The sequence below is a fragment of the Hibiscus syriacus genome, unplaced genomic scaffold (assembly GCF_006381635.1).
Source record: "Hibiscus syriacus cultivar Baekdansim isolate YM2019G1 unplaced genomic scaffold, ASM638163v2 tig00110483_pilon, whole genome shotgun sequence".
In the NCBI taxonomy this organism is placed as follows: domain Eukaryota; kingdom Viridiplantae; phylum Streptophyta; class Magnoliopsida; order Malvales; family Malvaceae; genus Hibiscus; species Hibiscus syriacus.
The window spans coordinates 2,884,929-2,957,017 of NW_024062759.1; the positions used below are offsets into that span (position 1 = coordinate 2,884,929).

General features: G+C 36.9%; 2 protein-coding genes across 2 annotated transcripts; both read right to left on the reverse strand.

Moving 5' to 3' along the window:
• Positions 1–1,899: 1,899 nt before the first annotated feature.
• Positions 1,900–3,300, reverse strand: LOC120129164 (cytochrome b6-f complex iron-sulfur subunit, chloroplastic-like). Its single transcript, XM_039146739.1, has 5 exons — positions 3,210–3,300; positions 2,881–3,122; positions 2,691–2,808; positions 2,212–2,394; positions 1,900–2,112 (listed from the first exon to the last, which is right to left on the reverse strand). The coding sequence occupies exons 1-5, from the start codon at positions 3,237–3,239 to the stop codon at positions 2,008–2,010; spliced, it is 678 nt and encodes a 225-aa protein (XP_039002670.1). The 5' UTR covers positions 3,240–3,300; the 3' UTR covers positions 1,900–2,007.
• Positions 3,301–19,691: 16,391 nt separating this feature from the next.
• LOC120129171 (transcription factor MYB4-like) lies at positions 19,692–20,726 on the reverse strand. Its single transcript, XM_039146743.1, has 3 exons — positions 20,566–20,726; positions 20,342–20,471; positions 19,692–20,253 (listed from the first exon to the last, which is right to left on the reverse strand). Exons 1-3 carry the CDS (start codon positions 20,696–20,698, stop codon positions 19,737–19,739), a joined length of 780 nt encoding a protein of 259 aa, XP_039002674.1. The 5' UTR covers positions 20,699–20,726; the 3' UTR covers positions 19,692–19,736.
• Between the last annotated feature and the right edge of the window lie 51,363 nt (positions 20,727–72,089).

Here is a 72,089-nt window from a genome sequence, read left to right on the forward strand (position 1 = left end):
GCCGACCAAATTTTACTATTCACAAAATTCACTATTCACGTGAATAGTAACCTCACAGAAAAACCGACAAAATTCACCACCAAAAGCTCTGATGCCAGTTGTTGGGAAATAATCGAGTAATTTCCCTATAACCATATTAGTGAGAATGTGAAATAAAAGAGGAAAAATAATACCCGAAATTGATAACGGAGTTCAACCAATTTTGCCTACGTCTCCGGACTGCTGCAAATCTTTTACTAAAGAGAGAAAATTTACAGGTGTTGTTTACAAAACACTCACAACTCACAAGAAAGCTCTCTAGTATTGGAAGAAAGATATGATTTGGGATGATTTTGAAGCTAAATGGGTTAGGGTATTTATAGTTGAAGCTTAAGGACTAATCTTGTAAATATCCTAAATTACAATTACTAAAATACAATTATGCCATTTACCATTTTTCAACAAAAATTAACCAACCTTTGAACTATGCACCATTCGGTGCCTACCTTTGAATTTCCAATCCATTGTGCGGTGCCGGCCTTGAGTTTTAACATCCTTTTTATCAAACTACAACTTCCATCACCTTCAACACTATTTCCAAATCGGTATAACCATCACATCATCAATTCTTCGTCATCATTTAAATTCCTTTCTTTATCATTTTACAAGTTACAATGTCAGGTTCTACGCAAGCAAGTTCAAATACTTACTAGAATCACGATCGAGCAATATCATATGATTCGATAACATCAGAATCGGAGCCATATCAGGTAGCATGGGCTGTGGTGGAACTTAAGGGTAGGTCTTTCCTTCATACTTTGCTTAAGCTTGCTTGGAAAGCTTACATTTATAACTGCAAGGTTTTTGGTAGGAGTAGCAAGGGGAGTTGGTTAGGAGGATAATGGAGGATGTATGCTTTCGCCTGATGGGAACGACAATTAGTGGAGTAGAGCTTAATGCTGCAGTTTGTAGGGACTATAGTATTAGGTGACTGAGTTGTTGCTTGTAGCTATTTGTTGTTGATGTTGTGAATATGAATATGTTATATCGATCTGTTTATATTGTTTTGGTTTTCCGTTGCTACTTTTTGATTGGGAGATTGGTTGTACAAGGATATTTTTGTTTAGCTGTTTTGCGTAGGCTATTGTTTGTTTTTATTTCTCTGTAGCAGAACAATGCTTCTTCGGGTAATGAAATTTTAGTCATCCATCTAAAAAATATGAAAACGAGGATTGGACATGCTTCAAGCATATAATAAACACCCTTAAAGTGATTAGATTCATTCTCAATAGTTATGAAATGATCATCTTAAAGTGATTCTTTTGTCGATAAATGCTCCTGTTACACTATGTAAAATCTATATCTAGAATGTATATTAGAGTTTTGAAAAATCCAAATATCCAACAGATAGATAAAGAGGAAGGAATTTATCAAACGAACAATACTCTTTCTTATACATTAAGAGTCCTTTGATGAGAAAGCGTTGGGAAAGCTTGAATCCAATTACTTCAATGATGAATATAAGTGCAACTAAAATTTTGGAGAGTTATACATTTGTGTAGTGATAAGACTATCTACTATTTCTTAAAACTCGATTTGTTGAATCATATAACCAAGAGAAACTATGAACCAGAATAAAAGAGTTTGACCCATTCATCTCGTAGTCTCATTAGACTTTACATCTTTCTTGGTATGTTTAGCTTGGACACTAGTAAAAAAATTTTGGGAGGCGAAAACTCCACAAATGATTGTGCAAAACTCAGAAACTAGCTACTCTTGACAAGCACACATTTATGTTATAAAGGTAACCAGCCCATAAATATATAACAAAAGAAATTTTGCATATAACAAGAACATCAGTGTCATGCGCCCATGTTTAATCTTGCTTTTGATCAAGAGGCATCTTACAAGCTGCATTACACAAATGGATAGACTCTATGGTACAGCATGTTTAGCAACGTTGCTAAAACATATGAGCTGAATTTAAGTATTGAATACCGGAAACCACCAACGGATGGCGGAGGATGCTTACGCCCACCATGGAGCATCGCCGGTTCTGAAATCTGTTTCGGTCCAGGGAGTAAAGACTACCTTTCCCCCATCTTCCACATTGGCATGAGCCAATGCCAAGGACTGTTCCAACAACCATAACAAATTCGGCTTATTCTAAACTCATCAATGATCATGATAAAATCGAAATAACCGAAATATAAACATATATGTTCAGCTCACCAGTGGGGCTGGTCCTCGCACGACTCGTCCTTGATCGTTGTACTGAGATCCATGGCAGGGGCATATGAACTTGTTCTCAGCTTGATTGAATGGAACAACACATCCAAGGTGAGTGCATACAGCGTTTATACCATAGCTTGCAAGAGTTCTGTCCTTCTCCACCACTAGGTAGGTCGGGTCTCCCTGAAAAAATCACATAATTTTCTTTAAATGTTAGAAATATAACTGCAAAGCGAGACGTTAATATTGACAGAACAAATAAAATAATACTCGAAAGAAAAAAATAATTATAAACACATCTAAACGCATTTCTCTCCTCAATATGGAATTTCATACTTTACTCTTTAGCATTACCAACATTAAATTCAACAGTAATTAACATTCTATGTATTCAATGGCGGATCCTTTACCCGATTCGAAACTCGAATTTTTAAAATATATGCGTGATCAATCTAAAACAACATTTCACTTGTATTTACCTTCAATCCTTGACTCAAGGTTCGGTCCCCAGGGCCATGATTCTCGAGCCATTCAGCAGCGATGATATCATTTCCAATGGCATCCTTGGCAACGGTACCGCCACCGGCGCCTCCACCGCTGTTATCGAATAGAGAGAATGAGATTTGCTTAAACTGAACAAGGAAAGAGGATGAGAAGAAGTTAACTTACCCGGGAGGGACAAAGAAAGCTGCGTAAGGAACCAACATGAAACCAGTGGGAAGTGAAATAGCCCCCAACAGAAGCAGATTCATGAGCTGCCTCTTCCCCATGTCCGGCACTCGATCAGCAGGGATGCTTGTGGCCTGGCAAGCGATCTTCATCCCCTTGTCCCTTCTGACCATTTGGGTCCTTGTTGGTTTCACAAGGGCAGCTCGTGATAAGCAGAACAAGCCAGTCCTGCTTGAGCATAGCTGGTAAAAACAAAACACCAAGCTTTGAGTTTTAAAAATGAAGTTTACAAAGCACAAATTAAGTAGCCATTAAGTGTTGGGATGTGCCTGTGCAGGGGAGAGAGTTGAAGAAGCCATGGTTGAGGATAAATGGGTGATATTGTGAAACTGTTGGCGTGTGTTATTTCCATCAGATATTATGGAAATGACCAAAGCTCTATCGACCACACCAGCTTGAAGATAAGGCCGTTCGCAAGCTATGGTGCCACGTAAGCCACATGTTTATGATTATGTTTTCTCTAACTTCACCACAAGTGACTCGTCCTAGTTGTTGGGCCTAGTCCCAATTAGGGGTGTGCATTATCGGATATTATCCGATCCGAATTTTTGGATATCCGAAAATTTCGGATATTTAAAATAATAATCCGTATCCGATATGAAAAAATCGAATATCCAAAAATTTGGATATCCGAAAATTCGGATCGGATATCTGAATATCCGGAATCGAATCCGATTTTAGTCCTCCACGCCAATCCTTCCCAAGTTTACTCGACATGAATGACCTATGGATTTCTTATCACCAGTTGTATCTAGCCTCCATACCTCACAACAATAGAAATAGTTGTAAGTCGATCATACACAACATCGAAGAGATTGGGATCTTCTTTAATGCTCAAAATATTAGAAGAAATTTAAATGGCGAAAGATGGTTTTATTGGGACAAGAGAGAGAGCAATGGAGATAATATGATGTGTAACCCCCTAGACCCGGCCTATGCGTTTCGACTAAGTCTAGTGGATCACATTATGATTCTTAAAGACATTTTCTGAAACCATTATTCAATCAATGTAAAATCACATTATAAATGCCATGAAATAAATTATACCATCAAAACCCAACTTGTAAATATAATACCAATAAGTAATAAATTAATTTAAAACAGGTCTTCAAAATCAAAATCACAATAAACCGAACAGTAATAGCAAAAGTGTCATCATCCTAAAATACGATACTTTAAAATAAGGTCTATGTCACCAAAATAAAGTCAACTAGCAAGATAAAACATTACAATCAGATATACTTCAAGAGATATGTTGATCCTCGAAGTGCTCGAACCGATGTATCTAACCAACAGTATCTGAAAGGGGGAAAAACATTTTCGAAAGGTGAGCTAGGCTCAGTGTGTCCCAATATTACCTTAAAATCACAATAGGTACATTAAACAAATCATAGTCCAGTAAATCTCATAAATTCATAAAAAAGTTTAACTTTTGAAAATCATAGTTTAAACTCTTTTCTTGTACACCATCAATAATTTCCAAAACTATTTTCCATATAGCTTACTCTAAGCACACAACAAAAAGAAAGTCAACCTAAGGATAAGCTTTATAGCTTGTATCCTTAAGCCCGTAAGTCCAAGTCCATATAGTTTACCCTAAGCACACAATAAGGGAAGCCAACCTAATGTATCTTGGGGCCCCAAGAGTCACATTAGGCCCATTCTGTTTATTAGCTTGATCAGAGCTATACTATTGTAATTCAATCCAAAAGTTCAATTGGACCGTGACACAAATTCCATAAATCATCACATTAAATTGGTGCATCAATAAAACAGTAACCAAAGAACTCAGTGTACCTCATATTAAAACCAATAAAACAGTTTAGTAATAATTAGGGAACACACCTTGATAATAGGTTCAAATAGTAGATCTACTGATTGTGTTTCACCACGCTCTGCTACAGTTTTCGAACCTATTTTATAATAACACTATATTACTTATGGGTAACATAAATAAATCTCTAAAATCATAAAATTTACGGGTCTTACGGGTGAATACTGGCACACGTGGTTTAATTGATCTAGAAGAGAGGGGTCGAGCTGTCGAACGATCCGGAGAGTCTCTTGTACCTTGAAACAATAATAATTTATCAGCCTCAAATCTTACTTAATTGTTCAAAGCTAAATTCTTAAGTATATAAGCATTTTCAGGGTTTGACTATCAATTTGGAGGATTTCAGGTTTGAATTTGGCCAAACGGATTACGGAATCGGAATCAGGATGTCGAAAAACATAAAGTATGTCTTTTTGAAAATTTAAATTCTTGGTCAAAGTCAAAGTCAACCACTTTGACCGTCGATTTGGAGGCCTTCGGGTTCAAATTTGACAAAACAGACTTCGGAAACGGATTCGGGACGTCGAAAACTATCAGAATAGGTATACTCAGAAAAGATTAACGGTCGTTTAATGGTCGGTCAAAGCCATTTTAAGTTTTGGTCAAAGGAGGTCAACGGTCAACGGTCGGGTCGGGTCAACGGACGGGTCGGTCGGGTCAGGTCAGACTGATCAAACCGGTCAAAACCGGTTCAAAACCGGTCAAACCGGTTTTCAGCCACTCACTCTCCATGCGGCGGAGCGTGAGGCCTCCTCCGGGGGGTCTAAAAATTACGGAAAAATTTACAAAAATTATTTTGAGCGATTTTGAGATACTTACAAAGATCGGTTCAAATTTTTGAACGGCGGAGAGCTCGATTTCAACTCGGCCGAATCTTTGACTGCTCCACCTCCTCACGCGCCGCCGTCGACGGAGACCAAGGTTGACACCGGCGGACTCGAAACGGCACAAGGAACACGATGGTGCAGGAGGTGTCGTAAACGGAGCAACGATCGGCGGTGAATTTGAGATTTTCCCGACGATAGAGCTAAAAAAAACGTCGAAGCTTTGACTTGAAATTCCCGACGTTTGGCAGCGTTTCGCTTCAATTAATTTAAGGGGATTGTTCCTGACTCGATAACGAACACGATGGTGATTTCAAAACGACGATCAGAATTCGGACGGCGTCGGGATCTAAGTTGGAAACCGGTGTAGGGGGAAGGGAATTTGGGAGCAATTGAGGTGTGGTTTTCTGTTTTGAAACAGAAAACCACGTTTATAACATAACATACCTAACTTTCTTGGGTAAATTCAGGGCTTGGTCCCTGAATTTTCTTTAACTCTAAAACAAGCTCCAAGTTTTAAAATCTTTCAATTTAGTCCCCATAATTTACCGATTTTCACAATTAAAACCTCCAATTTCAATTAAATATTATTTTGAAAATATAAGGGTTGTTACAATTCTCCCCCTCTATAAGAAATTTCGTCCTCGAAATTTACCTTATGAGAATAGTTGAGGAAACTGAGCCTCCATTGACTCCAATGTCTCCCAAGTAGCTTCTGAGGGGCCTCGATTACTCCATTTGAACTTTGACCATTGGAATACGCCTATTCCGAAGAACTCGCTCATCTCTTTCTAAGATCTAGATGGGCTCTTCCTCATATGACAAATCAGGTCTCAGCTCTACCTCATCAACTTGAATGATGTGATCTGGATCTGGACGGTATCGCCTTAACATAGACACATGAAAAACATCATGAATATGACTAAGATGGGAAAACAACTCAAGCTGATAAGCAACAGGTCCAACTTTCTTCAGAATACGATATGGCCCAATAAATCGCGGACTCAGTTTACCCTTACGTCCAAATCTCAATACTTTCTTCCATGGAGATACCTTGAGAAAAACCTGATCTTCAACGTCAAACTGTATATCCTTCCTCCTTTGATCTGCATAAGATTTCTGCCTATCAAATGCCTCTTTCAGACGGTCATGGATCAATCTGACTGTTTCTTCCGTCTCCCGCACTAACTCGGGTCTCAAAGTCTTCCTATCACGTAACTCAGTCCAACAAATCGGGGTGCGACACCTACGCCCATAGAGTGCTTCATAGGGTGCCATACGAATGCTGGTCTGGTAACTGTTATTATAAACGAATTCAGCCAAAGGTAAAAAGTTCTCCCAGCTACCACGAAAATCAATTACACAACCCCGTAACATATCCTCCAGGATCTGAATTACTCTCTCAGATTGACCATCAGTTTGTGGGTGGAAGGAGGTACTATAATCCAATCTCGTACCTAAAGTCGTATGTAGCACCTTCCAAAATCTCGAAGTAAATCTCGGATCTCGATCTGAAATGATAGATAACGGAACACCATGCAATCTGACAATCTCTGAAATATACAACCTCGCCAACTTGTCCAACGTATAATTTATCCGTACAGGAATGAAGTGAGCTGACTTTGTAAGTCTGTCAATAATCACCCAAATTGAGTTCTTTTTCGAAGGAGTCATAGGTAAACCAGTAACAAAATCCATAGTAATACGCTCCCATTTGCATTCAAGAATCTTGATAGGTTGTAACAAACATGATGGATGTTGATGTTCTGCCTTAACTTGCTGACAAGTCAAACACCTCGCCACAAAATTTGAGATGTCCTTCTCCATGCCGACCCAATGATACCTCTCTCTCAAATTCCGATACATCTTATCTCCACCGGGGTGCATAGCATATGGACTACTATGAGCCTCAGTAAGGATAATCTGCCTCAACTCAGCATCATCAGGCACACAATACCGACCTTTAAAGCATAAAACTTCATCCTGATCAAGGGCATAATCTGAGCTTGTCCCCTGCTCTAATTGTTCAAAGATGGGAAACAAGGAGCTATCAAGGAGCTGCTTAGCCTTGATCTCATCAACTAAGGTCGGCTTAACTTGCAATTCTACTAACAGAGTGACATCGTCATAAAAATTCATCCTGGCCATTAAAGATCTCAACTCTGTTACCGCCTTTCGACTCAAAGCATCTGCTACAATGTTAGCTTTACCAGGGTGATAATCAATCACGTAATCATAATCCTTTAAAAGCTCTAACCAGCGTCGCTGTCTCAAATTAAGCTCCTTCTGGGTCAGAAGATACTTTAAGCTCTTATGATCTGTGAAAATGTAACACTTCTCTCCATAAAGATAGTGTCTCCAAATCTTCAAGGCAAAAATTATTGCTGCCAACTCCAAATCGTGAGTAGGGTAATTACACTCATGCGGTCGCAGCTGACGGGATACATAAGCCACCACCTTACTTTCCTGCATTAGAACACAGCCGAGTCCTGTGTGTGACGCATCACTATACACTGTAAAATCCTTCCCGGACTCTGGTTGAATCAATATTGGTGCTTGAGTCAATACCGCCTTTAATTTCTCAAAGCTCTCCTGTTGTGCCTCACCCCAGTCAAACGACACATTCTTCCTTAACAACTTTGTCAAAGGAGAAGCAATGATCGAAAAGCCCTCAACAAAACGTCGATAATAACCAGCCAAGCCCAAGAAACTGCGAATCTCAGAGATATTCTTGGGTCGTTTCCAATTCACAATAGCTTCAATCTTGCTTGGATCGACCTGAATACCTCGCCCTGAAATAATATGCCCCAGAAACGACACTTCTTGAAGTCAAAACTCACACTTGCTTAGTTTGGCATAAAGACGATACTCTCTCAAAGTTTGCAGAACGATCTTCAAATGCTCGTCATGCTCTGCCTTAGTACGAGAATAGATCAGAATATCATCAATGAAGACAACCACAAATTGATCCAAATATGGTCGGAACACCCGATTCATCAAATCCATGAAAGCTACAAGAGCGTTCATCAAACCAAAAGGCATCACTAAGAATTCATAATGACCATATCTAGTGCGAATGGCCGTCTTTGCAACATCAAATCCTTTAACTTCAATATACCCCGAACGAAGATCAATCTTAGAGAATACAGTAGCTCATCGCAATTGATCAAATAAGTCATCAATCCTGGGTAGTGGATATTTATTCTTGACCATCATCTTGTTCAATTTCCGATAGTCAATACATAATCTTAGCGACCCATCCTTCTTTTTCACGAACAGAACTGGAGCTCCCCAGGGTGAGGTACTATGTTGAATAAATCCTCGATCGAATAATTCTTGCAATTGGACCTCCCTTCCGGATCATACGATCAATTTCCATCGCTGAAACTATATTGGAGAGATAGCCGCGACGTTCACCAATTAACACAACAGTCTGACCATCAGAAGTTTTCAGAGTACCTCTCTTGTACTCGCAATCCAGATTTACCTTGTGTTTAGTCAACCAATCCATCCCAAGAATTAGATCAAACTCCTCTAAAGGAAGCTCCATAAGATCAGCGAGAAAAATTTCTCCCTTAACCTCTAGAGGACAACGCCGAAATACTTTATTCACTAATATCGCCTGTCCTACTGGACTCGTAACCGTAACATTATTTTCAGTGTTCTCGATCGAAATCTGAAGGTTTCAAGATACCGAGCTCGATACGTAGGAGTGAGTGGAGCCATTGTCCAGTAATGCAAAGTATGGAATGGAATATATAGTAAATGTACCTGCAATAACCTTAGGCTCATCTCTGTCATCCCGATGTCTAGTGGCATAAACCAAAGCTGGTTGTCTAGCCTCAGAAACTGTTGGCCCTCTATTTTGCTGAGGTCAGGCTCTACTGTCTGTCCTGGATGCTGATCCTCGAGTATTTCCTTGACTATGATCTCTAATTGGGGTCTGTACTGTAGTCTGAGAACGCACAGGAGTCTGGGTAGCGGTCTGCTCAAACGAAGCTAGCTGAGGACAATCCCTCCGAAAATGACCACTAGATCCACACTGATAGCAAAGACCCATCTTCTTACGACACTCTCCTGTGTGTTGTTTACCACAAAACTCACATAGGAACCCATGATAATACGACGAGGAACCGCCTCGACTGCCAACTAACGGTGAGGATGCTGCAGGCCTGAAACGTGTATTGCTTCTCTGAGGGACTGAAGTACGAGTCCTTTTTCCGGACTGTGCTGATGACTCAATAGGGCCTGAAAATTTCTTAGATTGTTCCTGTTCAACACGCTCTCTACTAGAAGCTAAAATCTCCACCTCTTCAGCATCTTTGGCTCTGCCCACCAGCACATCAAATATCTCATCCTGATGGGTTACAACTTGCCTACGCAGCTTGTATCTGAGTCCAATGGAAAATTTACGACATCGATCTCTCTCAGTAGGTACCATACTGAATCTATACTTCATCAACTTCAAGAACTCAATCTCATACTTAGAAACAGTCATGTTCCCTGAACCAAGTCTTGAAACTGCTGACGTCTCTGAGCTAAGTAGCGCTCTCCTAGAAAATGACTCCGAAAGTGTTCCTTAAAAAAATTCCAGGTCAAACAATCGGTAGGAACACTACTAGTCACTGAGTCCCACCAAGTGTAGGCATTGCCATCTAACATCGCCGCAGCACCCTGATATCTCTTAGTTGAGTCTAAACCCAACTGATCCATGCGTCTTTCTGTATCTTATAGCCAATCCTCAGCTTCAGTAGGAGCTCTACCAATCTGTCCCCCAAATGTTTTAACTCCATTGGCAATCAAAGTCTGTGAAATAGGAACCTCGGATACAACACCAGTAGCTCTGACTGCTCCCTGTATTAATTGAGAAACTGTCTACCAAAATTCTCATCCAATGCAACTCTGGTAGACTCAGACTCAATATTCGTCGCTCCTATGATCGGTGTAGTCATGCCAATACAAGCGGCAGGAGGCAGATTCGTTGGGGTCGTAGGAGCATGATCACCTATCGAAAGTGGGGGATCTACCCGTATCTCATCGATCGGATCTGCAAATCTAGCCACCCGACCTCGTCTACGGCTAGTTCGACGACCACGTCTAGCACTCATTTTGATGGATCTCAAGTTTACTATAGAAGATAAAACTTAGGGTTAGATAAGCACTTGGAGTCTCGAATACAGTTAAAATCTTAATAACTTTGTGACATGGCCTTTGTAACTTGTTTTGTAAAATATTTTAAAATCGTATTTTCAATGTAGACTCATACATAGTCCGAGGGTTAAAAACTAAAAGCTCTGATACCAATAAATGTAACCCCTAGACCCGGCCTAAGCGTTTCGACTAAGTCTAGTGGATCACATTATGATTCTTAAAGATATTTTCTAAAACCATTATTCAATCAATGTAAAATCACATTATAAATGTCATGAAATAAATTATACCATCAAAACCTAACCTGTAAATATAATACCAATAAGTAATATATTAATTTAAAACAAGTCTTCAAAATCAAAATCACAATAAACCGAACAATAATAGCAAAAGTGTCATCATCCTAAAATACGATACTTTAAAATAAAGTCAAACCTAACCTGTAAATATAATACCAATAAGTAATATATTAATTTAAAACAAGTCTTCAAAATCAAAATCACAATAAACCGAACAATAATAGCAAAAGTGTCATCATCCTAAAATACGATACTTTAAAATAAAGTCCATGTCACCAAAATAAAGTCAACTAGCAAGATAATCCCAATATTACCTAAAATCACAATAGGTACATTAAACAAATCATAGTCCAGTCCTCATAAATTCATAAAGAGTTTAACTTTTGAAAATCATAGTTTAACTCTTTTCTTGTACACCATCAGTAATTTCCAAACTATTTTCCATATAGCTTACTCAAAGCATACAGCAAAAAGAAAGCCAACCTAAGGATAAGCTTTATAGATTGTATCCTTAAGCCCGTAAGTCCAAGTCCGTATAGCTTACCCTAAGCACACAGCAAGAGAAGCCAACCTAATGTATATTGGGGCCCCAAGAGTCACATTAGGCCCATTCTGTTTATTAGCTTGCAGAGCTATACTATTGTAATTCAATCCAAAAGTTCAATTGCACCGTGACAAATTCCATAAATCATCACATTAAATTGGTGCATCAATAAAACAGTAACCAAAGAACTCAGTGTACCTCATAAAATCAATAAAATAGTTCAGTAATAATTAGGGAACATACCTCGATAATAGGTTCAAATAGATCTACTGATTGCTGGTTTCACCACGCTCTGCTACAGTTTTCGAACCTATTTTATAATAACACTATATTACTTATGGGTAACATAAATAAATCTCTAAAATCATAAAATTTACGGGTGAATACTGGCACACGTGGTTTAATTGATCTAGAAGAGATGGGTCGAGCTGTCGAACGATCCGAAGAGTCTCTTGTACCTTCAAACCATAATAATTTATCAGCCCCAAATCTTACTTAATTGTTCAAAGCTAAATTCTTAAGTATATAAGTATTTTTAGGGTTTGACTATCAATTTAGAGGATTTCGGGTTTGAATTTGGCCAAACGGATTGCGGAATCGGAATCAGGACGTCGAAAAACATAAAGTATGTCTTTTCGAAAATTTAAATTCTTGGTCAAAGTCAAAGTCAACCACTTTGACCGTCGATTTGGAGGCCTTTGGGTTCAAATTTGATGAAACAGACTTCAGAAACGGATTCGGGACGTCGAAAACTATCAGAATAGGTATACTCAGAAAAGATTAACGGTCGTTTAATGGTCGATCAAAGCAATTTTAAGTTTTGGTCAAAGGAGGTCACCGGTCGGGTCAACGGAGGGGTCGGGTCGAGTCGGTCGGGTCGGGTCAGACCGGTTCAGTCCGGTCAAAACCGGTCAAACCGGTTGAAAACCGGTCAAACCGATTTTCAGCCACTCACTCTCCCTGCGGTGGCGCGTGAGGCCACCTCCGGGGGTCTAAAAATTACGGAAAATTTTCCAAAAATTATTTTGAGCGATTTTGAGATACTTACAAAGATCGGTTCAAATTTTTGAACGGCGGAGAGCTCGATTTCAACTCGGCCGAATCTTTGACTGCTCCACCTCCTCACGCGCTGCCGTCGACGGAGACCAAGGTTGACACCGACGGACTCGAAACGGCACAAGGAACACGGTGATGTAGGAGGTGTCGTAAACGGAGCAACGATCGGCGGTGAATTTGAGATTTTCTCGACGATAGAGCTAAAAAAAAGTCGAAGCTTTGACTTGAAATTCCCGACGTTTGGTAGCGTTTCGCTTCAATTAATTTAAGGGGATTGTTCCTGACTCGATAACGAACACGATGGTGATTTCAAAACGACGATCGAAATTCGGACAGCGTCGGGATCTAAGTCGGAAACCGGTGTAGGGGGAAGGGAATTTGGGAGCAATTGAGGTGTAGTTTTCTGTTTTGAAACAGAAAACCACGTTTATAACATAACATACCTAACTTTCTTGGGTAAATTCAGGGCTTGGTCCCTGAATTTTTTTTTAACTCTAAAACAAGCTCTAAGTTTTAAAAGCTTTCAATTTAGTCCCCACAATTTACCGATTTTCACAATTAAAACCTCCAATTCCAATTAAATATTATTTTGAAAATATCCGGGTTGTTACATGATGGGACTTTCTTATTTGATTTAGAAATGAAAGCAGTATACCTACTTTTGCAGTTTCAGTAGTTGGATCAGTTATTATGCTTATTATCTCTGGTTTCGAACAAATCTCCATCAAGCACCATACTCGAGCTACTAATCTTGTTATTACTCTGTACCCCTGATATCAACAAAAACAATACCATGGTCAGTTAAAAAATATCTGCACCATAACGAAACTCTGACATTGGTGGGAAAAAATGAATACAGACACCTTAGGTCGAAAATCTAATATTTCATCTTATGCGGCGAGTACAAATAGGAAAATTCAGTTATTGAAAATGTTTGGTTTCAATTAGAAAACTTAGCTTGATTTGGCAAAAAGATAAATTATTTGTGGAGAAGAAACACTCACTGCTAGACCATGTTGAAGAATAGATACGAAAATACCCTGCAAATGGTTCCAAATGCTGCTAGGAGAGCTCCACAATTCCTTCCAAACCACAATATCTCTTTATCTAAAATTGCCACACAAAAAAAAACGTATTTTCGGATAATCCAAAAATTATTTTTTACCAATCCGTATCCAATCCGATAATCTGAAAAAAAATTCGGATACCCGATTCAAACTATCCGAAAATTGAAAAACGGATCACATATCCGATTTTTCGGATCGGATCAATGGATCAACGGATCATATCGGTCAGATCGGGTTTTTTTACACACCCCTAGTCCCAACACTTGAAAAAATTCAACATTTCACTCATTGCAACTAAATGGGCTAAAACCCCTGGCTCTAGTAGGCTGACGTTTTGGCCTAATAGGGCTTTTCGATTAAAAATTTATGGTTTTACTCATCTTGAACTTTTAATTGGTGATCTAAGGCTTTTAATTTTTGAAATATGTTTTTTAATGGACCCGGATGAGTGGGTCCCGTGTAGGTTATTAATTTATTTTTTAAGCGGACTCATCACGTCGACGTGACAAGTCTATTAATTTTATTATTATTATTATTTTTAAATTAGAAATTAAAAAAGAGGGTATTTCGTCACTTCAAGATGATGAGTTCCATCGGATTTTTGCATTATAGTCGTTGGAATTGAGACTATAAATAGGGGTTTGGGGTTTTGATTTTTCATCAAACCTTAAATCTAAAAAAATATGAAAATCTTAATTTCTGTGAAAATCCCAAAAATGACTTATTGAGTAGACATGTTACACATCGACAACGTTCATATTTTATCGATCGAACGTTGATCGGAAGAAGAACAGAGTATTCATCAACGTGGGATGACTTCGAGAGAACCGCATCTACGAATGTTGATATATCTTCAACAATCTGATCTTTTTCCAACCATATTTGTACGTGGCTTCAAGGTGTACCCAACATTGATTGAGGCTCTGATTAAACGTTGGCGACTTGAGATGCACACTTTTCATTTCTTGAGTGGTGAAACGACGGTTAATTTGGAAGACGTCGCTTACAAACTTGGTGTTCCTGTGAATGGAGCCCCGTGGTGAGGCGGAAAAATTACGATGCTTGAAATTGACACTTTTTGCTTACCAATTCTCTTGCTTTATGAATTTTTCACTGCTGATTTGGAAGCCTTTCATTTATTTTCTGTGTAGTGACTTGTTTACTGGAATTGGCAACGAAAGGGCACATTCTAATTTTTTTTTTAATTTTCTGGTCACGACTGGAGACATGGGCACGATGCTCGGCACAACAGATTGTAGAAGACACTAGAAGATTCTGGAAGCAAGACCGGTCAACACAAATATGGATAGAGAACTTAGGAATTTCAGTTTCTTAATTTGTAATTAAAACATTTGAATTATCACTTAGATTATTTTGGATTTTATTTATTTTATTATATTTTAGGATTTAGGAAGCTTATAAATACCCTTCATGGGTAAGGCTTAAATGATCAACCTTTTGTCTTAAGTTTTACTTGTTAGTTTTAATTAAAGTTTCCATTTTCTTTTTCACTTCCTTTGTTTTAAAGTTATTTTTGTTTTGCAAAACTATGTTAGGTATGATAAATCGTATCATGCTTAGGTAATTTCCTTTAAATCGAGAGCTAGTAATGATTCAATTCCATGCGTGAGAATTGAAAAGTTCTTAAATCCCTTAAGGGTACATTCTTGTTTTTCTGGTTTATTAGTTTGGCAATCGACCTTACTTACAATTTTTAAACACTTTCAAATAAAAAAGAGCTCGTTGGTCTGGATGTTGTTTAAATATATAGTTGGGAGGAAGGATCGACCTGTGGCAAATTCGACTTCCTGTGAACACACTTAACGTCGGTCCGCTAAGGAAAAACGAGATCGGATTAAATTCTCGACGAGACAACATAATCCAAGTTGGGCTTTTCCAGTTTTTAATTTGATTGTTTTAACGACAATAGTTGTGGTTAACACTCAATAATCATTTTTTGAAGATAGACTTGGGAAAACCAGTTACATGAGCGAAGAACAAGTTACACTGGGTTGGGCCTTGTAGATTGTAACCGTCATGAATCCCGGAGCAAAAATTCATTTCAATAATTGACGAAATTGAAACAAAGCTAGCTCAAGGCGATTTTTCTCTTTGCCATTTTTCAATTTAATTTTCATTTTCCTTTGATTTATTACTTCTCTTTCATTTTATTTAATTTACTTTAGTATTTGTTTTTACTTTCTTTCATTTCATCTTAATCTCACCTACCATAAATTTTTATTTTTTTTTATTTTTCTTGCAGCTTTCTGGACTGAAATCGATACGAAATTGCATCAGGAATTTCTAAGTCCCTGTTGATCGACCCTCTTTTCACTATACTATATTTATTTTTATTTCTTTTATTTGAAGAGATGTTTTGTTTTATTTTGACGAGTAAAACGACGCTTGTCAAAATTGGCGTCGTTTCCAGGGACTTTGGTAATTTACTGATATATTTTTTTGTTTTGATTTTATGACCAAGGGTAATCTGGGAGAATTAGTAGAACTTGACCCGGAGATCAAAGCAAAAGCTCGTAGAACTCATGGCCAAACGCTTCGAGGAAAGAAACAACAAAGAGAACAAAGCAGTAATCAAATCTTGAATCCAATTATGAAACGCTATCTCGTACTCAATCCTACGAAGAATCAATGCATGGCGCCACTCCAATTGAACCAGTCGTAGACCCCACACCTAAAACCGGAACCGATGGCATATCGAATAGTTAGAGAGCTAACTGTAGCTCCCGTTATACAACAACCACTTTGTATCACTTTTCCTAATGGCGAGACCTCTTATCAACTGAAGACGGGATTAATCTATCTCTTTCCTACCTATCACAGTCTCCCCAGTGAAAGTCCGCATAAACATCTCGTGGAATTTCACATGGTTTCCAGTAGTATGAAGCCCCAGGGGGTTTCTGATGATCAAATCAAACCAAGACCATTTATTTTTTCTTAGCGGATCGGCTAAGGAATGATTATTTTATTTATCGCCGAATTCTATTACTACTTGGTCTGATTTATCACGTGTTTCCCTTGACAGATTTTCCCAGCGACAAAAGCAAGTGAGCTACGGATAATCATTTTAGGAATCCAACAAAACGAAAGAGAAACACTCTACGATTATTGGGAAAGATACAAAAAGTTATGCACCAATTGTTTGCAACATGATTTATTTGAACAAACTCTCATTCAATATCTTTATGAAGGAATGCTTTCGGTAGAGAAAACAATTGTAGATGTCGCTAGTGGTGGTGTTCTCGTCACCATGACATCGGATGCATTAAGAAATTTAATTTCCACCATGGCTGCAAATTCTCAGTAATTTGGCTCATCGAGTGAACTCAGCCGACGGGTTCCCTAAGTAAGTACAGTTTCACTTGAGAACAAAATAGATAAATTAACTAACATAGTTAATTCACTTATTTCAGGAAGAATTTGAGCCGCAAAAGTTTATAGAGTTTGTATGATGTCGGACCATCTGACGGATTACTTCCCAATGTTACAAGATGAATCCGACGCGCAAGTTAATGTCGTAGGCACATTTTTAGGACCTCCACAAAGGACTTATAACCATATGGCAACACCTTTAATCCGGGATGGAGAGACCATCTGAACCTGAGTTATGAAAACCATCAAAGCATTAACCCGTATTATCAACCGAGGCCTCCTCATTTCCCTACCCAAACACCACAAAAATCCTCCCTCGAAATAATTGTAAAAAAAATTGGCCTTATTCCAAGAAAATTCCAAACTCAAACCCAATCTCACCTTAAGATCTCGACAAGAAAATAAGCCAATTGGCTTAAATAGTTGGTTGTTTGGAATCTTAAGGCCAATTACCTTCACAAACTGAAACAAATCTATAAGAGAATGTCATTGCAATAACTCTTCGAAGCGACACCGTCATTTTGCTTGAAATCCCAGAGAAGAAAGACGCATCACTAGAAAAGAAAAAAGAAGATGAGATGCCACCTCAGTCTATCTCAAGTAATCACAATTCCTTTTCTTTTTTACCTTTCCCTTTCAAAGTTCTACCTCCTTTTCCTTCTAGATTAATGAAGTAGGACATGAAAGCTGAAGAGAATGAGATCCTAGATGTATTCAGAGAAGTGGAAATCAATATTCCACTTCTTGAAGTGATTTGAAAAATACCGAATACACCAAATATCTCAAGGATATTTGTACGAATTGAAGGCGATTAACCAGGAATGAAAAAGTAAACCTTGGCTAAAACGTCTCCTCTATCTTTCAGAGAAGTCTTCCACCGAAATACAAGATCAAGGCATATTTGCCATACCTTGAAAAATCAGCAATGTTGGAATCAAGAGAGCCATATGTGACTTAGGCACATCAATCAACATAATGCCGCTCTCCATCTATGAGAATTTAGAGTGTGTTAAGTACACCTCATCGGCAAGATGAAGACGATCAAGGCCGATGACCCCGGCGTACTCGACGAGCCCCATGCTATTATCATTCTACCACTCCTCGAAGAACTTAGAAAATATAAACAAATCTTATTAGTTTATAAATAATTTTATTTTAATAAAATTATTATTATTTAATTAATAATTTTTTAAAATTTAAATCGGGCGAACTTGTCACCTCGACGTGACGAGTTCTATTGTGACCGTTGCACAATTGCTCGTTGACCAATGGCTACAAAATGACTAGTTTTTTAAATTTGAAGGAACTCATCACCTCGAGGTGAAGAGTTCTCCTCTTTTTTTAAAAAAAATTCTAATTTTAAATTTTTTTAATAGACTCGTCATGTCGAGGTGACGAGTCTGCTTAAAAACAAAAAATTAATGGCCCACGCAAGACCCACTCATCCGTGTCAATTAAAAAAAATCATATTTCAAGGAATTAATCACTTTGAGGTGACAAGTTCGCTCGACACTATAGTAAATGTCGTAGATCCTCAGTTAAAAGTTGAGGAGGAATAAAACCCTAAAATTTTAATTTAAAGCCCTATGGGAAAAAAACCCTAGATTCTCCCTAATCCCTTGTATATTTGCAAGCTCATGCATATTGCATCACTTTCAGACAAAACAAACGGCTGAGATTGGATTCTAAGTTAAAAAAAACCATCCAGATGAAGCTATCATTAATATTTATATTTAGGACAGTTGTTTCGTTTGTCTTGTTTGAATGGACCAGAATTAGAAAGAGATGCTTTTACTAGAATATTGATTAATCATGCTTGTCCCATTCATTACCTTTTTCTTTTGTTTATTTTTCTAGATCATGATACAATAACTATTGTGATTCAATTTAATGAATTCATTATCCAGATTTTTATATGAAAATACTCATTATATTCAATAAAATTGCATACATGCATTAAATTTAAATCAAAGTAAAATCGATGAATATTCAAAACATAACTTTTATATAAAATGAAAACTAAAATTCAATACTCACAAGACTTTCAACTCTTCAAAGGCTAGTATTTTATTGGATAAACTACATTTGTACTACTTAATTTATTTATTTTTTCATTTTTGATATATCAACTTTATTTTATTTTAAAACCATAAAGGGATGGATTGGGGAAGAGATGGGGGCAACAACCTCTTGAAAATTTAAATTTACATATATTTTAAAATTTTTCTATGTAAATATTCTACTGAAAATCTGTTCCACCTGAAATTTTATAAATTTAGTTGCTTCTTAATATTTTATAAAATTTTATCAATCATCACAACATCAAATTTAAAATAAAAATCCATATAAATATAAATTAAATACTCATAGTACTTTAAACTCTTCAAACTAATATTTACATTGATGCTCGATCATTATTTATGTTTTAACTTGTAAAAATTTTAGGTTTCTTATGGGTCAATTACGAAAGGGTAGATTCAAACCTAAAAAACCCTCGCCTCGTACAGATTACATCACTTTCAGACGAATTAAACGGCCGAGATTAGATTCTAACCCTCAACCCCCCCCCCCCCCATCAAGAAGATCATAACTCAGATAAAATTACCCATGAAGCTGGTTTGATCGATTTAATTAGAAGTAGAAGCCATCCAGCTGATCATAGAAATCCATTTCTTCGTAAAGAAACGGAAACTCAGCAAATTCATAGCCAGAAGAATCTGAAGTACTACTGGTAATCATATTAGAATTTTCCCAGAAAAAGGGTTCCGACCAGAAACTTCCACTATCTACCTCGTATGCTTCAAACGAAGACGAAGCTTTGTTGCTGTTATCATCATCTGTAACTGACTCTTTGCTGGATTCCACCGTATTATATTTGTTTATGGAGGAGGATTGATCGCTTGAAGCTAGTTCTTGGGGCGAATACGATTGTGAGCTTTCAAGAATTAACGGAAGATTATGATCGTTTAGCTTTGTTTCTTCTTTCTCTTTACTTTTACCACGCTTGTTCCCTTCAGCTGATTCTTTTTTACCGTCATCTTTGGATTCCAAAGGCTTGTCCTTGAAGCGTTTCTTTAGATTCGTGTGCCAATGATTCTTCACCTCGTTGTCTGTTCGACCTGGTAACTGCGCAGCAATGGCGGACCACCTGCATATTTGCGAATTCTCTTTATTAATTAATCAAACCCTTTGTTATTTTCACAGTATATGAATGTTTGAAGCATTTTAAACAGCACCTGTTGCCTAGTTTCTCATGTAATCTGATGATTGTTTCTTCTTCTTCGATGCTGTAATTCCCTCTTTTGATGTTCGGCCTTAAATAATTCAACCATCGCAGCCTGCAACTCTTCCCACATCTTTGCAGACCTGAAAAACACACGACGATCAATACATTAAAACATCATCCACAACAATCCTCTCGTTATCTTGTACGTATACTCTTCGTGATCTCTATGTTTACCTGCGTACTTGGGGAGTTGTCGCCAATTCCAGCAGCCGTATCGGGAGACATAGGCGATCAGTTTCCGATCTTCCTCGGGGGTCCAGGTTCCTTTCCTTAGTCCGCTCGTATCACAACAAGGTGTTCGTACCATGTTTCCTTTCGCCTTTGTTCTTCACTCACTCAAGTTACTTTGCTTTCTGTTTTAGTAACTTCAAATTTCCAAACTTGGAGCAATTTATACTTTGCCATTCTTCGGACCAAAACGTGCTACACGTTTTATTTTCGGAATTTAGTATAATTATAACATTTTTATAGAATACCCATTTGCATTTATTAATGAAAAAATAACATTTTCCTGGTCTTTGTAGATGGTCGATATCCAGGAAAATTCAGCTGATGTCGCTTTCAAGGCTTCATCTTAGTCAAAACTATGTGTACGTCATATTGGTAACTCACATTAATCAATATATAACTGAGCTTCGAGGAAAGATGCACATATATGATAAAACAACATGATTATTGCCTCGACAAAACCTGATGTGTGCACACCATTCAACCTAAATTTCGACGAAGGTCATTTTAGTTCATCAGCAGCAGTAGATTCAGCACGTTTTTTTAACCAAATTAGGCACGGAAAGTTTTTGTGACCTCAATTTCTTTTGATCATGCACCATAAGTTTGTGTACAACTCACTTGTTAAAGAAATAAAATAAAAATTATTTTTATTATTAAAAAAGTATAATTTCAAGTACGTAGAGTACTAACCGTTCCTTTCTAATAAAACCCGATTCGAGATTTTTCCTTTACTTCAATCTATCGAATTTAATTTTGAATTATTATGTTATTAATAAGGTTTTAATTAAATTTAATATATTTTAATAATTAAAAATATTATATTATATTATATCTTAAAACATACAAAAGTATTTCATGTCAGATAATTCAACCTAAATTCATACAATTATATATTATCGAAGTCTACAAATTAAGACTATTTAAAAGAGTGGTTACCTAAGTCTGTTTTATCTGAAAAACTGGAATTTTATATTACTTTTGAAAGTGAAACAAATAATGAAGCTGAATTTCAAAGACTTGCATCTGTGCAGTTGGATTATAATGTGTATAAATTATTATGATATAGATGTCATGTCTGGTCCTAATTTATGTTCTACCTCATTTCTATCGTGCACAATAAGAACAATAATAATAATATAAATAAATAAATTATAGGGTAAAGTACACAAATAGTCCCAGACTATAGAGTATTGTTTTTTAAGTCCCACGACTATTAAAAGTTACAAAATGATCATCTGATTATAGAATCTTACTTTGTTATGTCCCTATATTAAAAGTTACAAAATGATCACCTAACTATTTGTTATGTTCTAAACTTGTCATTCTTTGTTAAAAAACTGGTGGTTGTCTAAGCTGGACATTAACATGATGACTGAGATATGATAGTCTTTGAGATTCTATGATCAACTTTTATCATATCACAATCAGTATGTTAACATTAAGCTCAAAATACTATCAAATTTTTAACAAAAAAGGATGAGTTTGGAACATAATGAATAGTCGGGTGACCATTTTGTAACATTTAATAGTCGAGGGACTCAACAAAAATCATTCTATAGTCAGAGGATCATTTTGTAACTTTTATTAGGCAAGAGACTTAGTAAAAATAATATTCTACAGTCGGGGACCAGTTTTGTACTTTACCCTAAATAATATAACTTAAATTTCAATTAAACACCTGTCAGATAAGGGAGAAACATGGGAAGAGATGATGTCTTCATCTTCATCTTCATCGTCATCGTCCCAATGCAACGAAACATCACCATGCATACTGCCTAAGCTCCCTTTGTCCTTTTCATGTGGGCACGTTGATATAAATGTAATTTTATGTATTTTGTGTATTGATTTTTTAATAGTTTGGGATGATTATAAGATAATTTATGTTTAAACTTTTTTAAGTTATTGATAACGCTTACACACACCCTTCCGATATCAGTGTTTAAATCCAGAACTTCCAAGGAGATTAATATTATCACTAAAATCATTTGATGGTTCGTATATAATGTATTGTTTAGAAAGAAAGTGTTATAAAATTTTCAGTATAAGACATATATTAATCTTAATTATTTTTTTTCTTAAGTAAATCTCATTGGTGATTTAATCTCTCACTGATCAGACAGTGAACAATACCCATAAAACGCACACTACAGTGATTCCTGATAAATTTGTTCGTGCGAGAATAATTGCTCTCTCTCAGTCGATACAAGTAAAATAAAAACCCTCTCTATATAAGTCATCAATTGGTCGATCGTGATTCTTTAAAGTCAGCAGTGAGTAATCCTTGTATAACTTAAAAACACTAATCGGATGTTCTCGAATAAGATTGTTGATAAACAAGTTTTATACTTAATTTATCGATTAAATTAAATTCGAGTTTGGATATTGTAGATGCTTATTGAGTACCGGCCACTAAACTCGACTTATTCTATTCACGTCAATATTCGAACTCTAAAATTATTTAAAGTGTTGGAATAAAATCCGTAATTGTAGATACACATGTATAATGCATGATGCAGTTATAAAGTATAATATAAAATTAAGTGATTAATTATGCTTTATGTGTCATAAATATTAAAATGTCATGGAAATAAAAATATAGATACTATAAGTTGTATTTATAATTTAATGAAGACATAATTATAAATACCTATAATCTGATTTAATATCCGATTTATATAAAGAATTAATGATCCTAATAAATACATTAACTTGTATTACTTTTATCCCGTTAAATATTTTTTCAGAACATTAAATCAATGGAGGGAAAAAACACACGGGTTATGTTAAAATTTCGGTATTTAAACATTTAAATCTAGATCAATATTACTGAATGAGAGAACAAACCAAATATAAAAATACTTAGACATGTTCGTTAGGTGTAACCGTTGCAATGATGCTGTCATCTCGAATCTTACCTTGTCTAATTGTAATTTACAAATGTACAAGTTCTTACTTGTATACTTTATTTCATATATCAATACATGTTTATGTACGAATCAATGTGATTTCAGAGGTGGAAAATTTAGACCGATTTTTCTTTTAAATGATTGAAATCAATGTTAGGTAAATTATACCGATTTTTCTTTTAAATGATTGAAATCAATGTTAGGTAAATTATATGTTTAATATTTAAATTATTAATTTTAGTTTATTTTAATGTTTAAATTTTTAATTTTTAAAAAAAATATATTTAAGGTTTAGTTTTTGTTTTATTTTAGTATCCATTAAAAACATAAAGTTAGGGTTTGAAAAGGATTGAAAATTTAGGTACACAAAATGACCAAAATTAACAGTTTATGTAGTAAATGCGTTAAATTTTTAATGATAGATACTAAAATAAAATAAAAACTAAACGTTAATTATAATTTTAAAATATTAAAAATTTAAATTCTAAAATAAATTCAAAATAATGATTTAAATATTAAACACGGAGTTTAGTGTCAATGTTATTGGCATGGAACATATTTAGGTCTATTTTTTTGACCAGACAAACAAATTTTGGTTCAATCACTACACGCTCAGTTAATGGAATCTTTAGGTTCCTTCAATGTCATGCTTTGTAGAAAAAAATAATCTTTGCTTTTTCCTTTTATATTTTGTTTTTATGTATAATGACAAAAAATTATGTGGGTGGAGTTGTGAATTATGTGGTGAGAAGAAAATGCCTTTTACGAGGAAAGATGAGAAAGTTTATTTAAAACTAAATTTATATATTTATTTTGTTTAATAGGAGGTGATTATAAGATAATACACGTTCGAAATATTTTTTATTATTTGATAATGAATACTTAAATATCCTTACAGATGTTATGCTCGAATCCATAAGCTATAAGAATAAAATCATCCTTTAATCATGGAGGTTGTTTAGTTCGTACATTCAAAATTAAGATTTTTAATTAATTTAGAGTGATTATAATATATTATTTATTCGAAATATTTTTAATTATCTGACAATATAAGTTTAAACACTCCTACAAATACCGTACGTGATCGTAGACCAGATTAATGGGGTATGATGCTCTGGATAGATGGTTGGTAGAGTGGGTATGATGTTTTGCTGGTGTTTTGTGAGATATGTAAATGGAGGTCAGGTAATGTTTAACGTAATGGTATGAGCATCATTTGGGGAGGTTTTTCTGACTCACCCAAACCGCCCCTTATGAAGTGGGACTCCTGTTGCTAACCTACTAACCATGGCGATCTTGGGATGTGTCCCCTCCAGGATTAAAATTGTCTTTCTTATCAAGATGGGATTTTAGTTCCTTACGAAATTGAACACCCTTTGGGCCAAAATTTGTCGTTCCAAGTACAAGCTTAAGGATCCATTTCTCATCGTTCTTAACGCCAAGAATTGCTCCTTTGTTTGGAAGTCTCTCACCAAGATCTGAGATTTGGTCAAAGATAATGTCTGTCGGTCAATCAGGAATAGAAAAACAATTAACTTTTGGAAGAATGTGTAAATCCCGACGAAAGATCTGTTGGTTAACTGGACGACTTATAATCAATCCAACAAACCCGACTACCCGCTTAGCAGTCTCACCACTGATGTCGATGGATGGGACTTGCCTAAGTTAGATACCCTAGTCGATGCTGATTTGGTTCAGAAAATCATAGCCTAAAGTAGGCCATGATCTTCCTAATTGGCAATGGGAATCCAACGGGTCCTGTACGGTTAAGTTGGAGTACCATGTCTTGAATCATAACCTTTGGGATGGGAAGGATCAGATTTAGAACTTAGCCTAGAATTTTGATGGACCCCAACGGGTCAAGAATTTTATTTGGTTGGTGCTTCATAACCGGCTCATGAATAATATGGAAAGAATGAGACGTTGCATTGTGTCACGGACTAAACTTTTGGGTCCATGGGCATTGGCGTAAAGGTTCACAGAAGGGGTTCAATTGCGCAGACTTTGGGCTTGTTGGGCATGGCGAGTTGGCCTGGTTCTTAGAGAATGCTTGCGGGTCCGTAAAGGCTCGAGTTCGTGAAGGATCAAGTCCGAGGCGTCCGAGAGAAGCGACGAGGGTGTTACATGTTCGATGGGGGCAATTTTGTCGAGGCTCGTGGATTCGGACCGAGACATGTGTGAGCAAATTTCTGTAGAAGAATAATACAGAGTGTTGGGCTTGCCCAGAACCATCAGACCTGGCCCGTTCCTTGGAAGATTCCAGAAAGAATATTATTATCCAATAATTAAGGATTTAATTATGGATAATGTTTTATTTGAATTCAAATACCTTAGAGATAGAGTTCTGTTAAGGTAGGATTCAATGTAAGCCGTCGATGTACTTTGATCTAGACCGTTGGATCTTGAGGGCCTCAACTATAAATAGAGAGCTCCTCCCCTCATTTGTAATCATTCACTTCATTCATTATCTTCAGAGTAATAAAACTCAGGCATTTACTCTTACTCTCTCTGAGTTCTTTCTTTCTAGCTTTCTAGCTTGCAGCTTTCTAGCCTTGTCGGCTTGATCTCCTTTGTGCTTAAGCCTTTGTGGCTTGTGTTACCGATCGGGAGGGCTGAGATAGCCTCGGGAGTGTTCTTTTCCGAGTTCTTTCAAAGTGCCAAAGTGATTCAAGTCTTGGTGACTTAGAAAGTTCCCACAGCGCACGTGCTTCAGAGATCTGCTTCAACCCAGGTGGCTTGGATTAGCCCCGATTAAGTGTTATTTCCGCATTATTGTTTAACCCTTGAGGGTTTGTTCATCGCTTAGTGAGCCAGAGACTCACAAGGACGTGGATAAGGCTGACTTAGGCGCCATTTCGACCTGGAAATCGTCTAAGTGCCGCACGAATCGTCTAGCAGAAGTCTAGCCCCGTGACAGGTGGTATCAGAGCGTTGCTGTAGCTGTAGCCCCGACACAAGTGGTGTCAGAACGAGTTGTCGGTGTAAGTAGTTTACCCGTCTGACTTAGTGGCAAGCAGTGACAGAGCGAGTCGTTACTGGCAAACAACGATTGTTTTGTACGTGGTTTGGGGAAGCAAGTCAAAGCAAGTCGGAGTGTAGGTGTTGTGGATTCAACAGTGATCCGAGCTTGTCTTGTGTTAAGAAGCATTTTAGCGAGGTGATGGAAGCCGTTGTGGATTCAACGAGTGTTCCAGACAGGTTGTGGAAAGGAAACGAGATGGCACAACAAAAAGGAGTTGTTCCCACAGAAGATGGCGCGGAGAGCCGTGGTGTTGGGATTGAGCTAGAGAAACAAAGTGTGGGAGTTACCCCAGGATCATTGGAGGTGAGGATCAAGAACCTTGAGAGCTTCACGGAAGAAGCCAAGGAGGTCCAAGGAGTTATGGAGTCCCGTCTTGAACAGTTAGAATCCATGAGGGATGGGTTCAAGGATGTGGCGCAACAGAGTCTCCACGGTTGGACGTTGATAGAGATGAGTAATGCGCTTAGGGTCGAGTTGATGGCCTTGAGGGAAGAGATAGATGGGCTCAAGAGTGAGATACTCTTGCGTAAAACAGTAATGAGTTATGGTGGTGCGTGCAATACCTTCATCGAAGGACTTAGACCAGGGGTGATGCTTGCCAGTGAGCAAGGTGATACCCAGAGTTATTCGGAAGCCGGAGCTGTAGCCGAGTCAAGGTGTGAGCTTGCAGGAGCCAAGCCAACCGAATATGAGTCATCCAGACCCATGCCCAAAGATAGTGGTGAAAATGGGGGAGACCATGACAAGGGACAGTGGATAGATGGCAGAGAAAACTCTTCGAGTAGCCAAGAAGTGGTATCGACTGATCGTGGTCGGATAGAGCCATCGGGGAATCATGGCAAGGCCAAGTCCGTGTTAAAGAAGAAGGTGAGTAACAAGCCTCTTAAATGCTACTTCTGTGATGGTCCTCACTTGATAAGAGGATGCCCCGAGAAGAATCGCCTTGCTGCCATTGTCAAAGGAGAAGGCAAGTCAAAAGGGGAAGTAGCCGATGATGGTGCGACTGAGGGAGTCGAAGCAGTCAAACCAGGAGCGAGGCTCGGCGCGAATGCTAGTGGTGCAGGAAAGCCGAGGGTAAACAAGCGAGATCCACTGAAGTGCTTCATATGTCAAGGAGCACATAGGGCCAAGAGTTGCCCAAACAAAGCAAAGCTCGGTGCCAATGCGAGCGGCGAAGCAACTAAGCCGAGGATAAAGAAGCGAGAGCCATTGAAGTGTTTCCGATGTGATGGAGAACACAAGGTGCGAGATTGCACCAATGAAGCAGGGCTCGGTGACAATGCGAGTGGCGAAGCAACTAAGCCGAGGGTAAAGAAGCGAGAGCCATTGAAGTGTTTCCAATGCGGTGGACAACACAAGGTGCGAGATTGCACCACCGAAGTAAAGCTCGGTGCGAAAGCTAAGGGCCAAGCTGAAGAGCCGAGGGTAAATAAGCGAGAGCAACTGGAGTGTTTCCGGTGCAAAGGTCCACACATAGTGCGGGAATGCCCAAACCGAATCAAGAAGTCCAAGGGAAAGGACAAGGTCGAGAGTAGCGAGCCTGCCAAGCTTGGTTCAATGGTGTTTACTACTGCCAAGGTTAGTCAAAACCAAAAGCAGAACGGGTTGCCCAAACCCAATTTTGCCAAGGAGCTTTCCAAGGATACCGAGGAGGTAGCCGGTGCTGTTGAAGCTGGAGTTGGCAAAGGACCAAAAGAGTCCGAGACCTTTCAAGAGCAATCGAGCTCAGTGCATGCCGAGAGTGAGGCATGGTATAAGTTGATGAATCTTAGACATGATGGGACGTTGAAGGAGTATGTGAGAGAGTTCGAGGAACTCATGCTCCAAATCCCAGAGTTGACTGAAGAAGATGCATTCTTCACCTTCACAGATGGATTGAAGCCATGGGCAAAGGCGACGATGGAGAGAAGGGGAATCAAGGAGTTGTCTAAAGCCTTGATAGCCGCCGAGTCCATCATAGAACTTGGATTCAAGAAGACATCCAAGACAAAGTTGAAAGCCGAGGGTAATGGCGAAAGTATTCGAGATGAGGGTCAGTCCAACAATGATGAGGAGCAAGGCTCTTCGAGTGAAGCTTGTTCGAGTGAAGTTTGTTCGAATGGTGAGCATTTGAGCATTGATCGTTCAAGTGGTGAGCACATGTCAAGAAAAGACATGGATGATGTTGGCACAAGTAAAGCGAACAAGTGCCTTACACCGAGGGCAAGAAAAGAGCAGACGAAGGGTCACCGAAGTAAGGGGCCACAAGAGTTGCAAGTTTGCCGGGATGAAGCCGAGTGGTCCGAGAGGATGGAGAAGCCCAGGATCGAGTTACCCAAGGACATGGGTAAAGATAAGGTTAGCGAGGCTGCGAGACTTGGCTCAATGAACTTGAGTTCTGCCAAGGCAAGTAGAGGCCGAAAGCAGAATGGGTTGATGTGTGCGAACATCAACGTTGCCGAACCATCGAGAGTTGCCTTAGTAGACACAGGGGCAACTGATCCATTCATGTCAAAGAAGGATGCCGACAATCTTGGTTTAAAAGCCGAACCACCGAAGGGGGCAATCAAGACTGGCAATTCTGAAGAAATTCCAATGGAGCGGAATGTTGTTTTAAGGACTACCATCGAAGAGACAACTGAGAAGTGGTTGATGGAGTCTAAGCCTTTAAGAGACATGATGGGCAAGAACTTGCCACCCATGTAAGAGGGTGGAAGTCGCACCGGACTTCAAGGGAGGAAGTGCCGATGCGAGTAGAAACACCAGACTTCCGGATAGAAGTGTTGGTGTGTGGAGTGCCAGACTTCACGGAGTAAGAAGGGCTGACACGTAGAGTAAATGTGCTGGGGGAAATCGAGGGACATCTCAAATACATTCCAAGTGTTGAGTTTGATTCACCATCGTTGATGAGCATAGGTCGAGGACCTAACCATCTTTTTACGGAGTTATCAAATGTTGGAAGGGACATCTGAGACTTTCAGAGTTCTTAGGGACAAGCGAGTGTTGCCGATGAATCTGAGTTGTCGTGTTGTATGTTGCCGGAGTATCCAATTCTTTACCGCTGGATAAAAAAATATCCTTGTTTGGGTGAATGCAAACGGGTATGATGGATTTCCTACGTTCGAGATGAATGCCAAGGTGTGCTAGATGGTGATAAGACATGACGGTGTTAACCAAGGCGAGGAAGCCAAGGTGTTTGTTAAAGCGTCCAAGGTGATCAAGACCAAGTGTTCTCACCTAGCGACGAGGGCGTCGCTAGATCAAGTGGGGGAGATTGTCACGGACTAAACTTTTGGGTCCATGGGCATTGGCGTAAAGGTTCACAGAAGGGGTTCAATTGCGCAGACTTTGGGCTTGTTGGGCATGGCGAGTTGGCCTGGTTCTTAGAGAATGCTTGCGGGTCCGTAAAGGCTCGAGTTCGTGAAGGATCAAGTCCGAGGCGTCCGAGAGAAGCGACGAGGGTGTTACATGTTCGATGGGGGCAATTTTGTCGAGGCTCGTGGATTCGGACCGAGACATGTGTGAGCAAATTTCTGTAGAAGAATAATACAGAGTGTTGGGCTTGCCCAGAACCATCAGACCTGGCCCGTTCCTTGGAAGATTCCAGAAAGAATATTATTATCCAATAATTAAGGATTTAATTATGGATAATGTTTTATTTGAATTCAAATACCTTAGAGATAGAGTTCTGTTAAGGTAGGATTCAATGTAAGCCGTCGATGTACTTTGATCTAGACCGTTGGATCTTGAGGGCCTCAACTATAAATAGAGAGCTCCTCCCCTCATTTGTAATCATTCACTTCATTCATTATCTTCAGAGTAATAAAACTCAGGCATTTACTCTTACTCTCTCTGAGTTCTTTCTTTCTAGCTTTCTAGCTTGCAGCTTTCTAGCCTTGTCGGCTTGATCTCCTTTGTGCTTAAGCCTTTGTGGCTTGTGTTACCGATCGGGAGGGCTGAGATAGCCTCGGGAGTGTTCTTTTCCGAGTTCTTTCAAAGTGCCAAAGTGATTCAAGTCTTGGTGACTTAGAAAGTTCCCACAGCGCACGTGCTTCAGAGATCTGCTTCAACCCAGGTGGCTTGGATTAGCCCCGATTAAGTGTTATTTCCGCATTATTGTTTAACCCTTGAGGGTTTGTTCGTCGCTTAGTGAGCCAGAGACTCACAAGGACGTGGATAAGGCTGACTTAGGCGCCATTTCGACCTGGAAATCGTCTAAGTGCCGCACGAATCGTCTAGCAGAAGTCTAGCCCCGTGACAATTGTGACAAACCCTAGCTGCACTGTGGAGCCAATGATGAAACTACCATCCATATCATCTGTGATTGTATCACCTCACGTATGGTCTGGTCCCATTTCATCCCTCTGCAGCTTGAAGATACTCATTTTTTTTCATTATTATTAATTTTATTATTATTATTATTAAATAATAAATAATTATTACATATTACAGGACCAATCAAAATTGGACTGACCCAATTACAAACAAAACCCAACCATTCCAAGTTTAGAAACTCTAAGCAGATTAGGGTTTTATCTTCTCCAGCCACCGCTCCTCTTCTCAACCGTTGGATCTACCCTTGATCCAACGATCCAGATGATCCCAACAACAAACCCTAGGGTATCATAACCCTAGGGCCACGCGCCGCCGCCCCTGCTTCCACCGTTCCACGCCGCTCAGCCGCTGCCACGAAGCCTCAACGACGACCGTCCATGTTAAAAGCTTCAGTGAGTCACTACATAGTTTGGTGACTCACCAAAGTTTACCCTATTAACCGGTCTGACAACCTCATTGATGGTGGATATAAAAGCCACCGAGCCCTACAGAGAGAGGAAGCAAGAAACAACCACAAGGAAAGCAACCCAGCAACCATAAAACACCAAAATAGCAAGGAAAATACGAGAGATACTTACCGAGGAAGCCACGCCATCACCGGAGTTCATACGAGCCTCCAAGCGTCACCAAAGGCCTTCGAAAACCCGAAGGTATTTTCGTAGATTTGCTCCGATCGGGAGCTTTTTAAGAGAAACGGTCACCGGAATCGTTATTAGGACGGTCTGATCTTCATTTTGGTGTAAGGTAGTATTTTTCAGCCACTGGAAGCGGTGGCTGGCGGCGGGATCAGCGTCGGCAGACGGTTGCCGGCCGATGCCATATCTCTCTATTTTAGAGAGAGGCGAGAGTGTTTCCTTTTCTCTCAGCTAGAGAGAGAATGAGAAATGAGAAAATGAAGAAGATGGCCCGAAGGGCTGGCCATTTGGGGGTATATAAACCCCTCCCCAAACGACAACGTTTTGGGGAGAGTATCTGTGTAATTTCACATATGGGTAAACTATACCCGTAGTCCCTCTGTTTTATAACTTTACATTTTAGTCACTGAATGATATTTTAGATTCTTATAATTTGGTATTCGAATTTTAATTTATTGTAATTTAATCCTTTATATAAAACATATATATTTTAGGCAAATAACCAATTTAGCCCTCATAATTTTATTAATTAATATTTTAAATCCTAAAGGCATATTTCAATTTATTTTAATTTGATATTTGAATTTGATATAAGTTTATTTTAGTCACTACATTAACAAATAGGTAATATTACATGTCTAGCCACTATATTTTTAAATAAATTATAACTTAGGATTTAATATATATATTTTAGTCATTAATTTTAATTACAAGCTTTATTGCTTTATATTTTAAACTATATAGTTTTAATTTTATTTATTTTGGTCATTATTTAATTGTATTTCAATTTTATATGTTTATTTTTAATACATTTATTATTATTATTATTATTATTATTATTATAAATATCTATATAATAAATAATATTTATTTATTTATTTATTATTTTTTTATTTTTAAGTTTACAAATTACTTTTAAAGAATTATATTTAAATATATATTTATTTTTCAAAAATTAAGAAAGGATAGTCTTAAAGCAACTGGATGTTCATTTTTTGATATTTTTAAATAAATAAATATATTACTTTTATAAATTATATCTATTTTTTATTTTAGAAAAATGTTTTAATATTTATTATTTTTTTTAATATTAAGAAAATAGCTGTCTTAAAGCACCTAGAAGCTTTTTTCTGATATTTCTAAATAAATAAATATCTTATTTATATATATATACATTAATAGATTTTCTTAAAATTATACTAATAAATTTGAAATAATAAGATTATGAATTAAATATATTTTTGAATTCTTAAATTTCCAATAATAGAGACAAATTATAATTAATAAAGTATCAATCTTGGACGTTGTGGGGGTGTTAATCCTTCCCCAAACGTAATCCACCACGAATCCCTTTTTATTATTAAAAAGAATGAATCTTTGGTTAAACACATATCAGTTTATCTTTTAAATTATGTTTTCTTAAAAACTATTTTAAAAGGTTGTTTTTAGGTATTTGACATACCTAAACCAAAAAGGTCAATGTTGACTCCTAAAATATTATAAATCAAAATCATTTATTTTTTCTGCCAAGTAAAAATTTCGTGCCCGGACGAAAACCGGTTACGACACAATTTTTAGGGAGTTTTTTTCCCTCCTCCTTATTGACTGGTTAAAATCTAATCTTAATTTTTTTCGCAGTTATGGTGGAGTATACTTATCATTGGAGACACCTCTTTGGTTATGATTTGGAGGCTTTGGAAGCAACGCTGCAGCTTTGTGTTCAAGGGTGAGATATGTTCCTCTTCTGCCATTTCCAGTCTGCACGTTCTTGGGCCCAATCGATCCTTGTGAACTCCTCAAAGGCAAGCCAAACGTCTAAAGATGAAGCTTTGACACCTCGTAGTCCATCTGTGACCATACTTAATACGGATGGAGCTGTCAACTAGTCCACGATGGAAACGGCGAGTGGTGGTGTCCTTCGTGACTTTGATGGCATGTGGTTATCTGGATTTTCTCGCAGTATTAGCCGGTGCTCGGTCCTTCATGCTGAACTTAATTTGGGCCCTCTTTGATGGTTTAAATATTGCTTGGAATCAGGGATATCATTGTGTTGATGTCGAGATGGATAGTCATGAAGTTGTAAAGATTTTTTTGTCTCCTGACCCGTCCTCTGAACCGACCCTAGTCCGTAGAATCCGCAACCTTCTCCAACGTCATTGGAGAGTCAGGATCACTCATATCAATCGTGAGGCGAATCGTGTGGCTGATGCTCTCGCTCGCCTTTGTCAAACGGCATCCACAACCCTTTCAGTCTTGACTAACCCTCCTAATGAAATACATTGTGAGCTCCAGATGGACATGAGCATTTGGGGGAGAAGGAGTGCTCGCTGATTTGTTACCTTTATTTGTAACCCCCAAAAAAATTACTATGTATTTATTTAAAAATATTGATGATTCTTTTATTTTCTATGTCTTATTTTGATCATTAATTTTAAAAAAGTAAAATTTTAATCAGTTACACTATCAGATTATTATGTTTTGGTTATTGTATCATTAATTTTAATTAGTTTAATGATGTGTTGCGTTAATAAAAAAATTTAATTATTAATTTTAATTTCTAAAATTTTAAATCTTTATTTTTCACCTTCTACAAACAAAAAGCCTCAAATCTATTTAATTAAAAAAACATATTTAACCCTAACCTAACCTTCATCCTTCCTACTATCATCGTTGTCTCCAGTCATTTTTTTATCTCCATGTGTTTTACCAACATATCATGATCACCCCAATGCCGCCCATTGCACATGTTGCGCTGTGACTACCCATGAATGTCAACCTCCAAACCTTGTTGTGGTCTTTTGCTCACTTCCTACCTAACGTCTTCGACACCCCAATCTCATGGTCAACTGGATCTCTATCCTTTAATCCCATCACGCCTTCGTCCTATTTCACTCAACCAACATACTCACCTTTAGGTTATCTTGTGTACTCATGTTGCCACCAACCAAGATGAAATTTCCAACTTAATTTCAAGCCAAATCTAACAAATCTCCACCTTGGCTTGAAATTACCAAGCCTACTCAACTTCTTCAACTCCTCAAATTTGTAGTGCCTCTAATTGCGCTCACAAGCGCTACACACCCGAAGGTATTCATACTTTCAGGATGTTAATCAAGTTCAAACAATGTTTGAACTTGATTACTGTTACCACCTTGGTCATCATATCTGCAGGATTTTCTGATATCGCAATTTTCTGAAGTAGAATCTTTCATTCTTCAAAGATCTCCCACACAAAGTGATACCTCACGTCGATATGCTTAGTCCTTGAATGGTAGACTTGATTTTTCACTAAGTGAATAGTGCTCTGACTGCCACAATAGAGACTAATGTGACTTTGAACAACTCCTAAGTCTTCTATCAACCCGTTAAGCCAAATTGCTTCCTTTACAGCCTCTGAAACTGCCATATATTCTGCCTCTGTAGTAGACAAGGCCACCGTAGATTGCAATGTAGACTTCCAACTTACTGGGGATTTAGCAAGAGTAAACAAATACCCAGTAGTTGATCGACTCTTATCCAAATCACCAGCATAATCGGAATCAACATATCCAACCACACACTGACCAAGTGCTTCATCTTGTTCAAAAACTAAACCAACATCTACGGTTTGTTGGAGATACCGTAGAATCCATTTCACAGCTTGCCAATGTCCTTCTCCAGGATCATGCATGTACCTGCTTACAACTCCAACTGCTTGTGAAATGTCAGGACGCGTACACACCATTGCATATATCAAGCTCCCAACTACATTAGCATATGGAACTTTTGCCATATACTCTCGTTCTTTGTTAGTTTTAGGAGATAACTGAGAACTAAGTTTCAAATGAGAAGCCAGTGGGATACTTACATGTTTGGTATTTTCATTCATGCCAAAACATTGCAATACCTTTCTCAGATATTGCTTCTGTTTTAAACAAAGCTTCCCTCTCTGTCTATCTCTTCTTATCTCCATACCAAGAATCTTCTTGGCCTCACCTAGATCTTTCATCTCAAACTCTTGATTCAACTGAGCCTTTAATTTGTCTATCTCCTTTTGACTCTTCGAAGCGATCAACATATCGTCAACGTACAAGAGAAGATAAATGAAAGATACATCTTTGAGCTTTTGTAAATACACACAATGATCATACTTGCTTCTAGTGTACTTTTGCCTCCTCATAAAGCTATCAACTCGCTTGTACCACTGCCTCGGAGATTGCTTCAATCCATATAGCGATTTGTTCAGCTTACAAACCTATTTCTCATAACCATCATCTTTGTATCCTTCTGGCTGAGTCATATAGATCTCCTCTTCTAAATCACCGTGCAAGAAAGCCGTCTTTACATCAAGTTGAGCTAGCTCCAAATTCAACTGTGCTACTAAGGACAACAATATTCTAATAGAGGAATGCTTCACAACAGAAGAAAATACTTCATTCTAGTCGATTCCCTCCTTTTGAACATAGCCTTTAGTTACCAACCGTGCCTTGTAGCGAACATCTTTCTTGCTATGAGATCCATCTTTCTTTGCAAATACCCACTTGCATCCAATTGCTCTTTTACCTTTTGGTAATTGAGTCAGTTTCCAAGTGTTGTTCTTTTGGAGAGATTACATTTCTTCATCCATGGCAGTTTTTCACTTATCACTTTCCAAGCTTTGTATTACTTTTTGGTAAGTGATAGGGATATCATCATCAACAACTGGAAGAGCATAGGCAACCATATCAACAAATCGAGCAGGTCTACGAATTTCTCTCCTTGGCCTTGTAACTGCAAGTGGTTCTGGTGTCTCCAATGGTTATTGGGTTTGAACCTCTTCATCTTCTGATTCTTGTATTTGAGTTGAAGAATCAACTGCATCAACTTCTGGGATCATCGTCTGTTGAAACTCCACCTGTTTTGGAGTATGCTCTACCTGTTGTGGAGTACTACTTGTCTGGACAACTTCATTTGTTACCTTCTTTATTAGGGCATATTCATCAAAGGTAACATCTCTACTATAAATTATCTTTTTGGTGTCTAAACACCAAAGACGGAATCCCTTCACTCCATGGGTAATTCCAATAAAGAAAGCCTTCTTTGCTCTCGGATCAAGCTTGGATTCATTCACATGATAATAAGCAGTGGATCCAAATACATATCAGGAATCATAATCAGTAACAGGTTTTCCAGACCATACCTCCAATGGTATTTTTCCTCCTATCGCTGATGGCGGTAAACGATTGATGGGATGACCAGCATATGTCATAGCCTCAGCCCAAAATGCCTTGCCTAACCCAGAATTAGATAACATATATCGAACTTTCTCCAATAGTGTTTGATTCATACGCTCTGTCACCCCATTCTGTTGTGGTGTATTTCTAACCGTGAAGTGTCGAACAATACCATACTCATGGCAAACGTCAAAGAATGGGTCACTTTATATTCCCCTCCATTGTTCGTCCTAAGATGTTTGATCTTTCTACCAGTCTGGTTCTCGATCATATTTTTCCATTTCAGGAAAATTTGGAGCACTTCATCGGATATACCCAAACTCTTCTGGAAAAGTCATCTATAAAAGTTACAAAATAATGGTTTCCTCCCAAAGACGATGTCTTTGAAGGACCCCATACATCTGAGTGAATATAATCCACAATACCTTTTGTATTATGTATAGTGGTGTCAAACTTCACTCTCTTCTTCTTTCCCATAACACAATACTCGCAAAAGTTCAATTTGCAAGCCTTTGCACCTTTCAACAATCCTTTCTTTGCCAAAATTTACAAGGATTTCTCTCCAGCATGTCCCAACCACATATGCCACAACTGGATTGCGTCCAAATCATTACCTCCAAAAGCTGCTGCAACTGCTCCAATAATTGTACTACCTTGGTAGTAATAAAAATTATTTTTCCTGATGCCCTTCATCATCATAAGTGCGCCATATGTGACTTTTAAAACTCCATCTCTCATAGTGACTACTGAGACTTTGGATTCCAAGGCTCCCAACGAGATGAGATTTTTCTTCAAACTGGGCATGTATCAGACATCTGTCAGAACTTGGGTTGAACCATCTTGATTCTTCAATCGAATTGAACCTATCCCAACAGTTTTACAAGTATTTTCATTGCCCATATAAACAACTCCTGCATTTAGTTCTACTAAATCGGAGAACCACTCCCGATTAGGGGACATATGATAGGTGCAACCCGAATCTAATATCCATTTATCTTAATGGAATGTTGTTGGTGAAGCAACCAATGATATGTCAGAGTCATTTGCATCATGCTCTGCAACATATGAATCTGGAGCAGCTTTTCCTTTCTTCTTCAGCTTCGGACAATCTTTCTTCCAATGGCCTTTCTCATGACAAAAGGCACATTCATCTTTTCCTAGTCTGGACTTCGACTTTGATCTCCCTCTCTACTTTGGCTTTTGACTTTTTGAGCGACCTCTTGCCACCATGGCCTCTGCTACTTCGTACTTGCTCTCCTTCTTGGTTTTCTTCCTGGGCTCATAACTATACAAAGCAACAGTTACATCTTTAAGGGTAACATTATCCTTACCATGAAGTAGCGTTGTCTCAAGGTGCTCAAATTCATCTAGAAGAGTTGATAACAACATCAAGGCCAAATCTTCATCTTTGAAGGTTTCATCCATGCCCAATAAGTCTGCCACTAGCTCATTGAACGCAGTGATGTGTTAATTCATACTGGTGCCTAGTTGATAATAAAATATGAACAATCTTTTCTTCATGTGGAGACGATTCTGAGAGCTTTTCTTTAGGAATTTTTCCTCCAATGTTTTCCACATCTTACTTGTAGAAGTCTCGTTCTTGTAGCCATACTTCTGCTCTATAGAAAGATAAGATCGAATCGTGTTGCATGCCAAACGATTGATTGTTCCCCATTCTTTCTCCTCCATATATTCGGGCTTTTCTTCCTCAATGGCGATGTCTAGACCTTGTTGGAAAAAACGTCTAACACCTCGCCTTGCCACATGCCAAAATGACTGGATCCATCGAACAACTCCACCGAGAAATTTGCATTTGACATCATCCTCCTCACCGGTCCGGATGAAGAGCTTGATGTCTCAACTAATCCGTATTTTGGCATTTTAATTCCAACGAACAATATTCAATAGCACGAACTATATCTTTTCAACAATAGAACCACCATGATAACCTCAACCGAAACTCTGATGCCAATTGTTGGGGAAATCGTGTTATTTCCCACACTAATGTAGTTTCAAAATTGACCTAAAATGTCAAGATCAAAACCACCAAAAGTTACACAGCTTATAAACCTGTCAAACTATTGAATATTGAAACACAATGGAAAAAACCGAATAAAAACAATAAAGGAGAGAACACACCAAATTTACAAGGTTCGACGAGAATATCGTCTACTCCTCGAGCACTACACCGGATGATAATTTCACTATATGACCATTATTACAACAAATGGAATTCTTTAGAATTCCCAAAGTGAGAGAATGAAGAATACAAGAGGGAGAGAGAACTTGTTTTGGGATGATTTCTAATGAAAAACTTAGGCCTATTTATAGTTGGAGAAAAGTCAAAGAAAATGTCTAGCAGCCGGCGGCTTAGACATTCAACATGGGGCGCCAGGAAAAACAATAAATGGGCAGCTATTGTTGAAATGGAAATGGGAATATTATAACTTTAGTCATTATATTTTTAAGGTATTTACAAGATTAATCCCTAAGCTTCAACTATAAATACCCTAGCTCATTTAGCTTCAAAATCATCCTAAAATCCCAAATCATTTCTTTCTCCCAATACTGGAGAGCTTTCTTGTGAGTAGTGAGTGTTTTATAAACACCTGTAAATTTTCTCTCTTAGTAAAAGATCTGCAGCAGTCTGGAGACGTAAGCAAATTGGCTGAACTCCGTTATTAATTTCGGGTATTATTTTTGCATTCTCACTAATCTAGTTATAGGAAAATTACTTGTTACTCATTTTATTTCCCAACAACTGGTAATCAGAGCTTTTGGTTGTGAATTTTGTCAATTTTTTGCGAGATTACTATTCAATACTATTCACATGAATAGTGAATTTTATGAATAGTAAAAATTTTGTCAGCGATACGAGTTTATCGACGGAGGTGTTATAATACACGGTGGTTCGTACAAATTGTCAGAAACGATCCAAACGAAGCCAGATTCGAGTGGGAGTGATGGCTGCAGACGAAGGGAAGGTGAAAATTAAAAATTTCGATGGTGCGGACTTTGGCTTTTGGAAGATGCAGATTGAAGATTTTTTGTACCAGAAAAATCTATATCAACCTCTCTCAGGAAAGCAACCTGAGGGCATGAAGAATGAAGACTGGGCTCTTCGCGACAGACAAGCCCTCGGAGTTATCCGACTGACGTTGTCCCGCAATGTTGCTTTTAACATAACAAAGGAAAAGACTACGACGGGTCTCATGGCGGCTCTCTCCAGTATATATAAGAAGCCATCGGCCTCAAACAAAGTTTATTTGATGAGGAGATTATTCAATTTACGGATGGCGGAAGGGGCATCAGTGGTTCAACACCTAAATGAGATCAACAGAATCACAACCCAGTTGAGTTCCGTGGAAATTGAATTTGATGATGAAGTTCGAGCTTTAATACTCTTATCATCTCTACCAGACAATTGGAATGCTACTGTTACAGCAGTTAGCAGCTCGTCGGGAAATAACAAATTAAAATTCGATGATGTTCAGGATTTGGTACTGAGCGAAGAAATTCGACGAAGAGAATCAAGTGAAGCATTAACCTCCTCAGCCTTACACACGGAGTCCAGAGGGAGAACTTCATAAAGAAATTCAAATCATGGCAGATTCAAATCTAGAAGGGGAAAATCAAGAACGGGAAAGAAAGATTTTACCTGTTATAACTGCGGTAAGAAGGGTCACTTTAAAAAAGATTACCGAGCACCAAAGAAAAATATCGGCGCACATGAATCTGCCAACGTGACAGAGGAGACAGATGATGCCATGATTCTAAGCGTCAACAGTCTGATTGAATAATGGATCTTGGATTCAGGGGCATCTTTTCACTCCATCCCATGCCGAGAAATCATGGAGAACTATGTCAGTGGTGATTTTGGGAAGGTTCATCTAGCTGATGATGAAACCTTGAAAATCGTCGGAAGAGGAAACATCCGACTAAAGTTGCCAAACCAAACCACCTGGACACTGAAAGGTGTGAGACATATTCCTGGTCTCAAAAGAAATTTGATTTCTGTTGGACAGCTTGATGGAGAAGGATATATCACAATCTTTTCAGGCTGTGAATGGAAGATTACCAAAGGAGCACTCGGCATTGCTCGTGGTAAGAAGACTGGTACTCCCTATGTAACCTCAAATTTAGAGAATATCATTACAGCCGCAGATGCTGATGGAAAATCAAACCTATGGCACCAAAGGCTTAGCCATGTGAGCGAGAAAGGGATAAAGACACTTTTGTCAAAAGGGAAGCTGTCGGATCTAAAGAATGTAGATGTCAGACTATGTGAGGATTGCATCTTTGGCAAACAAAAGAAAGTCAGTTTTGCAAAGATTGGCAAGACACCCAAGGCTGAAAAGTTAGAGTTAGTTCATACTGATGTATGAGGACCATCTTCAGTTCCATCTCTTGCAGGCTCATTATATTATGTCACCTTCATCGATGATTCTACAAGGAATGTGTGGCTTTATTTTCTGAAGAAGAAATAAAAAGTCTTTGATACCTTCAGAAAATGGAAGGCCATGGTCGAAAATGAGACTGGTTTGAAAGTCAAGCGGTTGAGGTCTGATAATGGAGGAGAGTACATAAATAGTAGATTAAGAGAATTTTGCGCAAACAATGGGATCAAGATGGAGACAACTGTTCCCATGACACCGCAGCAGAATGGCATAACAGAGCGCATGAACAGAACTCTGAATGAACATGCCAGAAATATGAGGATACATGCCGGATTACCCAAATTTCTATGGGTTGAAGCTATCAACACTGCAGCTTACCTGATCAATCGTAGGCCCTCTGTTCCTTTGGATGGCAGAATACCAGAGAAATTTTGGAGCAAGAAAGAAATAAACATTTCACACTTAAGAGTGTTTGGTTGTATTTCTTATGTACACATAAACTCTGCTGAAAGAAGTAAACTTCATGCCAAGTCTAACAAATGTGTCTTTGTTGGTTATGGTAGTGATGAGTTCGGTTACCGATTTTGGGACTACGAAAATCGGAAGATCATCAGAAGTAGAGATGTTATTTTCAATAAGAATGTAATGTACAAAGACAGGTCAACCATAGAATCAAGTAGCTCCAATACCGAAACTGAAATAAAGAAATTTACTGAGCTCGAGGAGATTTCTAGAAATGATGTTCAGATCAGTCCTGAAGCAGTTCAAGAAGAACTAGGCACACCGGAACTAAGACGCTCCTCCAGATTTCCTAAACCAACCCAGCGTTATTCGCCTTCTTTGCACTACTTGTTGCTGACTGACAACGGTGAACCAGAGTGCTATGATGAAGCAATGCAGGTGGAGGATTCAATCAAGTGGGAGTCTTCCATGAAAGATGAGATGAACTCACTTATGTCAAATCAGACGTGGGAATTAGCTGAATTACCACCAGGCAAGAAAATACTCCATAACAAGTGGATTTACAAGATAAAAGATTGGTGTTGAAAATTGTAGCTACAGAGAATTTACATCTTGAGCAGTTAGATGTAAAGACACCTTTCCTTCATGGTGATTTGAAGGAAGAAATCTATATGAGGTAGCCAGAAGGCTTCATAGAGGCAGGAAACAAAAACCTGGTATGCAGGTTAAAGAAGAGCTTGTATGGTTTAAAACAAGCTCCTAGACAGTGGTATAAGAAGTTCGATAGCTTCATGAGTAACAGTCGTTTTACCAGATGCCAAACAGATAATTGTTGCTATATCAAGAGGTTCGACAATAGCTTCATTATTTGATTATTGTACGTTGATGACATGCTCGTTGCAGGCTCAGACATGCAAGAGATTATAAACTTGAAGCAAAAATTGTCGAAACAGTTTGCTATGAAGGATCTGGGCGCTGCAAAGCAGATTCTTGGGATGAGGATAAAGAGAGACACAAAGTCGGGGACTTTGATGTTATCACAGGCTCAGTACATCAACAAAGTACTCTCCATGCTCAACATGCAAGATGCTAAACCAGTTATTACACCTTTAGTTGTTCATTTTAGACTCTCCAAAGAACAGTCACCAAAGACGCAAGAAGAACGTGCACACATGGTGAAGGTGTCGTATGCCTCAGCAATTGGAAGTCTGATGTATGCCATGGTTTGTACCAGACAAGATATTGCTCAAGCAGTGGGAATTGTTAGCAGGTACATGAATAATCCAGGCAAGGTACACTGGGAAGCAGTCAAATGGATCCTCAGATATCTGTGGGGTGCTACAAACAAAGCACTTTGTTTCAAAGGTGGAGAAACGATACTGACAGGCTATGTAGATGCTGTCTTAGCTGGAAATGTTGACATCAGAAGGAGAACTACAGGGTATGTCTATACTCTAGGAGGTACCGCAGTGAGTTGGGTTTCTCAACTACAGAAGATAGTTGCTCTCTCCACAACTGAAGTAGAATATGTCGCTGTTACGGAAGCCAGCAAGGAGATGGTTTGGCTTCAAAGTTTCTTGGAAGAGTTAGGCAAGAAACAAGAAAACAATGTCTTGTATTGCAACAGTCAAAGTGCTATTCATCTAGCGAAGAATCTATCTTTTCATTCTAGGACGAAGCACATACAATTACGATATCATTTTATCTGGTCTCTTCTGGAAGATGGGATTTTGAAACTTGAAAAGATTAGTGGATCTCAAAATCCGACAGACATGTTGACAAAGACGGTGACCACGGATAAACTGAAGTTGTGTTCAGCTTCAGTTGGCATGATAGAATAAAAGACCATAAATGTTGTTGCATTGATCGAGGTGTGAAGACAGATTAAAATCAGTCTTCAAGTGGGAGATTATTGGAGAAAAGTCAAAGAGAATGTCTAGTAGCCGGCGGCTGAAAAAACAATAAATGGGCAGATATTGTTGAAATGGAAATGGGAATATTGCAACTTTAGTCATTGTAATTTTTAGGGTACTTACAAGATTAGTCCCTAAGCTTCAACTATAAATACCCTAGCTCATTTAGCTTCAAAATCATCCCAAAATCCCAAATCATTTCTTTCTCCCAATACTAGAGAGCTTTCTTGTGAGTAGTGAGTGTTTTGTAAACACCTGTAAAATTTCTCTCTTAGTAAAAGATCTACAGCAGTCCGGAGACGTAAGCAAATTGGTTGAACTCCATTATCAATTTCGGGTATTATTTTTCCACTTTTATTTCGCATTCTCACTAATCTGGTTATAGGGAAAATTACTTGTTGCTCATTTTATTTCCCAACATGTCAACCTCCAAACCTTGTCGTGGTCTTTTGCTCACTTCCTACCTAACGTCTTCGACACCCCAATCTCATGGTCAACTGGATCTCTATCCTTTAATCCCATCATGCCTTCATCCTATTTCACTCAACCAACATACTCAGCTTTAGTTTATCTTGTGTACTCATGTTACCACACCAGTAGTCTTATTTGATGTGCTCTATTATTATGTACGACATGGTGAAACAAATGCAATTGATGAACTATCATAGTTTGAGGCTATTGGGATTTGAATGAATGAAAATAAGTGTTAAGGAGTTATAATTTGGATAAGAGGTGAGCGATGATTGATGATGACGACAATAACATCAAGGATGATGGTTATATTTAGAGAGAAATTTTGGGAGATTTTAGGATTTCTTGTTTGATGAGTGTGAAAAATAAAATAAAGATTTGAAAGTTCAGAGATTAAATTAGAAATTAACTTTTTTTTTATTATTATATCACATTATCAAACTAAAATAGTTAACAGTCTAGTGACTAAAATATAATGAACTGGTATTGTAATTAAACAAAATTTTATTCTCTCAAATTTGATTACCAAAAATTAAACCTCTATGACAAAATGTAAGGGAAAGAGGATTTCGTCTTGTCCTTTTGATCCCTCGAAAATAGTTTTAAACTACCAATCACGACGATGAAGAACTAGACTTAGTAATGCATCGACCATTTCATCTATTCTATAAATTTTTGGGGCAACTCTATTAAATCCATAGAGAGAGAATAAAAGAAAGCATCAAAATAATTCATTAATTACACTATAATTCTTCATAACTTTACAAGTTTGTACACTTTATACTAGTTCACAGCCCTAACTAACTCCTAACCTCCTTAACTACTTCAACTAACTACCATTATTCATTACAACCCCCTCAAGTTGGTGATTAAAAATATTTTTAACTCCCAACTTGGACAAAAGAAAATTATGTTGTTGAACATCCAGTGCTTTATTCATAATTTCTACAAGCTGGTTCTCTGAAGTAACATGTGTTGCTTGATTCAAACACTTTCTATATTTTATCTCTTAGAAAATGATAATTGATCTCTACATGCTTATTTCTCTCGTAGAAAACCAGATTCGTTGTGATTTGTAAGGCCACCTTGCTTTCGCAATATAATACAACTGGTCCAAAACCATTTTCCACTAGTTCCAGCAACAAACCTTTCAACCAAATGATTTATGAAGCTGTCACAATCATGCTTCTATATTCTGCTTCTATAGATGAGCGAGCAATAATATTTTGTTCCTTTGATTTCCAAGAAATTAAAGACTCACCAATCTTGATACAGTAGCATGTGTTTGACCTCCTCGTCATAAAAAAACTATCCCCAATCAGCATCATAGTAAGCTTACAGTCGACAAGAACTAGTCGATCGAAGTAAGACTCCTTGACCAGGGTCTTTGATGTACCTAACAACTGGAAATGCAGCTTATAAATGGGACCTCTTAGGATGCTGCAAAAACTAACTCAGATGATGAACAATGTACATAATGCCAGGCCTCCTATGTGTTAAATAAATTAATCTTTAAAACGTGGCCCTTTCTGCTACCAATACTTCATCTTTTTCTGCCTACTGCAAAATAGTATCATATTTAACTCTTGTGAACTTAGCATGATGTTCCATGGGTGTAGCTGCAGGCTTGGCTCCCCCTAGGCCAGTATCCTTTATTAATTTCATTGTATACTTTCTTTGGCTCAGTAAAATCCCTTCTTTTGATCTATAAACCTCACAGTCAAGAAAATACTTCAAAATTCCCAAGACTTTCATATAGAAATAAAGATTCAAGATAGACTATTATTTTCGTTCCCTCTTTTTTTGTGAATAAAGAATAGTCACTCTTACTCTGTAAATATCCAACATAAATCAAAACTTCTGTTAGTCTTGCATTCCACTACATCGACACTTAATTTAAACCATAAAGCGATTTTTGTAGTCTACGTACTTGATGCTCCCCAACTACAAAAACCTTTAGACAAACGCATTTTGACTTCCTCGTCCAAATTGCCCTGAAGAAAGGAATTTGAAACATCCATCTGAAATACAGACCAATCATGCAGAGCAACAACAGTCAACACTATAGGAATAGTAATAAATTCTGCAAGGGGTAAAAAAGTGTCATCATAGTCAACACCCTATCCCTGAGTATGTCACTTAGCAACGAGACGTGCGTTATAGCGTTCAACCTCTCCAGAAGCATTGAACTTAATATTGTACACCCACTTACAACCTATCAAAACTTTTCCTTCAAGCAGTGATACAATAGACCAAGTATTATTTCGATCCAAAGCATAAATTTCATCTTGCATGAATTGAACCCATAAGAGATCTTTAACAGCTTTAGAAACAGAAGTAGATATTGCGGAAGACGGCTATTGGATAGAGCAAAATCACAACTGATAATTTGAGAAAATAAAAATGAAGATAAAAGAGACACAAAATTTACGTGGAAAACCCCTAAATAATATAGGGTAAAAACCACGGGCAACGGTAGAAGAATTTCACTATGAGAAAATAGGAATTACAACTTCTCTCGATCTACCAAGGAGAAAACAATGATAATTCTCCCTTGATAAAAAGGAGAAAACAACTCTCAAGAAACTCTCTAAATTCTCTAGTATTAGAAGAAAGCTATAATGCTTTGGGCTGATTTTGAAGCTAAATGAGCTAGGGTATTTATAGTTGAAGCTTAAGGACTAATCTTGTAAATACCCTAAAGTACAATGACTAAAATATATAATTTTACCATATCACTTTTCAATCATTATTAGTGCCAACTATGAACCATTATTGTTGTCAACTTACAATGCATTATGAACCATTATTATGCATTATGCAACTATTATTAGTTGCATGACAATTAATAATCTCCCACTTGAAGATTTGATTAGAATAATCATATATTCACACAATTCTTTCTACCTTGTACCATCATGTTGCTTACGTCTCTGACAGGCCACAGGAGGATCGACACCAGATAAATTTATCATCATTGATCGCCTTCGTCATGAAATCTGCTATGTTGTCTTCGGTATAGATCTTCTGCATATATACTGTCCCTTCTTCCACCTTTTCACGAATGAAATGGTACTGAACTCATATATGCTTTATCCTTGAATGAAATGCTGGATTCCTTGCTAGATGCAAGGTGCTTTAACTGTCACAAAACAGAGATACATACTCTTGATTGTGCCCAAGCTCCTTTAATAACATCTTCAACCAAATTACTTCTTTACTGGCTTGTGTAGCTACTACATATTCTGCTTCTGTTATGGATGTAGCCACAACTGACTACAATTTTGAAACCCAGCTTACAGCTCCACCAGCAACTTTGAACACATATCATGTAGTAGATTTGCTTTTATCCAAATCCCCTGCATAGTCAGAATCGACATACCCATTGACAAGTAAGTTTGATCCTCCGTAACATAATGCAACATTTGAGGTCCCTTTGATGTATCTCAGGATTCTCTTTATTGTATTCCAATGCTCTTTGCCTGGATTCGCCATGTACCGACTAACCACTCCCACTGCTTGTGCAATGTCTGGTCTTGTGCATATCATAGCGAACATTAAACTTCCCACTGCTGATGCATATGGTACTCGAGATATCTCTATCCTATCTTATTCACTCCTAGGACTCATACTGGAGGATAATTTGAAGTTAATAGGAAGAGGGATAGAAATTGGCTTACAATCTTGCATGCTAAATCGTGACAAGATCTTCTTCAAGTAATTCTTTTGTGAAAGTCAAATCTTTCTATTACTTCTATCTCGGTGAATTTGCATCCCTAGAATCTTGTTTGCTGATCCCAAGTCCTTCATTTCAAATTCCCTAGCCAGTTATGCCTTCAGTTCTTCAATATGATCTTTGTTGGGTCTTGCAACCAATATGTAATCCACATACAACAACAATATAAAAAAATCGTTATCACCAGACCTCTTGAAATAATCACAAGGATCTGCATTAAGTCTGTTGTACCCAAGGAACATAATGAATGAATCAAATCTCTTATACCAACACCTCGACGTTTGCTTTAGACTGTACAGAGGTTTGTTCAACCTACAAACCAAGTTCTTCTTTTCTTTTTCTTCAAAACCTTCAGGTTGAAGCATGTAAATCTATTCTTCAAGATTTCCATGAAGAAAAGTTGTTTTAACATCTAGCTGCTCTAAATATAAGTTCAATGTAGCACACATTGCCAAAACTACTCGAACTGTTGTTAGCCGAACCACAAGATAAAAGATTTCATTGAAATCAATACATTCTTTTTGAGCATATCCTTTGACCACCAGTCTTGCATGATACCTCTCAACTTAATCGTCACAATTTCGCTTGATTTTTAAGACCCATTTGTTACCAATTGGCTTCCTTCCTTGTGGTAGTGGCACAAGGTCCCATGTATTATTTTTATGAAGGGTTTGATTTCTTCTTGCATCGTCATCATCCATAGTGAAGCATCTGAGCTGTTTATTACCTCCTGGTATGTTGATGGCTCGCCGTCCACTGTTAAAAGGTAGTATGCAATATTACCTTCTATAACATAATCTGAGTGCCAATGAGGACATCTTCTCATACGATCTGATTGACGAGTTGTTGGAGCTTCAGAACTCTCTGGTTCTTGTTCATCATGTGATGGTTCTGCTTCAGAATAATCTCCTTGTTCAAACTCCTTTTCCATATGTATTTGTGTAGTCTATGACTTTTCAACGCTATATTCTTCTTCTTCTTCTTTGTAGCTTATCTTCTACAAAGATAACATCCCTGCTGATGATCACTTTGCGGGTAGTGGGATCCCACACGCGATACCCCTTGACTCCATCAGCATACCCCAAGAATTTGTATTTCCTGGATTTTGGATCCAGCTTTGAGATTTCTTGGGAGTTGTACATCACGTACACAATACTTCTAAATACATGGAGGTTTGAATAATCAGCTGGTTTACCAGTCCATATCTCTATTGGTGTCTTCAGCTCTATTGCAGTTGATGGAGCTCGATTCACGAAATAACATGCGATATTGACTGCTTCTGCCCAGAATGATTTTTCTAGGCCTGAATCCCTCAACATTGCTCTTGTTCTTTCTAACAAGGTTTTGTTCATCCACTCTGCCACTCCATTTTTTTGAGGAGTGTTCGCCACTGTGAACTGTCTTTTGATGCATTCTTTCTTGCAAAAGTAATCAAATTCTTCACTTGTGTATTCTCCTATATTATCTGTTCTGAAACACTTGATCTTATTTTCAGAGTCAAGTTCTACCCGCGCTTTGAAGCTTTTGAAAGTGGAAAACACATCTGACTTCTTCTTAATAGGGTACACCCAACATCTCCTGGAGTAGTCATCAATAAATGAGACAAAGTACTTTGCTCCGCCAAAGGATGTAACTGGTGCTTGCCATGAACCAATTCTAGAACACTTTTGCCTCTAGAATTTGATGTGTTGAATTTCAACCGGTGCTGTTTACTTGTTATGCAATGCTCACACAAAGTAAGTGATACATTTGTTAAGCCTGAAAGTAGTTTTTGCTCCACAAGGACTTTCATTCCTTGTTCTGACATGTGTCCAAGTTTCTGATGCCGTAACATTGCAGAATCTGAACTACATGAGGCAACAGAGGCTTCTGCTTCTAGCAAAGTCTCTCCCTTCAGCATGTACAAGTTTGCAGCTATCTTTTCGTCTTTCAATACCACAAGCGCTCCACGAAACACCTTCATGATTCCTTTCCGTGTTTCAATCTTGCTTGCATTATTATCCAACAATCCGTAGGATAATAAATTTTTCTTCAGGCCTCTCACATGTCGCACATCTCGAACAACTTTAATTATTCCATCGCACATCTTCAATTTGATGGTTCCCACACCAATGATCTCTAAGGCATGATCATTGCAACTATACACAAATCCTCCTGAGACAGGTTCATAATGATGGAACCATTCTCTTTGTGAGGTCATGTGATATGTTGCTCCCGAATCAATGAGCCATTTATCTGTAAATCTTTTTCTTCCTTCCACGGTGGTTGACGTTTCACAGCATAGAGCATCTCCATCATCTGAAGTGTTTGCGGTATTGCCTTGTGGATTGGAGTTTTTATTTAGACTCCAACAATCCTTCTTCAAGTGACCATTCTTTCCACAGTTGTAGCACTTTAAATTCTTCTTGCTCCTCGACTTCGATCTACTATGTTTGTGACTGCTGCTTTGGCCACGTTCTGTTGATCTCCCTCTCATCGTTGTAAACGCTTCTGCTTGTTGCATATTTACTTGTCTATCTTCCTTGTTTTTTCACCGATTTTCTTCTTGTAGAACAGCAGCTGCAACGTCATCGAAGACTAGACTGGTGACATTACTGTTTGTCAAGTTGATGATGAGTTGATCATACGAATCCGGTAGACTTTAAAGTAGAAGTTCAGCACGTTCTTGTTCTCCTATTTTACAACTTAAGGATGTAAGCTGAGAAAATAAAGTGTTCAGTGTATTTAAGTGCTCCATCACTGAAGTAGATTCTGGTATACGGAGAGTGTACAATTTTCTCTTAAGAAAAATTTTATTGTGCAGCGATGTGGCCTCATACAATTTGGTGAGATGATTTCATATCTCCTTAGTTGTCTTATTCTCCTCGATGCTTGACAATACTTCATCTGTTAATACTAAATGAAAGTTTGCCATAGCATTTATGTCCATTTCGATCCATTTGTTGTCATATGTGAAATCCACCGGCCTTTCACTGATAGCTACTAGACAATCATCTTTCCTCAGGATGACATTCATCTTCAATTTCCACAATGAGAAATTTCTCCCATTGAATTTTTTAATATCAAATTTCGTTGCCATAGCTTCTTTTACGGATAGCTCCCACTATTTCACTATCGTGAATAGTTCTCTAAAACCTTCAAAAAATATGTAATAACTTCTTACTTTCTTATATTGGAGGATCCACCTTTTGGTGGCAACCACAAAGACAATAAGCAGATATTACACACTCTAATCTAGCTCTGATACCAATTGTTACGGAAGACGGTTATTGGATAGAGCAAAATCGCAACTGATAATTTGAGAAAATAAAAATGAAGATAAAAGAGACATAAAATTTACGTTGAAAACCCCTAAATAAAATAGTGTAAAAACCACAGGCAACGGTAGAAGAATTTCACTATGAGAAAATAGGAATTACAACTTCTCTCGATCTACCAATGAGAAAACAATGATAATTCTCTCTTGATAAAAAGGAAAAAACAACTCTCAAGAAACTCTCTAAATTCTCTAGTATTAGAAGAAAGCTAGAATGCTTTGGGATGATTTTGAAGCTAAATGAGCTAGGGTATTTACAGTTGAAGCTTAAGGACTAATCTTGTAAATACCCTAAAGTACAATGACTAAAATATGTAATTTTGCCATGTCACTTTTCAACCATTATTAGTGTCAACTATGAACCATTATTGTTGCTAACTTACAATGCATTAAGCAACTATTATTAGTTGCATGACAACTAATAGTGGACTCAACAAGGGCAGAAGTTAAAGAAACAAAAGATTATGTATGTCAAGGCAGATGATCATAAGAAAATGAAGAAGAAATAGGATATTGGCCTGAAGAAGAGGATTGGCAATAAGGTGAATTAACATAATCTTTTAACCAGGTAGGAGACTTTGAAACATGTAATGACTTTCTAGGACCAGAAACAAGAACAGAAACAGACTGATCAGGAAATTTTGATGAAGCTGATAAATCTGGCATTGAAGAATATTGAGCAGAAAAGATTAAAGTGTCAAAAAACAGTGGAGAAGACTGATGTGAGGAAAAAAAACACTAAAAACACATAACAGAAAATCAAAGGCTAAGAAGGAAAAACTTAGAGGTAAAGACTTCCATGGAATGAAAAGGAAAAAATGTGTTTAAGAAACCTAACATCCCAGTTTACTAGAAAAAGTTTTTGTGAGCATATTAAACAAAACATAACCCTTCTGAATCAAAGAATAACTCATAAAAACATAGGGAATGATCCTTGGAGAAAAGTATCAATAGGGTTAGTTTGAGTAGCATAACATAAACAACCAAAGACCCCAAGGTGAGAGAGAGAGGGTTGTTTTGGATGAAGAGTCTCAAGAGGAAGCTTTCAATAAAGAATAGAGGATGTCAATTTGTTTATGAGGTAATAAGAAGTTAAGACACATTCACCCATAACTTAATAGGAACAAGAGACTGAAAACGAATAGACTTGCCACCTCCAATAAGTTCTTATGTTTTCGGTCAGCAACTCCATTTTATTATAAAGTGTGAACACAAGAGGTTTGATGCAAAATGCCCAAGGAAGAAAAAAGATGAAAACACCCTTGACTAAAAAAACTCGGACCTATTATCACTACAAACAATTTTGACAACAACATTGTACTAAGTTTTAATAAAAAATAACTTTTTAAGAGCAAAGTAAGCATCAGATTTCAACTTCAATAGAAATACCCAAGATACCCTAGAGTGATCATCTACAATAATTAAGAAAAAATGGTGACCATCATGTGTTGAGATATGGTAAGGACCCCACAAGTTAATGTGAATCAAGTGCAAAGGTTTTTCAACATGGGTATGACTCATAGAAAAAGGCAAGTGACATTGTTTAGCTAATGGAAAAATAGGATATGATTGCACCAAATCACCATCAATCTTAGCATCAAAAGACAAAGTAACTTTATTCGAAGTGGACACAAAAGCGTGACCCAAACGGGCATGACATATATCACCAGTTTTATTAACACAAGAAGAAGACATACATTTCTCGATACATGATCAGACAAATTCAAAATAGAACGAGAAAGTGGAGACTAAAAAACATGTAAATCGCCAGACCTCCTACCAATCCCCATCATCATGCCAGTTGAGAGATCTTGACAGACACAAAAGCTAGGATAAAAAAACTGAAGAATGCAATTCAACAGTTAATTTTGGAAACAGAAAGCAAAACTATGGGTAAAACATGAAAATATAGAATATTATGAATTATACGATCTGAATCAAGGAACACAGAACCAAAATGAGAAATAGGAGTAGATTTGCCATTAGTTAAATGAACAAAATGAGAGGAAGAACAAATAACAAGACGATTAAAGCTTTGAATATCACATTCTATATGGTTTGTCGCACCAGAATCCAAAATTCAGGTGATAGAAGAAGTAGATAAGTGTTTAGAAGTTGTACCTGCAGTGTTGGCAGTAACGACAGGAGAGGATTATTTCTGTAAAAGACTCATCAGTTGAGTATATTGTTTAGCAGTAAGCACAAGAGCACTATGAAGAAGACACAGGCAAGGGAGACAAATCAGAAGATGAATCACCCACACTATCCACGTTGATTGTAAGAGCCGCATGAGGACCCTTGCACTTGGTAAATTTGAAATCAGGAAGAAACCCTATCAACCTATAACACTGATCCCGCTTATGTCCCTTCACCTTACAATAATCAAATACCCTAGAAAATCGCAAACACCGAGCAACAAAATTCCTAGATGAGTTTGAAAACACTGCAATCGAATCAACAATTAGTGTAACTCCAAAATTGTAACTTCTCTGAGACTCCTCTTGAACAACAAGAGAATAGGCTTGATTAATATAGTGAACCAGCTTCATAATCAAGATCTGACTCTGAATCACTGAGTAAGTCTCACTGAGTCCCATAAGGAATTGGAAAAAGAGTTGTTGAAGGGCATGTTCCATATAGTGTTGGGAATTATCATAGTCGCGGGAAAGAACGAGAAAAAAGGTAGCATACTCATCCTAAAAAAAAGTTTCAATTGAGTATAATAAGATGAAACAAATGTCTCCCCTTGAGTAAGAGTAGTAATTTCTCAATGAACATAGATCTGAGATCCTTCAACTTTATTGAACCATTCTTGCAAGTCTTACCAAACAGTCGCCGTATTTGAAGCATACATCAAACGAGCTAAGAGATCAGAAGCCACCGTGTTAAGAAGCCAGGAAAGACGATGACGTTACACTTATCTCATTGTGGATGATGACTGTCTGGAAAGTCATTACGGTGAAAATCCCCATCAATGAACCCTAACTTGTTCTTACCCAACAAAATTAAAGACACTAGTTTTTTATTTCATTTGTTTTATTTATTATTATTATTTTGTTTTAATATTATTATTATATTATTATATTATTATTATTAAATAAATAATTGTTATTATTACAAACAGGCCAAGTCCGGCCCAACCCAGACGAGCCCAGTTACAAGAGACCAAACCCAGATGGCCCAACAATAACCCTAAACCCATCTATGGTTTGTATCATCACCAGCAGCCGCCTCCACCTCAGCCGTTGGATCTATTTTGATCCAACGGTCCACAGCTTTCCAGATAAAACCCTAGGGTATCATAACCCTAGGGCCATGTCCAAGCCGCCGCCATTGCTTCTAGAGAGCCACGTCCCAACCGCCGCCAGATGGTCCATTATCTGCTGCCGACGCTTGCTGCCTCACCGAGCTTTCCAAAAGAGCCAGCCGCCCCACACGTCGCAACTATTGGGGTGAGTCACCACATAGCTCGGTGACTCACCGAAAGCCTCCTAAGGGACCAGTCCGACGAAAGCCTCGGTGGTGGCTATAAAAGCCACCACACCTGCAAAATAAAAGAAGAAGAACCGAAGAAAAATAGAAACAAGAGCAAGAACTACACCAACGATCCCATACAACTACGTAAGAAAAGCAACAAGAACACAGCAAGCATCAACAATCGAAAATAAAAACAGAGAAGAGAAGAACTTACCCTTGAGATACCAAACGTCGCCGGAAACAACTAAAACCCGAAGGTACTTTCGTAGATTTGCTCCGATTGGGAGCTTTTTAGGGAAAAAGAACACCGAAATCGGTTTTAGATCGTCCCGATCTATATTTTGGTGTATTTTAGAATTTTTCGGCCACCGGTGGCCGGCAGTGGTGGTCAGAGCCCGGCAGCGGTGGCTGACCGGGACTGTCTTCTCTCGTTTTAGAGAGAAGCCAGAGACAAATTTTGGCTCTCTCATTTTTGAGAGAGAAGAGGGAATGAAGAAATGAGAGAGCTGGCCCAAAGGGCCAGCCGTTTCGGGTATTTAAATACCCTCTCCCAAACGACGCCGTTTTGGGGAGGGTATTTCTGTAATTTCATAAAGGGTAAACCCCGTCCGCAGTGCTCCAAGTTAGTATACCTTGCAATTTAGTCACTGAAAGCAATTTTTGATTATTTTAATTTAGTCTTCTAATTTCATTTTATTTTAATTTAGTCCTTATCAGAATATATATATATTTAGGAAAATAGCAAATTTAGTCCCTCATAGTTTATTAATTATTATTTTAATCATGTATTATGAATTATGGTTAAATTACACTTTTAATGCCCATCTTTTATATATTTCGAATTAGTACTCTAGTTTTATAATTTTACATTTTAATCATTAAAATTTCATTTTTGATTATTTTTTTAATATTTTATATTTTAATACTATATTTTTAGTTCCTTTTATTTTAATTATTATTTGCAATATTATTTTATTATTATTAATTTTTATTATTATTGTTATTATTTATAAATAAATATATATAATAATATTTGTTTATTCGTTAAAATCTTATATTTCATAAATTACTTTTAATAATCATATTTTAATATATATTTATTTATTTTTCAATATAGGGCAATCTTAAAACAACTGGATGTCTATTTTCTGATATTTTTAAATAAATAAATATCTTATTTTATAAATTATATATTAATTATTTTAATTATTTATTTATTTTTTAATATCAAAGAAAAGAGTTGTCTTAAGGCACCTAGAAGTCCTTTTCTGATATTTCTAAATAAATAAATATTTTATTTATAAATATATAAATTAATATTTTCCATAATTATAATTTTGAAATAATAGGATTATAAATTAAATATATTTTGAATTTTTAAATTTCTAATAATAGAGACAATTTATAATTAAAAAGTACCAATTTTGGGCGTTGTAGGGGTGCTAATCCTTCCCTAAACGTAACTGACCACGAATCCCTTTTTATTTCTAAAAAGAATGAATTTTTGGTTAAAACGCATATCATTTTATCTTTTAATTGATGTTTTCTTAAAAACTCTTTTAAAAGATAATTTTTTTAGGTATTCGACCTACCTGACCCAAAAGGCCGATGGCGACTCCCAAATTATTTTAAACCATTTATTCACATCACTTTTCCCACCAAGTAAAAAATTCGTGCCCGGACGAAAACCGGTTGCGACAGCTTGGTGACTCCGCTGGGGAACTGGTCAAACTTTTAAAATCAATTATAAATTGTCTCTTAAAAATTCATATATTTAATTTATAATTCTTTCTTTTCAAATTTTTTATACTTATTATTTTTATAGTATTTATATTAATATTTCATTTTTCTTGCAAGTATTTTATTTCATTATTTATTTTTCTGTCAGAGGTTTGAACATTTCTCCTCACACACAACACTTGCATTGCATAACATAAAGCTCTATAAGTGAGTTTGTCCCTTTTAAGTGGGAGTGAAAGCGACGTCTTCGTGAGAATTTATTCTCCGTGTCAGACCTAGCAAGTAACTTTCGGGGTTCATATGCTCTATGTCTTCGTGAGAATTTATTCTCCGTGTCAGGTATAGAGAAATGTGTCCCCTCGAATTGAACTCGATCCGCTTAAGTCTATAATGGACTAGGATTGAGGGTTGACAACCCAAGGGGGCATCAACAAGGACAGTTCGAGTACCTTTACTCCTAGAACTGAAAACCTGCATATAATAAACCCTATAAACTCTCCCGATCTGAAACCATGCCGAAATTTTGTCAGTAGGTATACACAAAGGAGAAATAAGTTTTAGCTTTTAATTTATTTTTCCTTTTCTTTTTCCTGAATAAATGCATGCGAACTAGAAATCATACGGTTAGGTTAAATTTTCCAAACAAAGCATGGAACTAGAAAGCATGAGGTTAAGATTTATACCTTGATAAATAGAATTTTTCTTTCCATTAATTGGTACTAATTATTCTATTTTTGTTTTCTTATTTTTCCATGCATGTTACATTGCTCTAATCTGTTCATATTGATTTCTTTTGTTTGCATTGCATGATCATGGCATAACCAAAAGGTGTTTACTGGAAAGACTGTTCATCATATTGGAAAGAAATCGTAAATGGACAAAAAGTTTTATGATCAAACAAAATATGATGCGACCAAAGAAAGACATCCTGAGGAAACTCCGAGGATAGAAGCAAGCAAAGCACACAGAGATCATGTTATATTAATACCAAAAGTATTACACAAAGATCCTACCAGATTGATACCAAAAGCAGTCTATGGTAAGAGCATCAGTCAGGGCATTCAGATTAGTGGAGGTTTTTATGAAGCTCAAGCATGTTATTTGAAGGACTTGAACGACCAAAACAAGAAATTGAGCACAGAAATGAAAACCATGCATGAAGATTTTCAGAAGATCAGTCAAGCCTTTCAAAATGCTGGCATAGGAAACACCCTAGAAGAGTGGATCACAGGGGTCACCGAGCTGAAAAAGAACTGCAACATATATGAAGATCTTGTTCAAGAACTTCTTGGACAGAAAGGTTCTCTTACAAGGGAAAATGAGCAACTCCGAGAAGTGACACAGAAGATGAAGGAGAATGTCATGGAAGAAGTTGCAGTCCAGACAAGCAATATGTCCCTTAAGCTGATAGACTAATTTGGCTTTGGAAAAGTTAGGAATGAAATATATCCATATATGTAAAGTTTTGTTTGATGTAACGAAACTTTTGCATTCAATGAAATCTGTTCTAAGATGATCACTCTTGAGTAACACCTTTTCATACATGCATTTATATTTTGCATTTGTACATTTTTACATTTGCATATTTATATTTGGCATCTTTGCATTTGTATTTTTTATGTTTACTTTTGTATTGCACAATTTGTATTCTTATTATTACATTCACATATTTACATTTGCATTTGGCATCTTTGCATTTTTTATGTCATAATACATTAAAACATTCATTCATTAAAATAAGGATTTCAAACGAAGTGATCTTGGTTTTTCCTTGAAGCAAGAACGCTCAGCACGACACAAGAAAAATGTCTAAAGAAACTGAAGATAGGCTAGCCAAATTTGAGATAGAGCAGAAAGAAATACAAGAGGAATTGAGGAGCAAGTTGGCACAAATTGAAGCTAATATTACAAGTTCTCATATCGATCTATTGAACAATATGAAAGAAATGATTGAGAAGCACCAGACCGCTAGAAAGAGTCTTGTTGAAAACCCCATAAATTCTTTGGGTGTTACACCTGTTCATATTCCTGAGTTCACCTCTGTACCCCAGGAAATTCAATCACCGATTTACTTCGCTGTTAAGAACTCACCATATCAAGCTGGAGCATCTTTCCCCACTGATTGTCCTACTACTTCTGAGTTGAAGCCTGATGAATTTTGTATTAGTAATGAGGTCCTAGACCTAAACAAATCAGTTGAGAAGGAAAAATTACTCAACGACTGGAAAATATAGAAGAGGTGATAAAATCTATAGAGACAGTTGAGTCATTTTATGGGTTTGATGCCAAAGAACTAAGTTTGGTCCCTGGCCTGGTTATTCCACCAAAGTTCAAGGTTCCAGATTTTGAGAAGTATAATGGGACCACATGCCCTTCATATCATATCACTATGTATTGTCGTCGTATGACTGGCTATGTAGAGAATGAAAAGTTGTTGATCCACTATTTCCAATACAATTTATCTGGGTCTGCATTCAGATGGTATAATTAGCTAAAACGTACTCAAATACGTTCTTGAAGGGATTTAGCTCAAGCTTTTTTGGGCCAATACAAGCACATGACTGATATGGCCCCTGATTGAACAATGTTGCAAAGCATGAATATGAAGTGCAATGAAAGCTTTCGACAATATTCACAACGATGGAAAGACGTTGCTTCTCAAGTACATCCACCATTGACTGAAAAAGAGTTCACTACTTTATTCATCAGCACATTAAAATTTCCTTATGTTAATCACATGATAGGGGTTGTCCCTAATAATTTCTCTGACATCATCATAAGTGGAGAAATCATCGAAATGGCTATCAAGAATGGCAAGATAAGAGGCTCTGACAATACTAAAGTCAAGAAAGAAGCTGGGGTTAATACAGTGAGGTCTTATTCAGTTAAATATAGTGCCAAACCTTATAGAGTGATCAAGAAGAAAAAGAATGTGCAGGGATTTCAATTTCCTCCCTTCCACTGTTCGAATGAAAAATTGCATCCAAAAATGCTCTCAGCCAGACCAATTACTCCACAACTTGATCAATCACAGTGGCCTCCAAATGAGAATTGGACCTATAAGGAAGTTCCTTGGATAAATCAGACTGGAATTCCAAATTGTTCAGCTAAGGTTCCTGGTAACCTTAAGGGAAATTTTCAAGACCCTTTAGAGCAAGCAATTCAAAAATGCAAGATAAAAGAAGGGGTTAAGGTTCAATGTTCAGAAACCGTTGTTGCAACAGAAACTAATGTAACCAAATCCTACGAAGAATATCAGGCACAAGAAAATGGGAAAAGAAATCAAAAGGCTCCCATGGATGTAATTCGAGATTGGCCTATAGGTCTAAGAAAGAATGGGGCAGATATAACCCAGAAGACACCTCAGATACATGTATCAGATTTTCCGAAAACCAATAAGGCAAAGGACAACTTAAGAAATCTGGTTAATATTACCCCAGTTATAGCTGAAATGAGAATTCAGAACCCCCTCGATAACATGAGAGCATTCATTCGTTCAGAACGATCAAAGAAAGTGATAGCCTCGCGAGCGAGAAAAAATCTGAAGGTGTTTCAAGAATCTATCTCAGACTTGTACCCTCATTTGGTTAAAGGTCAATACATTACACCAAGATTGGTGAAGGTGTCACCAAAGCCTTATGCCCATTGCTATGATCAAAATAGCTTCTGTAATTTTCACTTGGGAGTATCTGGACATTCAACAGGGAATTGTTGGTCACTATTAAAGGAAATAGAGATGCTCGTCGACAAAGGAGTCTTAACACAAGAAACGATCAAGGAATGGGGGGTAAATAAGGATAAAAATCCTGGGCCAAGTACACACCCAATAATAGAGGAGTAATGATGCATAAACAAGTGGAAGTGTTATCTACCACCGTAGTACTTTCTATTTTCAGCATCTTGTTTGAATATGTTTTTTGTTCCTTTCTCCGCCTTTTGTGCAATAAATAAATATGTGTTCTTTTGGTTATGAGCAAGGAGTCAAATTTTAATCTTGAGATTATGAGTATCAAGTAGATTAAATATTCTTTTAATTTTTCAAGAGTTATAGATCTATTGGCAAGTGGTAAAATTATATCTTCAATATCCCATCCAATGCCAATTACTCGACCCTTACCAAAACTAAATCCTGACACTACATTTATCTGAGATTCTGAAGAAATGTCTCTACTTGTTTTTGAGACATCAACTCTAGATGTTTACCTCTCGGTAGAGTTGGTTGCTTTATGATATTACCTTCCACCATATACATGACTTTAAAAGTCACACATTGTCCTTCCACAAAACCATCATAAACCAAAAGACCTCAAAAGAACCAACTTTCAATTATTCATGAATTTTACTGCAAGAAGAGACGAGATGAGGCATCATGGACCAACTCATTGATGATAATTTCGAGTGATTAGGGCTACTCAAAGAAGAAGGGAAAGTGATTGATTGAATAAATATATCATGCATTAATTACATTTTCATGTAAATAAAGTTAATCTTGAATATTCATCCCCCTGTGGATACCTCTTTTTACAAAGGTTTCTGTGATGAGATGATGAACGGCATGTTTCATTTATCCTTTAATATAATATATATCCTTTGTTGCCCCATTTGAGCCTGAATAATTTTTCTTCTAATTCAACCCTAACCAATGATCACCCTCTACTTAGGGGGCAAGGTAAAGGATATTGGCTCACAAGAATAAAGATTGTCAATACAGTTTTATACGAAGACAAGTTTCCATGAAGTCATGAAAGTTTTGAACTACAAAGTATGTCAATACAGAGTGCTTGAAGATCAATCCAATCAAGAATAATGGAAAACCTCCAAAATGCAAAAGGAAAAGGAGGTGCTCAAAGCATTGAAGTATATACTCATCCAGCAAAGAAAGAGAAAAAAAAAGGAAAAAAAAGAAGAAAGAAAAAGGAAAATTGAATCAAGATGGGTGACTTATTGAGCCTCAAGTTACAAGGTTGATCAAGTACGAACAAGAAGAGCAAGAAATGCTGAAAGATATGAGAAATTGGAAATGAATCCAAATTGGCAGTCTAGAGGGATCCAAATGATGGAAAATCCCCAACAAGCAGATCCAAGTTAAGCAAGGCAAGATTGATGGCATCAGAATGAATTGATCCTTGGTTTGATTACCTTAAACACTATTTGGGCCTTTTTATCCCTTTCTTTCGTAACCATAATCCATGGCCTACGTTACGTACCTGTGAAAAGTCCATTCTAATCATACATGGATTTCTAAGTAAAAATGATATCTTAGAATTCATTCCGCCTCCCAAGATTGATTTTATTTGCAAAAATTGGTTTTTAAAATCTTAATACATGATATGAAAAATGATAAAGGGGGGGTTCAAGATGTAAATTTTTAAATAACATCTTGAAACCAAAGGAGGATTCGAGTTGAAAACCTAAAAAAGGCGACTCGAATAATGAATGGTGCAACAATGACATAAGAGACGATCTTAATGAAACACCGCACATCCCAAGACGTTCATGAGAGTCTGGAAACGAGAAGCATCTTTACAAGATGAGCATAACAACCATTTCTTCAAATTAATGGAAGCCCAAAGAGACATATATGCTGGACTAACCTGAGAACCTGAGAGACCTACTTTACCAAAATCAAACCTACACTCAAATCAGTCAATAATTTTGACACTTGCCATAGGACTATGATTTTGAATGTCTCCTGATATTATTAGCAATCCATCAAGAAAGATTATCGTTTATCCCATGCTGAGGACGATAAGCATCACCAGACAGATTATTTTCCCCAACCATCAATTCATGTTCTCTAGAAGATTACATCATAGAGCCATGAACAAGTCACTACATGTACTATGGTTATACCGTGATGCTGACTCAAGTCTTGATACAACATTGCTGCCTTTTCCATGCTGATCAATTTCCTTGACAAGATTATATCCATTATGTCCTTCAGAAGATTGCTGAATTTGAATTTGAGGATTTATGGCACAGAACAAGACATTGGAACAGAATCTATCCCTTATAGGCCTTTTATAGGGTAACATTGGTTACAGAATTCCAAAAGTTGAAGATAATCAGTTTTACTGTCAACAAATCGTTCCATGATGCGAAAAAGAGTGGGATATATTGGAGCAGCAGAAGAGACAGTTTGTTGTAGCAATCATTGCAAGTAAATGCACAACAAAAATCTTCAAGCCCATCACAATGATGTTTATTTCTTCAGTAAGGTTGTTACACTGGATGCCATCGACAACAAGGTCGAATTCGACAATCTACTCATCAATTGCTCCAACTGATCATCTTCAGTTCTTGACATATGTTTTCAAATGCTGAATTTGAATTTGAGGATTTATGGCACAGAACAAGACATTGGAACAGAATCTATCCTTATAGGCCTTTTATATAGGGTAACATTGGTTACAGAATTCCAAAAGTTGAAGATAATCAGTTTTACTGTCAACTAAATCGTTCCATGATGCGAAAAGAGTGGGATATATTGGAGCAGCAGAAGAGACAGTTTGTTGTAGCAATCATTGCAAGTAAATGCACCAACAAAAATCTTCAAGCCCATCACAATGATGTTTATTTCTTCCAGTAAGGTTGTTACACTGGATGCCATCGACAACAAGGTCGAATTCGACAAATCTACTCATCAATTGCTCCAACTGATCATCATTCAGTTCTTGCACATATGTTTTCAAAAGTATGCCAAGACAGTAAAAGGCAACTTCTGCATCATTGATCCCTGAGAAAAGAGACAGGGCATTGATACCACCATGGAACATGTATCTATACAGATCCTCGTGTATGGTTTTTAGGGAAACCTAGAAGCATTTCCACCTCATCAGGTTCAAGTGGAACAATTTTATTCCTTCCAACCCATACCAGATTCCATTTTCAGCACTCATCAAGAACATACTTCTAGACACTCGAAGATGGCTCATTGTCATAAGCTTCAAGAGCCTTACAGATCCTTTCTGTCAATTTGGCACTTCTTGCACATGTTTATAAATAGTTCAACTTTGTTCTTGGATCCCAGGAAGGCCATCATTTCTTTGTCAATGGAAAAACATCAGCACATGGAGGAAGTAGAATAAGAGAAAATATGTTCTCAATTGGTAGAATTATGAATATAGCCCTTTTCAGTGTAGTAGCATGAAAATGCTTCGAATCTACAAATTCTGGCTCTACATCGAATAAGTACTATGATATTCCAGTCCCAAACATTAATTGGAGCAAGTGCCATGTGCTCATAGTAGAAATAAGAAGACCCAATAGCATCTTCTGGAAGTATTCTTTGAGTTATCTGATCTGGTTTGGTATGAACCCCAAAAACCAATCATTAGATTTGAAAGATGAATTTGCTTATAGTAGAAATAAGAAGACCCAATAGAATCTTCTGGAAGTGTTCTTTGAGTTATCTGATATGGTTTGGTATGAACCCCAAAAACCAATCATTAGATTTGAAAGATGAATTTGCTCATGGTAGAAATAAGGAGGCCCAATAGCATCTTCTGGAAGTGTTCTTTGAATTATCTGATCTGGTTCGATAGGAACCACAGAACCAATCATTGGAATTAAAAGATGAACTGCATGATCGTCTTCATTAAGAAGATTCTTTTCAAGCTTCTTCTGCTTATTCCTTTCCCAAAAATCATAGCTCGAGTTTTTCCTTTTCTTGTAATTAGGATCATTGTATAATGGCTTCCTATCTTCTACCGGAAGAAGTGTGTCAGTAGCCTTAACCAGTTGATCAACACATATAAAATCTGTCAATTATGCAATTGATGAATCTGAACCACATTTCTTCAAGGCTATTGAAGCCTCAGCCTTTGAGAATCCCATTTTTGTCAAGTATAACAGTTTACTCTCCTCATCAGAATCAGAATTCAGGATTTCCTCGGTATCAGAAAGAACTATCAATATCTGTGAAATCATCCTGAAAGATCACTTCATAATCAGATGAGTTGTTATCAGAATCAACATGTTGCATGAGTGTAGATTTTTGAAGAGCATGTACCATTGTATATGTAGTTTTGTTATTGCACCAGATTACTGTTCACATAAATTGGTTTCTCTCCAACAGAAAAGTATATTTCAGAGATGGCTTTCACTGAAAGATGATAAGCCACTGTGTCAGCCTGAAACGAATTATCAAGCTATTTATATTTCTCTGTCTGACTAAATCCCTCCAGACACAGAAAATAGTCACCTCATTCAAGAAGACACATATCTCAGACATTTCTGTCAGAATGATTGAGTACTTCTTAAGTTTGTGACAACATGAAGAGAATTCTTCCAGTTACTTGACAGTACTACTGTTTAGCAACACCAGAATGAGAGTATTCAAGATAAACAAATTTGGGGCACGAATAAAGCCACAAATACCCATAACAGTGCATTGTCAAAATTAGACCTCATGAGAATCATGATATTCCAGTCAAACATACATTGAGAGTGAATCGGAAGCAGAATATTGAGGCATCTCAAAAGCCCAATACAGACAGATCCAGAGGGACATCTTGAGGGCCCATTTCAACCAGAAATAAAATATTGGGGCATTTTGAAGGCTCGCAACAATATGAATATTTAGGCATTTTGAAGGCTCATCTCAACAAGAAGTAATGTTAAGAACACTTTTAACATATGTATCAGCAAATGTTGGGGTATTTTGAAGGCTCAGATTAACAAGAAGCAAATATCGGGGCATGCTGAAAGCCCATTTCAATCAGAATTAGGATTGTTGATACATTTTTGAATATTTGTATTAGCAAATACTGGGGCATGCTGAAGGCCCACATCATCATGTGTTAAAAATCATTGACTTGAGCAGATATTTCTAATGAGACAGAAAAATATGAAGAATGAAAATGGTGAAACAATAACAGTCAATCTGACTACACATAATTGCTTCGTTCATCAGGCAGTTGCATTAGGGTCTTGTTGTTGAACAAATATCTACTCAGCAAATATGTTTTCAAATACCCAAACTTCTTAACCATGTGTCACATGACAGTGTGTTCTTTATTAAGCTACACCATGGTTGTATGGATAAAGATGGTCCCCATGTAGACCATTCGATCCAAGGTTCAGTTCTTTAAAATCTCAGCTTTGAATTTTGCATTCTCTATATCAGTGATGATTGAAAATATTTCTTTGAGATTCCTAGCAGTTAGTTTCAACCATACTATTGAGGTTATGAAGCTGTTTTTCACATCAGTTTTTACTTGATGACATTGAATAAAGAGGCTCGGCTTATGTATATTGCTATTCCCGTTGTTACTGGGGTTATCATTGCCAGCCAGGGTGAATTGCGTTTTCATCTATTTTGGTTTTATCATGGGTGTTTCATCCCCAGCGGTAAGAATTCCATGGATATCGTTCTATACATGGCTCCTATAGCTGATGTATTTCTAATTCCTGCAACACTTATTATAAAAGAAAGCATGATCAGTATCACATTTGCCTTTTCCAGAGATAATATCAGTTGGTATCTCTTATTCAATTCAGCACTAGCACATTTTGTGAATTTGACCAACTTTTTGGTCATACCAACATCTCACTTGTATCCCCGCTGAGTTTTGTTCTCAAGTGATCTTGTGACATCATACAAAAACTTTGAACACTAGGCAAAGAGCTTCAAAGATTGAGAAATTCGAGCAGAAGCCACAAAAAATGATGAATGTGTTGTCAAATGCTTTACGAATATCTGAGCAGAAACCACAGAAAAGGATGAATGTGTTATCAAGTGTTTTACATCTTAGCAAAAACCATATGAGATGATGCATGTGTTGTCAAATGTTTTACGAACCAGTTATTCTGATCTTGAACCAATGTTGTGATCATATGGTTTCCATTTTTGATCCAAGATGAAGTTTGTCTTCTTCAACTTCAAGATTATAAGATGAGATATGATGAAGATTTCTTTCCGCAGATGGAGAACTGGAATTTTAACCACAAAAAACTAGTTAAACGACAGGTTGTGGTTAATCGTCTTAACATGATATGGTTCAAGTTGCTTTGTTCGAGAACCAATTAAATATGGAGACATGAAAGGAATTGAGATAAATCCTCCTTGTGATATGTTTCAAGAGTCAAATTAGAACAGACTCTACTTTCCTAATTAATTCCTGCTGAGTTAGGCATATATACATCTACACTCTTCAAAGATGATAGATTCCCTTTTTAAAGATGACAGATTCTCTTTTCAAAGATGAAAGCTTTATCGGATTTCTGCACAACTCCAAGCAAAGAAAGTTGGTTTTATCCAAGACAAAATAGGGCATCAAGGTCATAGTTCTGACTACGCCAAGAGTTCCACAAATGAAATAATTCTTCTGAGACTTTCATGAAACAAAGAAGACATAAAGATAAAAGTTGATCAGATGGTTCTTCAGAAATGCAAGCTTGATAGCATAAGTTGCTACACTGATATCCAGAGGTGACCCTGGCAATAAATGATGAAGTGGAGGAAAACCGAGTTCACCATTTTGAAGTCAAATGAAGATTGCATCAACATTCATGCATCATATTTAGACATTTTGATAAATAGGAGCATTTTCATTCATTTATCCATGTTGAATATTTGACAGAATTTCAAAGATTTTAGAAAGTTCCAATCCATCATTCAATGGATCACATTTCTAGAAGAGTTCATATGAGAAGAACTCATCTGAAGAAAGAAGAAGAAGTTCATAATGAGAAGCATTGCCAGGACGAGTTCATAATGAGAAGAACTCATCTGAAGAAGGAGAAGAAGTTCATAATGAGAAGAACTTGTTCAACCTTTCGCTTGAATTCATCATTCGATGGATCAGCATTGCCAGGTCGAGTTCATAATGAGAAGAACTCATCTGAAGAAGGAAGAAGAAGTTCATAATGAGAAGAACTTGTTCAACTTTTCGCTTGAATTTATCATTCGATGGATCAACATTGCCAGGTCGAGTTCATAATGAGAAGAACTCATCTGAAGAAGGAAGAAGAAGTTCATAATGAGAAGAACTTGTTCAACCTTTCGCTTGAATTTATCATTCTATGGATCAACATTGCCAGGTCGAGTTCATAATGAGAAGAACTCATCTGAAAGAAGAAGAAGTTCATAATGAGAAGAACTTGTTCAAATTTTCGCTTGAATTCATCATTCGATGGATCATCATTACCAGGTCGAGTTCATAATGAGAAGAACTCATCTGAAGAATGAAGAAGAAGTTCATAATGAGAAGAACTTGTTCAACTTTTCGCTTGAATTTATCATTCGATGGACCAGCATTCCCATGGTGAGTTCATAATAAGAAGAACACATCTGAATAAGGAAGAAGAAGTTCATAATGAGAAAAACTTGTTCAACTTTTCGCTTGAATTTATCATTTGATGGATCAGCATTGCCAGGGCGAGTTCATAATAAGAAGAACTCATATGAAGAAAGAAGAAGAAATTCATAATGAAAAGAACTTGTTGCTCGAATTCATCACTCGATGGATCAACTTTTCCAGAGAGAGTTCATAATGAGAAAGAATTCATCTAAAGAGGAAGAGGAAGTTCATAATGAAGAACTTGTTCAATCTTTGCATGATTCTATCACAGAAGGAGATAGATCACATCAACATTTCCAGATTACATCACAAAAGGAGACAAATTATCATCCCCAGTGGAAAAGTTCATAATGAGACGAACTAATCCCAAAGAAGATTTTGTTCAACATTACCATCTTAATCAAGTGAAGTCAAATGAAAAAAAACTTATTGTCCTTTAGTCTTTGTCCTATTCTCGTTAACACAAGAATGAACAAAGAGGGGCAGCTGAAGACACTAGTTTTTTATTTCATTTGTTTTATTTATTATTATTATTTTGTTTTAATATTATTATTATTAAATAAATAATTATTATTATTACAAACAGGCCAAGTTCGGTCCAACCCAGACGAGCCCAGTTACAAGAGACCAAACCCAGATGGCCCAACAGTAACCTTAAACCCATCTAGGGTTTGTATCATCACCAGCAGCCACCTCCACCTCAGCCGTTGGATCTGTTTTGATCCAACGGTCCACAGCTTTCCAGATAAAACCCTAGGGTATCATAACCCTAGGGCCACGTCCCAGCCGCCGTCATTGCTTCTAGAGAGCCACGTCCCAGCCGCCGCCAGATGGTCCAATATATGCTGCCGACGCTTGCTACCTCACCGAGCTTTCCAGAAGAGCCAGCCGCCCCACACGTCGCAACTATTGGGGTGAGTCACCACATAGCTCGGTGACTCACTGAAAGCCTTCTAAGGGACCGGTCCGACGAAAGCCTCGTGGTGGCTATAAAAGCCACCACACCCTGCAAAATAAGAAGAAGAAAACGAGAAAAACAAAAGCAAGAACTACACCAACGATCCCGCAACTACGTAAGAAAAGCACGAGAACACAACAAGCATCAACAATCGAAAATAAAAACAGAGAAGAGAAGAACTTACCCTCGAGATACTAAACGTCGTCGGAAACAACCAAAACCCGAAGGTACTTTCGTAGATTTGCTCAGATTGGGAGCTTTTTAGGGAAAAAGAACACCGAAATCGATTTTAGATCGTCCCGATCTATATTTTGGTGTATTTTAGAATTTTTCGGCCACCGTGTGGTATTTAAATACCCTCTCCCAAACGACGCCGTTTTGGGGAGGGTATTTCTTTAATTTCATAAAGGGTAAACCCCGTCCGCTGTGCTCCAAGTTTGTATACCTTGCAATTTAGTCACTGAAAGCAATTTTTGATTATTTTAATTTAGTCTTCTAATTTATTTTATTTTAATTTAGTCCTTATCAGCATATATATATTTAGGAAAATATCAAATTTAGTCCCTCATAGTTTATTAATTATTATTTTAATCCGTATTATGAATATGGTTAAATTACACTTTTAATGCCATCTTTTATATATTTCGAATTAGTACTCTAGTTTTATAATTTTACATTTTAATCATTAAAATTTCATTTTTGATTATTTTTTAATATTTATATTTTAATACTATATTTTTAATTCCTTTTATTTTAATTATTATTTGCAATATTATTTTATTATTTACTTTTATTATATTCTTATTATTTATATAAATAAATATATATTATAATAATAATATTTGTTTATTCGTTAAAATCTTATATTTCATAAATTACTTTTAATAATCTATTTTAATATATATTTATTTATTTTTTAATATAGGGCAGTCTTAAAACAACTGGATGTCCATTTTCTAATATTTTTAAATAAATAAATATCTTATTTTATAAATTATATATTAATTGTTTAAATTATGTATTTATTTTTTAATATCAAAGAAAAGAGCTGTCTTAAGGCACCTAGAAGTCATTTTCTGATATTTCTAAATAAATAAATATTTTATTTATAAATATATAAATTATTATTTTCCATAATTATAATTTTGAAATAATAGGATTATAAATTAAATATATTTTGAATTTTTAAATTTCTAATAATAGAGATAATTTATAATTAAAAAGTACTAATTTTGAGCGTTGTAGGGGTGCTAATCATTCCCTAAAACGTAACCGACCACAAATCCCTTTTTATTTCTAAAAAGAATGAATTTTTGGTTAAAACGCAGATCAGTTTATCTTTTAACTGATGTTTTCTTAAAAACTCTTTTAAAATATAATTTTTTTATGTATTCGACCTACCTGACCCAAAAGGCCGATGGCGACTCCCAAATTATTTTAAACCATTTATTCACATCACTTTTCCCGCCAAGTAAAAAATTCGTGCCCGGACGAAAACCGGTTGCGACAAAAATGATACGCATCGAACGACTCCATAGACGGTAATTCTCTACCCTGGTAAGTTGATGGGAAACAAGAATAAATACATTAGAGTAATTCATTAATTTCACTGTACTGCTTCATAACTTTATAAGTCTGTACACTATACTAGTTCACGGCCTAACTCCAAGCCTCTTCAACTACTTCAACTAACTACCATTATTCATTACAGGGTAACCCAAAAGGTTTATTTTTAGATCAATCTTCAATGCATGTGTGGATGATAGTTTCGTAGACTATAAAGCATCATGAAATTGGACTATAGTCTCTAATACTTTTAGAATTGGTCTTATTAAGGACCATGGTCATTATAGTAGAATTGAAAGGTGGATTCATTCTACCAGTCGGAAAATAGAACTAAATTCTTTGTCTACAATCTCTCATGTTATCTTGAAAAATTAAGATGTATAATCATCAAGTATCCTTCGGATCTTCTTCGCTGATCAAAGTTTTCAGAGGACACTCATCACCTATTGATTAGTGCTGTAAAGTCATTATTTCATTGTTAATTACTCATTGATTTGTCAGTTTTTTGTTGATTTAGGTATTTAAACTTGTTTTCTGCACAAGATGTCAGATTCTATAAATGATACTTAAATGGTGTGATTCTCTTATCTTTTTTATTTTTTGGAATCAAGGTATTCTTAATGAGCATGACTGCATCTGACGTGACATCCAGTTGGCCTATTCTAAAAGGTATAGTCAGCATTTTCATGAAGATAGGAGACTCAACTGCAAATTGGAACTTTGAATTAGGATTATCTTTTATATTTATCTTTTAATTTTCTTTTTATCTTTTAAGAATTATCACTTATGTTATGGAATTATCTTTAGGATTTAGTTTTGATATAATTCAAGAAATTATATTTTATTTTGAATTTCATTTTTAGGGTTTTAGGAGAGTATAAATATCCCACTAGGGTAAGCTAAAAACGTATCTTATTTTCATTTGCTCTTAGTTTTCTTTACTTTATAAAATTTATTTTCTTTTACTTTCGTTTTTCTTTATTTTTCTTTGAAAGTTTTATTTATTTTTAAAATGTTAAATATGGTTTCTACTATGCTTAGCTAAGTTTTTCATAACCAAAGGTTGAAGCAATAACTCAATTCCGATCGTGAGAATTGAAAAGCACATCATACCCTTCATGTTACATTTTCAATTTTCTGGCCATCACTTTATAATCGAAAACTTTTTCTTTTCAAAAAGTGCATGTTGGATTGATTATGATTTCGATTAATAGTTGGGAGGAAGAATTGACTTGTAGCGCATTCAACATTATGTGAACACACTTAGCGGCGATCCACTAAGGGAAACTAAAATCGGGTTCAATTCTCGTCGAGACACTATAATTTAAGTTGAGTTTTCCAAAACTAAAATAGAGTTAGTATTAACAAACGATTGTCACGGTTCACTTGAGAGAAAAACAAGTTATAGAGGTTGGGCCCTGTAAATTGTACCGACATGAATCCAAAGCTAAGATCTTATTCAATGATCGACGAAATTGAAGCAAAACTAAAGCTTGAGGAAGATTTTATTTCATAGAATTTTCAAATGTACTTTCTTTAAAATTAGTTTCTTTATTACCTTTATATTCAATTTACTTTCTTTATAAACAATCAACAAATATCCCCTTCTTTATTTATCTTTCAATTTTTGCCTAGATCAAAAATCAAGAGCCAAAAATTTTCGGCAACTTCCACAGTCCCTGTGGATCGACCATATTAAAAATTTTACAATGAAATCTTTTATGTAGTGCTTGATGGGAGAGTTAAATAAAAAGCTTTAAAGCTATTAGATAGATATGAGACACCTCAAATAAAATTAGTTTTGTTGGCATTGTATAATTCTAGTGGTGAAGATGCCAAGACAAAAAGTAAAGCAGAAAATTTAGTTAATTTTCTTGCGAGTTTTGGGTTCTTTCTTAGCTTGGTGATTTAGTATGTGATTTATTTATTATTAATAAGGTGAGTAAGAAATTGCAATCTAAATCTATGTGCATTGGAACTACAATTAATGAAGTGGAAAGTGTAATGTTATTCTTTGAGAAATATAGAAAGGAAGGGTTTGAATCTTGCATGGATATTG

Coding starts and splice junctions, on each gene's coding strand:
- LOC120129164 (XM_039146739.1), bottom strand. CDS start 3,239: ATGGCTTCTTCAACTCTCTCCCCTGCACAG. Junction 2,809..2,880: donor GCTTTCTTTGTCCCTCCCGG/GTAAGTTAACTT, acceptor ATTCGATAACAG/CGGTGGAGGCGCCGGTGGCG. Junction 2,395..2,690: donor CCTTGAGTCAAGGATTGAAG/GTAAATACAAGT, acceptor TGATTTTTTCAG/GGAGACCCGACCTACCTAGT.
- LOC120129171 (XM_039146743.1), bottom strand. CDS start 20,698: ATGGTACGAACACCTTGTTGTGATACGAGCGGACTAAGGAAAGGAACC. Junction 20,472..20,565: donor ACAACTCCCCAAGTACGCAG/GTAAACATAGAG, acceptor TGTGTTTTTCAG/GTCTGCAAAGATGTGGGAAG. Junction 20,254..20,341: donor CATGAGAAACTAGGCAACAG/GTGCTGTTTAAA, acceptor GCAAATATGCAG/GTGGTCCGCCATTGCTGCGC.